Source organism: Centroberyx affinis, unplaced genomic scaffold (assembly GCF_046629955.1).
Source record: "Centroberyx affinis isolate AG114_WGS23_722 - 3 ecotype Tasmania unplaced genomic scaffold, CSIRO-AGI_Caff_v1 ptg001337l_1, whole genome shotgun sequence".
NCBI classification, from domain to species: Eukaryota; Metazoa; Chordata; class Actinopteri; order Beryciformes; family Berycidae; genus Centroberyx; species Centroberyx affinis.
Genome location: NW_027279834.1, coordinates 320,584 through 371,056, shown reverse-complemented (window position 1 = coordinate 371,056; position 50,473 = coordinate 320,584). Strand labels below are relative to the sequence as shown.

The following is a 50,473-nucleotide window of genomic DNA, read 5'->3' as shown; positions in this document are numbered from 1 at the left end:
CAGCGTAGATGGCCATTCAAAAACAGGAGCATGCTAGAAAGCTAATATTGTAGTTCTTTTTCATTAGCATGGATAGGTGCACTGTAGTATAGCGATAAAACTCGAGAGGGTGTTCTTTACTGCGATGATGGGTGCCGCAGAGATATAGTGCCGAAGTATCCATAATCGCAGAAACAAATGTCTTCAAGGTAAAGTAACTTTCATACAACAGTTAACATCTGAAAAGTTTTCTTCAAAGTATTATGAATAAACATGAATAAAAAAAACTGGCTAAAACAAGAAAGATGGCTCACTAGCTCCCTGGTCACCACAGTTGGCATAGCAACCAGTAAAAGCACAGATAGCCATGATTTATTTTTAACTTAATTAATTGATTAATTGTAACTGAACAGCTAATGGTCATTTTAAATTATAATATGGGTTCATGCACACTACAAGTCTTTGATCCATTTTAGAACTAATTAAGTCTCAAATCACACATCACAAGTTTTTCTAGAGCATCCTCAACTTAAAAATATGCAGGGAGGATAACTTTGGTGCTTGATGAGTTCAAGAAGTCTTAGTCGTGATTGCCCTTGCCTCTGTCTTGATTGCCTTTGTTTCTCATCCACTTTCTTTTCTGCTTTTTTCCTTCTTTTTGATTCCCCTTCATGTCCCCGTCACATTTCACTATCTGTGGTGCTCAGGTAAAAATGAAAGTAAATATTCCAATATTTCACAAGCCTAGAAATGTGGAAAAGAAGGGGCTTAAGTCATGCAAGTTGTCTAGATGCAATGTAAAAGCACGGACATAATTGGTGTTCCTGATTTGAAAATAGCACTCAATATAAATGTGCTATACCTTTAATGAAGCATTGGAATTGGTAGATAAGAAATATGCGCATGGAATTATAATAGGATACAGCTGCTTCTACTTACCTATGTATATACATATGGAGACATTCAGGGGCAAATTGAGTTAAGCCAGTACTTTGAGGTTAAAAAGGGAAACTTCTAGGGAAAATAAGTTTGGCCGCAATTTAAACAGTTGAATTGCCCTTCACTGCCTAGGCTTTTGTGTCTCATTTCTTCATGTTCATCCAGATGAGCCCTTCAGGTTTTCTGTCTCATCCATCATGCGTACATGTGTCTGATTTTGCGTTTTCGTATCCTAAGTTTGTTATCTGCCAAAAAAAACAAAAAAAACTAGGGGGCACTCACTCTCAGTGAAATAGACTTGGCCAGGGTCATTAAGTTTAAATGCAGTAGGGTGATTTGTATGGGAGCTGAGAACCCGTTTTCTCTGCTTTCTCTTCTGTTCTCACTCTCTTTCTCCTTTTCTCTCTCTCTCGCTTTGAGCTAGAAGTCCATTGAGACGTCTAAGTGACCTATAGACACACACGCTTGCATAAACACCCTCACACACACACACACACACACACACACACACACACACACACACATACACACACATATAGCCACCCAGCTACCCAGGCACATTGTATATAAAGACAGCTCTGTCTGTACAGGCTGCCTACACACACACATACACACACAACATGGCCCATGAACAAAGACAGAGTATATTCAGAGACTATTCTTGGCCTCGGCTCCTCATCTCAAGCCCTGCATTCTATATTTCTCCATCTGTCACTCCCTCCCTTCATCCATCCATCCATCCATCCACCCGCTCATCCATCGATTTAGCAAGCTAATTAGAAAGTGCCACACAGACGTATCAAGGTTCAGTGGTTTGCAACTGCTGTGCCATGAAGTGAGCCCAGGTGTGCCTTGAGATTGTGTGTGTGTGTGTGTGTGTGTGTGTGTGTGTGTGTGTGTGTGTGCATGTATCGTGTGCAGCCCCGCAGCGCTTAAAGTGATCTGAACCTCCAGGTTGGGTGTGTGTGTGTATGTCTGTTTGCGTGTGTTGGTGACCTAAGCATTGATCCCTCACTAAGCCTTGGTCAGTGCTTGTGGCCTGAAGGTGAGGCGACATGGGAGTAAAGAGGCTTTCATCAGATTACACCTCTTTCTCTCTCTCTCTTTCTCTTTCTGTCTGTCCCTCTCTCATATTCCTTTCCCAGTGCCATCTATCTCTCTTTTGCTCTCTCTCTTTCTCTCCCTTACTGAACAGCAGACCTACTTTAAGGCCAGAGTCTATTAAATTTGTCTTAAATCCCATGTGGATCAATTCCTCTCTTTTTCTCTGTCACCCTCTTCTCTCCCCCCACCCTCTTTATTTTTTTCTCTACCAAGCTGATAGCCCCTCTCCAGACTTGTGCGACCGCACAGCAAAAGCTGCAATCAAATGTTTGAACAACTGGACGACTTCAAGCACAATCCCACTTCACGGGCATTTCTAATTTTCTTTCAGACAGCCAAGGGAATCTATCAGGCATACAGGCAAATAATAAATAATATGTAACACGACAGAAACATTGTTTTGCAATTTATTTTAAAACTATCATGCCTGAAGTTCCTATACAATAATTCTTTCTACTCCATTCTATTTTAATGTGGCAGTTGGGAGCAGTGACATAAAAATTAAGGCAAATTCCTTTTGTTCTTTTCCCTTTCGTCTGCAAGTATGTCTGCTTTGCATGTTGTAGTGTGTGTGTGTGTGTGTGTGTGTGTGTGTGTGTGTGTGTGTGTGTGTGTGCCTGCATACATACACAAGGGATCTGCAGCTACTGGCCTACAATGCACTATAGAACAGACTTACATTTCATCTTTGATATGAACACAGGAATGGAGGTTGTGATTCACAAAAACACACAAAAACACACAAAAACACACAAAAACACACACACTTCCTCTGTATTTGTTCCCAGTCTCCACATAAATCCTTGTCTTCTCTCTTCCAGTGTTTCCATTAGCTGTGTGTTACTCACAGCGCTGTCTCTGCAGACCTGTCCTGAATCATTATTGGATTGAATCATAGTTCTGTTAGCTCTATTAGTTCACACGTGCCCATGCAAGCACACACATACACACACACACACACACATCTCAGATACACGGGAACACGTGTGCCCCTGTTTGTGTTACTACACATGCGAGGACCTTTCACTGACTACACCCATTCCCTGACCCCTAAGACTCCCTAACCCTCACAAAACAAGCCAAATTCTCCTAAAATGTCCTCATTATGCCAAAAAGTCTCACTTTTATGATACACACACCTCCCTGAAGGGATACAAGCACACATGCAAGCACACTCAACACATAAACTTCACACATACTGTACACACAGATGCATTCATGCGCATATAGTCATGTGCCTACACACACACACACACAAACACACACAAACACACCAGCCACAGCACAGAGGAGGGAAGGAGAGCCAAGGACAGGCTGAGGGGCTCTTAGACAATGTGAGTCAGATCTGGCTGAAACTAGCAGCCACCAACCTGACACTGTCCTCGCTGCGGACAGTGGCACAGTAGCCATCTGGGCTGGGTTGAGTTCACTTACCACAGAATAATGTGGGAACTTTTTGGCATCAGAAATCTGTCACTTACCACCTATTAAGAAATAAGTGAGAGTTATGAGTACTCTAGCAGCAACAAATGAATTACCATAGATATTGGTATACAATTATAAGTGTCTTCCATTATGAAGTTATGCTGCATCTACTGTATGTAATGCAGAAGCCAGTGCAACTTTTTCAGTGTTGCGAAGGCAGAACTGAAAAGGCATAATAATTGTGTTTCTCATGAGACCGGTTGCTAGATAATTCCTTAAACCTTCGTCTATCTAATATTTTTTTTCCCTCTCGATTTGGTAACCCCCATCTGTTAAAGGCAATATGGCTTTTCTCAGCTCCCAGCCTCAAAAAGCTGCCAGTGTATCATCACTTTACAACAGCCAATCCAAACCATATCTAACAGTTTAAGGGGATTTATAAGCGTTTCTGAATTGTACTGTAAATTAAATTTCAGGGAGTGACCATCATCGGCAATTGAAAGGTTTCTGTCTAAGACGCTGTACATCCATTTTGGAAAAATTATACATTTTTGCTTTTGGATGTATTTTTGCATCTTTTTCAGCTTGTTTTTTTACAGTAATAGCAAGAACTGGGTTGCAAATGTAACTTGGATTGGAAAGGTAACTTGTACAATGATCCTTTGCGATTTATTTCCACCAAACATCTGAAAAGAATAAACATGCTAGCAGTGAGTCTTTGCCTGGAGGAAGCCTGTGTCTATGGACTCTTGTCAGGAGGGCAGGACCACCACACTTAACAGCTATGCCTAAGTTCTGGCTTCAAACAGTGCTCAGTGGATCTGAATTTCCTCTTGGGGAGCCGTTTGAACTTTTCAGAGGTTGGAATTTTCTCCCCAAAGTGACATATCATAGCTTTAAATGGCAAGAACATGAAACTATCTTTTCTGTGTATGAAGTGCCCTAATCATAAAAGGCAAGTCCAGCCGGCACATTGGTGAGCTGAATGATAAACAGCAGCATACCTGACCACTATTCTGCACCGTGTGTGTGTGTGTGTGTGTGTGTGTGTGTGTGTGTGTGTGCGTGTGTGCGTGTGTGCGTGTGTGTGCGTGTGTGAATGTGTGTGTACACTAGTGGGAAGGACAGCACTGAAGTGGATTAATGGGATTAGGATCGACTTTCCTCTCTCTCTCCCCTCCTCTCCATCTCTCCCTCTCTATCTCAATCCCTTCTTCTCTTTGACTCATCTCTTGCTCCCCCTCCTTCTGTTTCAAACCCCCTTCTCTTAGATTCAGCCGATGGCTTTGTCTCCCTCCTCTCTCTTTCTCCCCACCCTCGCTCTCCCTCATCATTCTGCTTCAAGTCTATTTGTTTCCCTCACTCCCACTATTCCATGGTGTTTTCTAGGCTTTTTTTCTGCCTCTCTTTTTTCCTCCCTCCTCTCTTTCTGCCTCCTCCTTGCTATTTATTGCTCTGATACCTCTGATTTTCTCTAACAATCTTTCCTCACTTTCTTTCTCTCTCCCTCTCCTCCCTCTCTTTCCTCCACTACCGTGTCTTTTCTGTTCCACGCTCCCTCTCTCGTCAACCAAACCCTCGTCCATCCCTCTCTCTAATGTATAACAAAACCATGCGGCCTGTTGCGGACTAACTCTGTCAGACAGCAAAGCCCCTGCAGACCTTCTGCGCTCAGACTGAAGTCTGAGTCTTTTTGGCTTATGTCTCATTTCACTTACATAACTCAACATCACAGCACTGTGCAGTGACTGGGTAGAAACATAGGCATTCCACAGATTGTATTTTCCATATGAATGACAATGTTCACAGCACCCATCCATCACCCTTGCATTGAGATTTCTTAAAGCATGAAGCAGAGAAGCCATAACACATTTTGAGATCAGGGATGAAGCTAAGGATTTTTGGGACAGTAGCCTGGCAAGGTTATTTGGACGCCACCACAATTTTTTCTACTTTAGCCCCATTCAAATTCTGGATAGTGAGGGACATTTTTGAATTGAATAAAACAATTTTAAAATTTCTAAATGTTTAAACGTACCTTCCTACTACTGACTTGTATTTTGAAGAGGTTTGGATAACTGGTGGCAGATTTGACGTTCTTATAGCCGTACAATCATGAGGAAATCACATTTCACAGTTTCCACAGTTTAGTCAGCCATAGACAGAAACACCACAAGGAAGTTAAGAGACAGATTGTCTGATTCTCTGTAAATTTAGACCAACTTGTCATCAACTCTGAGCCCAACATGTTGGCTGAGGTCCTAAGACTGAAGACTGCTTGGCTCTTGGTTGTGGTTACATAACAACATAGCACCATATGGGGTCCCTCATTAAAAACATCTTAAATGGACTTTGCAAAGGTTTTATGGGGTAAGAAATTTAATTGGATTTTAGGTTAGACACCAACAGTACAAACTCTATTTGGGTAAACAAATGATGGATTAAATGTCACAAGAAATATAAATTTAGTATCTTTAACTCTGGTTAGTCCAATGTCTTTTGGCAATTTCTGTCAAAGCAAAGCAAACAACTACCAGACTGTTGCTGCAAAGCAGTGAAAGGAAATGTCACTCAAAATAGAATTCAGGCAATTTCCGCGAACTGATGTTGAGGCAGCTCAGCAATGACAACAAATAACTCTAAAATTATTCTAAAATTATTCTATAGCATGACGGCCATTTTCTTAGTTTTTCAATCAACAATTTTAGCGAGGGGCAATATAGCGCGCATAATACAACCTGGCAAACCTCTCTGTATCGTTGGTTCTAGGATGTCTGAATGAGTGGGCCAGTGACTGTGTGGGTTTGAATCCCAGCGCATGTTATGTGGTCACATTTATATCTCCTCACTTTCCTCTAGCTTCACTATTGAGCTAATAAAAATGGAACAAAGCAGTCATTACATGCCATCACTTGAAACTGAAATTCATCATTCACGGGACAAAGACCTAATTTATGTTTTCAAGAAGTGCCATTATTCAAACATCAAGCAAACGAAGCACATGAAGTACAAATGAAACCTGTCGCCCAGAACAACCACTGTGGGCGGCTCAGAGAAGTATCGGCTCGTGACTGGAAAGTTGTGAGTTGGTATCTCCAGACCAGGTGGGAAAATCTAGGCAATAAAAGTGAATGAGAAACACTTTCCTCCTCAGCTCAACACCTACTGTTACAGTGCCCTTAAGCAACATGTTTACCCCCCAGCTGCTCCAGTGGGGAGGGGGGTAAACATGGGTGTAACTGTGTAAATGAAAAATAGGATGCTGATGAAGAAGATCAAGCATGCTCAGCCAACATTAGCCAGGTAAACAAAGGCTAAAATAAAAAAAAAAAATATGATGCAGTCCCCGTGTCAGTCCATTGACTTATTTACCTCCACAAAGCTTGACTCACCCTTCTACATGGAAAGACCTTGTCTTCACTGTACTGCCTGAGAAATGAATCACATACTGAAGGAAATTCTCATTAAAGGAGTTCATAGCACCAGACAGTAAGCCACCCTGCAGTTTCACACCAGTCCAGTCTCCCACGCATTACTCCACCAAAAAAAATCACACAGTCAGTAACTGGCAACATGGCACTTCTAAACACTCTTACACACTCCATCTTATACTCACATTCCTTCCCATGGCGTCTTTTCTCCAGCATCTTCTACTCAAATCCATAACCATTACTTTGAGATATCTTCAGCACAGGGACCTTGCCTGCTTATTTTTATGTTTGGACAAGGCCACAATTATCCTTATAATCCACAATTTTAATGGGACCAAATGGAGACGGGATGATGATATGATGATGACAGCTAAATAACAGGAGGCAGCTCCTTCTTCTTAACAGCTGCCACGCTCCTAACTGATTCTACCTAACCACTATTTCATTCTAACTCTACTAGCATACAGAAGGACGGCTAAGCCCACTGGATAAAAGTCAAGCCATCTCCCGAAACCATGTCCAATAACCCAGACATTACCTTAGAAATCTTTATTCCATGCCCTCTGTTTTAAACACTTTTATCTTCTCCTTCTCTCTTTCACCTGTGCGTCTTTCTCTGCCATATTTGTCATCCTTATCACTGTCTAACGTGTCCAACTGTGCATGCATGCTCATCTGCAATTCTTTATTTATTCTGCTTTGTGTGTCTCTCCCTTACACCACATGCATGCATGTACTTGCATGCAAACATGCAATGTATCAAGGGAAAAGTGCAATCATGGTGACTGTCTGTTGGTGGGTAATGTGTTTTGTTACAGGTTGTTCAGTCTCATTCTCAAATCCTTTTTTGCAGGAAAAAAAAATCTTAACAACTATCTCAGAGAGAGAGAGAGAGAGAGAGAGAGAGAGAGAGAGAGAGAGAGAGAGAACATAGGCTCAAGCCCAGTCTTTTTCAGAATGGTACTGGCAGCTACTGGTGCAAAGACAAAGGGAAAATTGAAAGGAAAAATGCCTATACAGTTAGTCCAACAGGCTCGCTGCCTATAATTACTCCTTCTTTGCTCTGACAAACTGCTAATTATGAAGCTGTTTTATGTGCCATTACTGAAGCACAGTGTGTTCTCCAATGCAGAAAGAGAGACTGAGAGAGAGACAGAGAGAGAGAGAGAGAGAGAGAGAGACAGAGAGACAGAGAGAGAGATGAAGTAATTTAATAAACTTAGGTACTACTGTTATTGTGACATTCATGCCATTAAATACAGACCTGAAATTGAGGCAAAATTAGAAAGTGAGAATGTCTGATAGATAGACAGACAGACAGACAGACAGACAGACAGACAGACAGATAGATAGATAGATAGATAGATAGATAGATAGATGTGTGTGTGTGTGTGTGTGTGTGTGTGTGTGTGTATGTGTGTGTGTGTGTGTGAGAGAGAGAGAGAGAGAGAGAGAGAGAGATTAACTAATTTAATACACTTAGGTACTACTGTTATTGTGACAATCATGCCATTAAATACAGACCTGAAATTGAGGCACAATTAGAAAGTGAGACTGTCTGATAGATAGATAGATAGATAGATAGATAGATAGATAGATAGATAGATAGATAGATAGATAGATAGATAGATGTGTGTGAGTGAGTGTGTGTGTGTGTGTGTGTGAGAGAGAGAGAGACAGAGAGAAAGAGGGGGGGGTATGGACCCACGTGACTTTCCGCCAAGTGGAGTGCTAATCAATTTAGCTCCCAGTGTTTACACGCTGTTCAGTCCAATTATACACGGGTATAAAATTCAGGGTTTAAAGTTATTTTAATTATTAATTATTACACACATCATGAAGGATTCATTTGCCTATCGTGGATAATATGCGGCCACTGAGAGGTCTTGAAGCGCCCAGTCTCGTGTTATGGCACCAGATCTCATATACGTTAAACAATATGGTTTGAAAACAATAGAGTGAAAACAATGGCAAAGGCTGTGAGAGCCGTTTTCGTTTTGAGCGTTACATTGCTCCAGTGTCTCAGTATCAGGGATTAATTCAGTGATGGGCCAGGCTGTGAACAAAAGCAACTGGCTTACAAAACCCATTTGAAAACTGGCAATTTGGGACGGTTCCTCATTTGGGTTGCTGTGCGCAGAAACCGAACATTTTGTCTCAGCTGTCTCTTAACCTTTCTGGAAATGTGGTGCGTCGACTCAAATCAACAAAAAGCTACGTCCTATAACGTTACCCACCATTGTTTTTTTTTTTGTTTTTTTTTTGGATGCGAACAAAGAAAACTCACTTGGTTGTCACTCACCTCAGAAACGCAGCATTGGCGTGTTTTTCTTTCTGTAGGCTATTATTATTATTATCCCCGAGTCCAAAAAAAGAAGAAGAAGAAAATCTCCACGTGTCAGCTCGGTCAGTGTGAAGAACCCAACATCCTCATCTCAGTAAAAACCCGATTCGGTCCAGAAGCAGCGGACAACTCCAGCAACCCCTATAGTGGAGATGAAACAACGCTCAACTCCTCTTTCCTCTCCTCTACTCCTCTCTCTCTCTCTCTCTCTCTCTCTCTCTCTCTCTCTCTCTCTCTCTCTCTCTCTCTCTCTCCAGACGCGATATACTTAGTTTCACAGGCCAGTCATCACCTCATGTAATATTGAACACAAATAATGGGCCAGCCTTGCGTTTGTTATTCCATGTTTACATCACCCTAGTATATCCTTCACAACGACGAGTTGTATGTGCTTCCTTTGTGTGCTCTCTCTCTCTCTCTCTCTCTCTCTCTCTCTCTCTCTCTCTCTCTCTCTCTCTCTCGCTCTCTCTCTCTCTGGATAACGGGTTAAACCATTCCCACAGCACACGGGGGGAGAGAGGAGCTATTCATGTGAGTATACGGGGAAGAATGGGCTTGGTGACTCGTGGCCAAATGTTGTTATTGTTGGGGATAAAGAGATAGGGGAGAGGTAGAGGGGAGGGGAGAGAGAGAGAGAGAGGAAGACGGGGAGGGGGGAGGAGGAGAGAGAGAAGGGGAGAGAGAGGGGAGGAGAGGGAAATAGGCAGGTGGAGATGGACAGGGAGAGAGAAAGAGAGGAGGAGATAGGGAGGAGGAGAGGGAGAAAAAAAGGGAAAGGGAGGAGGGGAGAAGGAGGGGATAGACAGAAAGACAGGGGGAGAAAGACAGGGAGGATGAGGAGAGAGAGAAAGACAGGGGGAGAAAGACAGGAAGAAGGAGAGAGAAAGACATGGAGGAGGAGGATGGAGAGAAAGACAGGGTGGAGGAGAGAGAGAGACAGAGAGAAAGACGGGGAGGAGAAATAGAAAGACAGGGGAGATCGACAGGGAGGAGAGAGAACGACAGGGAGGATGAGAGAGAGAAAGACAGGGAGGGGGAGAGAGAGAAAGACAGGAGATAGAAAGACAGGGAGGAGGAGAGACAAAGAAAGAGAGAAAGGCAGGGGGAGAAGAGAGAGAAAGACAGAGAGACAGACAAGGACGAGAGAAAGAAAGACAGGAGAGGGAAAGACAGGGAGGAGGAGGGAGAGGAAGACAGGGAGGAGGAGAGAGAGAAAGACAGGGAGGAGAGCGAAAGACAGGAGAGTGGAAAACAAAGGAGGTCTATATATGGACCCCAGCAATTAGCAAGGAGGGCTGTTACAGTAACATTTCAGAAGGGAAATAGTGGACTTCTTTCAATTTCCTGCATACTGATAACATATTGTATGAACAAGTAGGATGCAGTTGCAAAAACACCCTCCTTTATAGATGTGTTTCCCCCTGTAACATGTCCACACACTCAACCCTTTTCTTCTAACATCCAAGGGAGGTTTTTCAGGAAGCACTCATGCTAGATTATGACACAGAGGGTATAGTCCTATCACATCCTGTACAAAAAAAAGAAAACATATAATGACCGCCCACCAGTGTTTTTAGATCCCATTGTTCTGCTGCCTGTTGTTCCTTTCAGCACCATCAGAGACATGATGGATCAGGACCTTGGAGAGCTCCCAGCATGCCCGGCAGTACTCGACCTACCAGCCACCTCTGATCCACTGGTCCTTATACAGTATGAGGCTCAGTCAAAGAACTATAGTAATCCTCTAATAAATTTTAAAGGGATATTATTAAAAAAGAAAAAAGAAAACATCACAGCAAAACGATATCTACAAATATTATAGGAATATTACACAGTATAATGCCACAGGAGGTTAAAACATATCCTAAAGTACAATAAGGTCAGTATGAATGTCAGTATGGTCAGTATGAGTACTATTGAGCACCACAGACAGTCTGTAAGTCCCTATAGGGATATTATAGGATTAGGTATTGTTCTTTTTCATAACTACAGATCTTTGGTAACACCCGCGGTGACAGCGAAGCTCTCTGTTAAGCTACAGATGTGTACCGTGTTGCCCAAGGGGAAATGTGGCCACTAAGCAATCAGGTAGTAAAAAATACACGACTTTAGAAGAACAAACAAGTGTATAGTTGAAAAGATTACAAGCAAGTGTTATTCTGTTTGAAGCTTTGTGTGTGAGGCTGTTCTATGTGATGCTATCAGACTCCGCAGTCCTCCGCAGCCCTTAAGCAAAAATAACCAAATCAAAAGGTGAACAGACTCACTCAGAGCATTGCAGATATGGTCAGTGAGCCAACAGCGCCACCTACCGGAGGGCAAAGGAGCTCCTTGTGGGACACAGCTGAGCTTTCTTGGATTAATAAACACATTTCGGGCCAAATAAAACCTTTTATAGTCTGTGCCAAAGTGCCAAAGTGGTGGTAGACAATATATCTTGGGTTTTGTTAGGACTTTCCTGAGATCATCCAGGATAAGACATGGTATCATTGGGTATCAGTATCATATCCCTGAGTACAACACAGTTGCAGTGCATTCAAAAGTTCAGCCTGTAGGTGATTCCATCATGGCAAAAACTTGTTATTTATGGTGACCTTTAGTATTGATGGTTTACCAGCATTTAATGTTGATTTGGGGTCAGCTTCTACAGGCTTGTAGTTAACAAACAGTAACATTTCCAACGAAAACTTACTATATATGTTCCTGTACCCCTGGAATATAAGGACTTAAATTGCTTTATTTAGTACTATAGTATTTTTTATCGTACTTAATAGCATTTCTTATCTCTAATGATACCATTACTATTCCTACATTATTTCTATATTTCCTGTAGTTTTGATGTGATGTTTGTATAGTAGGCCTATCCTTGTAAATGTATTATAGGATTACTGTAGTTCTTTTTCTTAAAGGTTGCAACTAGAGGATTTATTTCGATTCGTATGGCTTTTAAAAACACGCCATGTAAGCTTATACTGCATCTTTTCCAGGGAATATCCTTTTATGTCTGTGGACGCGCAGCAGCATCTGTGCCTTTAAGAGCATCTGACAGCGCATCCTCCTCCGCTGTCACGGACGCGCGCACAGCAGCTCAGTATTGGAGAATATAGCTTTATGCACAGACTTCTTCCGGCAGGAACATCATAACATCACATAATTACATTCATCACTATTATTTCCCTTCCGGACATTGATGAATTTGCCTAATCGGTCGCCGTAACGGTCCAAACGATCGTTATTGAAATTATTTCCATCCCTCTCGCATCCAAAGGCTGATCTGCGCTACAAGATGGCTGAGCTGAATTTGGGGAAGGGGCTGACTGCAGGGAAAGTGGCCAGCAACGTGCAGAAAAAACTAACCAGAGCCCAGGAAAAGGTAAGAAAGCGTTCAATAACAGGTTCATCTGTGGAATATCATTCAGGCCTGCAACCCTTCACCATTTTAAAACCCCAATGCACCAATGTCGCATCCCCTACCGCGGCGCAGTGTCGCATCACGACACCATAATAATAAGAGCTGGCAAGCTATTTCTAGGGATGGGGATGTCCACTTAAGAGAGACAGTCTTCCTCTTGTCAATGTCATTCGGCGGACACGTTCATATTGCAGTGGATTAGGCTACACTATGGGCCTACATGTACTTCAACTGGGTGATATCGCCTAATTGTTTTACATGTATTTCTTTTAATAAAATGTGGATGTCCTAATGAATCCTTGTCACAGAGATTGTGACTGCAGCCCTTTCTGGTTCATTTCATAATAAAAATCACCCATGTAATAATTATGTATAGGTGGTATACATGAGGCCTACTCTGTGCCTTCATGCACCTGTTTGTTGTCCCCTGAACAAAAGACAGGGGGCGCTATTGGCCTCTGGACAATATAGGGTTATTTGATCCTTAAAGCCCAGAGAGAGAGAGAGAGAGTGAGTGAGTGAGTGAGTGAGTGAGTGAGAGAGAGAGGGTGTGTGTGTGTGTGTGTGTGTGTGTGTGAGAGAGAGAGAGAGAGAGAGAGAGAGAGGGGTGTGTGTGTGTGTGTGTGTGTGTGTGTGTGTGTGTGTGTGTGTGTGTGTGTGTGAGAGAGAGAGAGGGGGGGGGGGGTGTGTGTGTGTGTGTGTGTGTGTGTGTGTGTGTGAGAGAGAGAGAGAGAGAGAGAGAGAGAGAGAGAGAGAGACAGAGTGAGAGAGAGAGAGAGGCAGGCAAACAGAGAAGTTGGATGGATGAGAAAGATGGCAAACCCTTCGTTGACTGTAGATTTTAGGGTGTCTGCCTGTCTTATTCCTTTCTATTGTTGTTTATTACGCTGTTGTTGCCTTTGTTGTTGTTTGTTTGATTGACAGGTTCTCCAGAAACTTGGCAAAGCAGATGAGACCAAAGACGTTGCCTTTGAGGAGGGAGTCATCAACTTCAACAAACAATATGTAAGACAGCATCAAGATAGCATGGCAGAGAGCAATCCCAATTTCAACACACTTAATGTAGCTCTAGCTCATTTTTGTCTTCTCTGTACCTTCTCCATATGCCAATTCAAATTCTGGCTAGCCAGGAGGAGAAATTCACTTCACTCTTCCCCTCACTCAGACTGAAAAATATTGGCTTAACAGGTTTGAAACATTTCTCTCCTCTTTTCCTCACACTCTGTTCTGTGTTCTAAGCTCCATGTTTTATGTTTCACCTCCAGGCTGAAGGCAGCAAACTACAGAGAGACCTGAGGGCCTACCTGGAGGCAGTCAAAGGTGACACACAAGCGCATACACACTCACAACCAAGTACACACATGCATACACACACACATTTGCCTGCACACACAAAGCCACATATGTAGACATAGTCATGCTCAAATGCATATTTAGGTTGCTTAGCATAACCTCTAAATGACCATTGAAGTTCCACTAATGTGTGTGTGTGTGTGTCTGTGTTTGTGTCTCCTCAGCCATGCATGAGTCTTCCAAGAACCTGCAGGCATGTCTGGTTGATATGTATGAGCCGGAGTGGGAGGGCAAGAACGAGGTGGATTCCATTGCAGAGGTCAGAAACGCTTTTTATTGTGTTGTACGTGAGAGAGAGTAAGAGTGTGAGCGTAGGAGTGGGAGAGTGTGCATGTGCATGTGTGTGTGTGTGTCTGTGTGTGTGTGTGTTCGCATACCTGATTAAAAGGATGTAGGCCTGAAAAAAATTACTTATATTCCAAAGGTGTTTCTAATTGTGTGTGGTATTCTGTTATGTTTGCAAAACTGCAGCATAAATCTGCTGCTCTGTTGTGAGATGATGAGGAGCTTCTTGATTTGTCCTCCGATTTCATTCAGTTTGCACTTTGAAATGGATTTTGGATTGATTAATCTTGCCTGACAAGTTTGCACACTGCCAGCTGGCTGAAGCAAACACCCCAATCAGTTAAAAGGGTTTCAGTTAATTCTTAATACAGATCTACAATGCTAAGAAACTATTAGGAACTGAAAGACTTTGTATCATACTGGTAGACTTACATAACGATTGAGGAGTACAATTAGGGCTATAAAAAAGTAAAACTTGCTCTACAAATGATGTGTTATGTGTGGTTAGACATGACCTGTGTGTATGTGTGTGTGTGTGTGTGTGTGTATGTGTGTGTGTGTGTGTGTGTGTGTGTGTGTGTGCGTGCGTGTGTGCGTGCGTGCATGCGTGCGTGTGTGTGTGTGTGCTTGCTACAGGACTGTGATGTGCTGTGGACTGACTACCACCAGAAGCTGGTAGATCATGCTCTCATCTCCATGGACACCTACCTGGGCCAGTTCCCTGATATCAAGGTAATGAAACACAAATTATCAACATTTGGCATTTTCTTCAGTGGCAGCCATGCTTCCCTTCACATAAAGCTGCACAAGTACTCGTGTATAATCCTATATCATGATTTTAGTTTCTGCTATTAGTTAGTGTAGAATATTGGCATATTGGTGACACTGAAAAATTTCATCTCACTACAATGCCCACTGTACTCGAAAAAAGTCAAGATGTAGGATGCAAAAAAATGTGTTTTCCTCAAATCATAATGTTTAATGCTTGTGGTTAATAATACAACAAAATAACCAGGATTATCATTTTATGCATAAACGTGGAACTCTCCGTTCACAATTCTGTTTCTAATGCAGCTCATTTTTGTAAGTGTAAACAACTCCATTGTCACAGTGTTGGGAAAAGAAGGCATTATTATTATCGGTTTAAGAGAAGAGCCATCTGACTGTCAATGATGCTAGCAGTAAGCATCTGTATTCACACCACAATCCTGACAAATCCTGTCAAATACAATGTTGTTTAATTCAAAGTGAACCTGTTGATGAATGCATCTAAATTTGAATACAAATTTGCTCACATTTTGTTACCTGTAACCTAAAAGAGGCCTAGTTATTTTTGAAACATTAAAACCGAGCATTTCACTGGACTGGATAAAGGACACTGGACACTGGATAAAGAGAAAACTTGCTCTTACTTCCCTTTGTTCAGGCTCGTATTGCTAAGAGGGACAGAAAGCTGGTCGATTACGACAGTGCCAGACACAACTATGCCTCCACACACAAGACCAAGAAAAAGGATGGGGGCATCAAAATTACCAAGGTAACACACATACACAGGACTTTGATACCAACGCAGTGGCACACTGCAACCATGGGATTACCACATGCACATTCATTTCACAAATTGGTTTGATATTTAGGATTTAAAGTTGTCCATCAACATCTAGCAAATTTAACAGTGTTTGACATCTGAATCTTCTCTTTGTCTTTCACTCCATCCTCCTCTCCCTGTCTCTCGCCCTCTCTGTCTGTCTGTCTGTCTGTCTGTCTGTCTGTCTGTCTCTCTTGCTCTCTCTCTCTCTCTCTCTCTCTCTCTCTCGCTCTCTCGCTCTCTCCTCCAGCCCTCCTCTCTGTTGGAGAGGGCCACTCCAGGCTGGGCCCAGGGTATCCTGTCCGCTCACAACGTTGCCCAGAGCAGCCTGTCCAGGAGCCAGGTACACACTAATGTAATTGTGCTTCCATCATGGCTGCAGAATATTAAATGACAACCAAACAACTGCAGCCAATGCATGAATTTCCCTTCACAACCTTGAAGAAAGCTAAGATTGACACTCAATGAAGCATGCAGAAACATAGCCGAAGCATGATGGTGTCAGGAGAGGTTACACACACACACACACACACACACACACACACACACACACACACATGCATGCTTTATTCATGGTGCCAACACATTGTCTGTGTTTCAGGCAGAGGAGGAGTTGGAGAGAGCCCAGAAGGTGTTTGAGGAGATTAATGTTGACTTGCAAGAGGAGTTACCTTCGCTCTGGAACAGGTATGTGTGTATATGTGTGTGTGTGTGTGTGTGTGTGTGCCTGCTTTGCCTGTTGATGAATGGATGGATGGACGGATAATATTATTATGTTACGTTTAGACTTATGATACTTTATGATTACAGGTTATTAACTAAACTTGCTTCTTCTGCACTGTTTTCTTTTCTCTTCTTCAGTTCAGCTTCTAGCCAGGTATCAAAAGTGTCATGCTGTTTGAATAAATTCAAAGTAATAATCGAAAAATCCTGAATTGTTGTTAGGCTTGTAGAGTGTTTGTCTAGAGCCACGTCAGTCGAACCAGAGAGTTGTGTTAATGGACACAGTTTCTGAACTGGCTCAAGTTGCTGCGAGTTAATTTGATTTGAAACAAAAACATTTGTTACTTTTGATCTTCTCTGCACTTGCGCATTACTTGTAAAACAGCGGTGTGTTATTCAGAAATAACAGACCTCAGAATGCATTCACTGGCCAATCAGAATTGAGTATTCAATGTAGCCGTGTAATAAACTAATTCAAGCCATTCAATACAGTTTTATTTCCAGTTGTTTCTCATTTACTTTTTATATTCTGAACAACACTAGGATGAAACTGATATCACCCTCCCTCTCTCTCTTTCTTTCTCTTTCTCTCTCTCTCCCTCTCTCCCTCTCTCTCCCTCCAGTCGTGTTGGGTTTTATGTCAGCACCTTCCAGAGTTTGGCCGGTTTCGAGGAGGTTCCACAAGGAAATGGGCCGGGTGAGTCTCAGCCTAATGCTGGATTTAGATGAAGAGCACACAACAAACTGAGACAGTATTCAAATTGACAGATGATGGAAAATTTTGACCGTGCCAATGTTGACTGCAATAGCCAGAGCTGCCGTAGAATCTGAAATATTTAAACTTATTGTAAAACTCCTAGTAAAACAAAAATAGAGGCTTGCATTACATGGGATTTTCAGTGACTTTAATACGAGATTATCCTGTGTATCACTTCCTTAGTTTGAGGGTTGTAAATACCTTCTCTCTGAATTTGGACTTTACAATGCAAACTAGCTTTAACAGTCAGGCAGCACAAGCCATCCCATTCAACTGATAGTGATACTGACCAGGACAACAAACACAACATAATGATTTTCTATGTCATACAATATAGAATAGTTTAAAATAATCTCTGTGGTTAATGGGTGATGAGCATTACTTTTTAAATGAAGATTGAACTGAATTTATAGTGTGTATTAATGGTATTTATGTAATGCCTAACCGCCCTCTCTCTCTCACTCCCTCTGCAGTTGGATCAGGATTTGTATGACGTTGTGGTGAATTTGGAGGGAACAGAATCAGGCAGGTTAGTAAGAATTGCAACCATAAAATTAAAAAAAACTCTTTCTATTGCTGGGTGCCACATCCCTATGATTAAATATAAGCCCTGTCCCTGCTAGTGGATGAAATCAACATTTTAGAAAATATTTCAGTTGATGCATTATTCCGCACATTTAGGGATTAAGGACATTAAAGGATGTGTTTGTGATGAGTTTCATGCGGTCTTGGGTCAGGAAATTTATTCAGCTCACAGATGTCGAAACTTTTAATATAAGCTGCAAAAATAAACACACTAATAACATTATGAGGTTCTTATTAAACAGCAGTACTATCAACAGTCCGTAATACTGGGACATTGTGTTAAAGTTTAGTCTGTTTTGTTAACATATCTCAAAGTAACATAGATTCTGATACGGGGCAGACTGTTAGCTTTTTGTTCATTCTTCTCTGTGTTAAACAACCATAACCATAATTACAATTCTTATTCTGTGCCAAGAATATATTTGACTAGGGTAAACACACTTGCCATGTTGTATCTCTATAGTCTTTTCTAGGCGTGGGCTAAAAAGAAATATTTTCAAAAATGATTGCAAATATTTGAACCTCTTGAGGGTACATGATTTATCGATGTTACTGCTATTTTGTTCCCTTTTCGGTTTTTGAAGGCACACAGAAAGGTGTAGCAGTTCCCTGTTTTTCTGAGACAAAAGTCTTTTGTAATATGCCTATTCTATGTTTTTAACATTTAAATCAAGAATAAGTTACTGTGGTTTCTGCAGTACTAGTGGATAAATGCAAGATAGATGTATGAAAGGAGACTTTTATGATTGCTGACACTGTAGCATCAGCATCCACTAACTTCAAATATTTCATATTTCCCAGATAATAAGACCAAACAGGGGAATAAAGCACTTACATACAAACATATCAAGATACAGGAATAAAGCACTACAGGAATAAATGAAATGGCATGCATTAACCTGAAGCCACCCCTGACCCCCCCTTGCAGAAAGACAGGTAACCGCGGCGCCTCATCATCGGGAGCAAACAGGAGGTAAACAGCAGCAACAGTGGTAACCATGGTGACGCAACTCTTGTCTGTCTGTCCGACTGACCTGTCTGTCCGACTGTCTGTCTGTCAGTCAGTCTGCGGGCTTGGGAGAGTTCAGGGACAACTAGTGCTTGGTTGTTGTTCTAGTGAATCTACAGTCTGAGCAGAGCGTTGACTGTGTGGGCTCAGAGCTGTAGATATGCAAGAGTTAAGCAAACCTGTTTCCTTAAAGCTGCACTAGGCAATTTGTTTTGTATAAATACGCCCTTCTTATCATATCAAGCTAAATTACAAAGTGAGGCTGCAAAACAGAAGAGCATCCCATCCCTGCTAAGTGATGAATTGAAGCGTAAAGCTACAATATGCAACTTTTCTCCTTGAGGCAAGAAGTTAGTTCCACCCCTCTCCCCCTCACTTAGTCAAGTTCCCACCCCAAATCTTGTCACTGTCACCATGCGTTGAAGTAAACACAGGCATTAAAAAAAGCAATGCTGACGTTCACTGTTTTTATCTTTTGTTTCTTACTGCTTTCCGCCATTATTTTTGTTGTCATGACTTGCCTGCGCTTGATAGCCACAACACAACCCACAATTGTCCACACTCACATGAAATGGTTTGTGGCCAAAAACGTGCCCAATGAAAAGCCAAACAGTGTGATTTAGACACAGTCAGAGACAGACTGATAATGTGTAATATATAATTTTAATTCATTGTTATTTAATGTGAAAAAAGTTGCATATTGTACCTTTAAGAGCGAAAAACAAACTGTCACCTAGTACTCACCAATGTTGGATCCTTTACCTCTCTCGTGCCTTTAATATCCATTGGAGAACATGAGTGTGCTGTGTGCAGTTTAATGGCGTTATGGTTTTTGGGTATAGAGGTTCAAATCTTCCCAAAAGTTACCTCTTGCTGTCATTTGGAGCCACCAACATGTAGAGTTGCCTAGTGCAGCTTTAAGTTATCAATATGCCAAACCCTTTAAATATCTACTGCTCTGGGCTGTTGTGACAGTTTCAGATTATTGTCTCAACAACAACGAATGCCTCTATCATCACTGCTCGTTTGTGAGAATTTACAGCAGGCACAGACTGAGCCTGCTTGCATGGAATGGAGGGAGGGAAGGAGGGATGAATGGAGGGAGGAATGGAGGGAAGGGAGTCTCACTTTTCTTGCATGACAGCGCTTGCAATGACAACTTCTCTCCGCTTGGACTCTGGTAGAGCATGCCCAGTAATAATCTAGTGGCTTCCTTCCTTCTTTCCTCCTTTCTAGTAGTAGTAGTAGTAGTGTATCTCTCTTTTAGCTTCTCTCTTTCATCCTTCTCTCCCCTTGTTTGCTACCCATCCCATGTTACTTTCTCTCACATCTTTCTTTATCCTTCTCTCCTCTACCAATATTCTCTCTCTCTCTCTCTCTCTCTCTCTCTCTCTCTCTCTCTCTCTCTCTCTCTCTCTCTCTCTCTTTCTTTCTCTCTCTCTCTCTCTTTTCTCTCTCTCAGTGGTGGTGGCAAAGATACATCAAATCATACTCTCAGGCCAGGAGGGCCACCCCCCATCCCCAAGTCTCCATCCAAGGTAGAGACACACACACACACACACACACACACACACACACACACACACACACACACATTAGCGGTCTCTTCTTTCTATCTGAAGCCTGCTCCTCCCCATCCTCACCTCCTGAATGAGGGAAGAAATATATTTTATTAATCAACAATTTACTCTGACTTTCTCCTTCCTAGCTGAAGCCAGCAGTGCCTCCTCCTCCCAAGGTGACTCCATCCAAGGAGCTGAAGACAGAGAACATCATTAACCTGTTTGATGCTGCGGCTACACCTGATATCAGCATCACCTCCCCTACACAGGTCAGTGTGTCTGTAAACAGCGGAACAGCCCTTTAACTCTCCGCTGTCCTCTCCTGTACAGGTCAGAGCCTTCAGTTATTCCTTCCTCTGGCCTCCTCTTCCTCATCCTAGTCCTCCTCTATTCTATTCTATTCTATTCTATTCTGTCTTTGCGCTTATTTTTTCCTTTTATTTATTTATTTATTTATTTCTCCTTTATTTAACCAGGTGAGTCCCATTGAGATGTTCATTTCTTTTGCAAGGGAGCCCTGGCCAAGAGAGCAGATGCTACAAAAATACAACACAAAACCACAATATAAAATTCCAAGGAATACATACAAATATACAAATTACACAGTATACAATCTCAAGTAAAACAGCAACAAACTTCAGTTTTTAAACACTGCAACAGACTTTTAAAATCACCCAGAGGGATGAAGTGATCCAGGTTTGCATCTTTCTGGAGCTGATTCCAGGACCATGGAGCATAATAACTAAAAGCCATCTTCTCAAATTCTGTGGAAGGGCGAGGGACAGTGAAAAGTAGTAAATTCTTAGAACGCAAGTTGTAAGAACTCGTGATACGATTGAAAAGGCGATTTAAATAGCCAGGGAGTTGCCCTATGATGGCTTTGTAGATAAAAATGTGCTAATGAAGCCATCTGCGGTAATATAATGAGGTCAGACCTGCCCTTTCATACAAGTGACAACGATGAGTGAGTGATTTAGCATTCAGAATGAAACGTAAAGCTCCATGATAAACTGTGTCTATAGCCTGAAGTGAGGTAGCAGAGGCATGCATATAAAGAATATCACCATAATCAATCATAGGGAGAAATGTAGCTATGACAAGTCTTTTCCTTGTAGCAAAATTAAAACATGTCTTGTTTCTAAAATAGAAACCCAGTTTAATCTCGAGTTTTTTAACAAGGTTGTCCATGTGTGTTTTAAATGTAAGCTTTGCATCAAGCCAGACTCCAAGGTATTTATAAGATGACACTTGGTCAATACACTTCCCATCAAGGGTTGAGATGTTGGGAACAACAAGCTGGGAGTGTGATCTAGAAAATTACATAATTTTCGTTTTATCAGAATTTAGGACCAATTTGAGATTGTTAAAATCAGCCTGAATGGAATTAAAAGATTCTTGGAGGTCCTGGACAGCACTAGACAGAGAGGCGGCACAAGAGTAAACAATTGTGTCATCTGCGTACAGATGGATTTTTGAGTTTTTCACAGCTGAGCCAAAGCTGTTTATGTAAATAGTGAACAAGACTGAACCCAAAATAGACCCTTGGGGTACGCCCCAGGCAATTAACCTGGAGGATGATCTCTGACCATCAGCAAGAACTCTCTGCGACCTGTCTGATAGATAGTTTTCAAACCAACTGACTGCTTTGAAACTCAGTCCAATGTTGTGGAGCCTATTAATTCAAATTGTGTGGTCGATAGTGTCAAACGCTTTGGATAAGTCAATAAATACTGCTGCACAATGTTTTTTGTTATCAAGAGCTTGTATTATGTCATTTAGCACCTGTGAGGCAGCACTTATTGTGCTATGGCCTGATCTAAAACCTGACTGGACAACCACTTTTCTGTAAAAAAAATCTTTTAACTGGGCATTTATCAGATATTCCATGATCTTAGCAACTACTGAAAGCTTTGAAATAGGACGGTAGTTGCCATGGTCAGTGGGATCTCCCCCTTTAAAGAGGGGCAAAACATAGGACCCCCACAGACCCCACAGAAAAAGTCATGGTGCATATGAGTCTATTGAGTCAATTGCAGTGTGCGAATAGAACAGTACCTCTTGGGCAAACAGCACGCTGAATGGAGGGACGCTGTGTGAAGGCAGAGGGCTTGGGAACCGCTTTGGTAGGCCTGTCACAGCCACTTGCAATTGGATAGGCCCCAGGACACAGCACAGGGGTTGATGCAGATAGGATAGGCCCCAGAATGCAGCACAGGCCTTCTTATTTTTCATCCTATTCTCTCATCTCATCTTCTAGTTCTGTTCTGTTCTGTTCTGTTCTGTTCTGTTCTGTTCTGTTCTGTTCTGTTCTGTTCTGTTCTGTTCTGTTCTGTTCTGTTCTGTTCTGTTCTGTTCTCTTCTTCTCTCTTCTCTTCTTCTCTTGTCTTTCACTATGCTCTATCCCACTCTATTCTATTCCTGTGCCTACTCTATTGCGCCCTGTTAGCCAATGAGCCCTCCTATCCCTGTTGTTGTCAGTTTGACAGTCCTGCAGTGAGCAGCCTGTTGGACATGGACCTGGACTCTCTCAGTGCAGCAAGCAAAATCTCCACGGCTGTACAGGTGGATGACTCATGGCATGAACATATCGATTGTAGAGACCTTACACTGCAAAAAATGTCAAGCTTCACAAGTGATTTTGTATCGTATTCAGAGAGGTTTTATTTATGCTCATTTCTTGAAACTTCAGTTGATATAAACTCACTGCGCTGACCAGTTGTATTGTTGCTGGTATCAAAACATTTCTGACATGTTTCAAGAAGTAAGCTAACCATGACACAAGCGAAAAAGGTTAGCGTCAAAAAAGTGACATTTCTTGAAACCAATGCTGTAATTTGACTTAAAATATCTTGAAATAAGCTTGATAAGTCTGGATACAAGATGAGATCACTTGCTAAGCTTGCCATAGTTTGCAGTGCTACCTGCTCTGTCCAGTTTACCAAACTACAGGTGGATGGTGGCATGATGAACTGTAGAAACTTGCTTTTAGTGACCACTTCTTTCTGCTTCAGCACAATCCACAGGTGGAACTTGGCATGAACTGTAGATTATAGACCTGCTCTGCTCTCACTTCTTTCTCTACAGGCCTAAAGTACACATGAATATAGTTTTAAGTACCAGAATGTCTTGAGTTGTGCTTGGTGTATCCTGGCAGATTGTTAAACAGCCTAAAATGTGGGCACATCACTTGTAGGATGAGATAAATGAAGCACTCCTCATGTTATTCGAAGTATTCAAAATATATTCAGCTCCTGTTTGATCCAGGTGTGCTAATCAGCTTCCACAATTTTGAGAAGGTGGTTGCTATTCTCTCCAGCTAAAATATTTGTAATCTGACGTAGTCCTGTCCCAAGTTTGCCAAAGCCTTATGATCTAGAGCTCTGGTCATGACTAAGACTTCTTCAGTACAACCCACCACACTTCAAGTGGAGGGCATGAAATGGAATGGGTGTCCACTTTAACAAGCAATTTAATCTTTTTTGAGTCTTAAAATCAATTTTTTCATGCCTGCCAATAATTTTCACTTGCCTCACTAAGCTTCTTGAAACAAAAGACAGCATCTTTGCACTTTACCCCTCGCTTCAAGATAGTGTAGTTTGTTTCAAGCCTTGATGAAAGTGAAATTAATTTATCCCATTGTTTTTGTATTAGTTTTGAATAAAATTAACTTTTAAGACTGAATACAAGATTTAATTATTTGTTAAAACGGACATTCATATTTTGCAGTGTACCATTTCTGTACAGTCTGTTCACAATACGGGTGGATGACATGTAAGCTATTCTAGACTTTAGACAGTAGTCACCTCTTAAGACTTTTGTCACTTCCTACTTATGACCTATTTCAATTTTTACCAAGCATTGCTTGTTCTGCTGAAGATCTGCTGCTATGGGCTTGTAGGTTTAGAGCATGGGACCTGCATTGGAAATGTTTCAGTGAATGCAATAGACATAGACTTGAATTTCTAGGAGGGTTTGCCACATCAGTTTACAGTATGGCCTTTCTTCTCATTCTGTTGCTCTCTCTGTTTTCCACAGCCTGAAAACTGGGACTCATGGGTAAGCATCTTCATCCTCAACCTCAAAATAATTTCCATTGCTATCATCACCTTTATCATCAGACTCTTATTTGTCTTCATAATCATCATCATTTCAATCATCATCATCTACATCGACTACATATGTAGACATTATAGAAGTCCCACTCTTTATGTGATTGCTGCTCTGCTGCTACACTACTGCTACACTCCCAGAAGGAACTGTTTGGAAAGTCCTGCACTACAAATGCAGGTTAGATGCTGCGTAGGGACTTCTATAATGGCCACTACTGTGTGTAAATAAGCTTTTCTAAAAGTCTGTCTGTCCCAATTCTGTTTGTGCGTTAGCAATGCCCTTGTGTCCAGTGCTTGATATGACAACAGCACTATTCTGTGAAGAGGTTGTTGTCTTACAGCACAAATAGAACTTGGGAATGAGCTAGAGTCAATTCAGTTTCAGATCAATATTTTCTACATTATAGAATAATTCATATTAATGGTGTCCTATATTCAGTCCCCTCTCTCTCCTTTCTGTCTCTCTCTTTCTATATGTGCATGTATATTCATATATAGATGCCAAGCCTATTGATTGTAAGACACCATTAACATCCATAAAATAATCACAAAGGTACAAATGATTTTCAACTCTTTTAGTGCAAACTTAGCTGAACATTTCAATTGAAAATTATCTTATGAGTGGACTAATCTGTAATTGAATTGACTGCAATGATCTTTGACCTCCTTTCTTTCTGTTTCCCCCATCTCCCTGTATGTTCACATGTTCCACTGATAGGACATGTACAGTTTACATGTTAGCTACATGTTACATGTGACACACAGGGAGCAAGTAACTGTTTTCAAAGTTGAGTGAAGTTGCTCATGAAAGCTGGAAGAATAATGTCTGTTTGCAGTGGGTTGCTTTCACTTGCAGCATTTTATGTCCCTAATGGGATTAAACAGAAAGCTCTCTACTAAGGACAAAAATGGCTCACAACAAAATGGATGCAGTGCAATGTTTGCTGTGACTTCAAGTGAAAGCAAAAGATTGAACCACTTGTGGATTGAGGGTAGAAATGAGACAGGTACGCTGATCTCCAAAGCTGTACTCAGAGCTAGTGGGCAACTTCACAGAGCGTTGCTTTCAGGTTGGCCATCTGACCATTAACAAACCTTTTTTGTCCATCCCTTTCGCTGTAAGAGAGATGTGTCTCAAAATAATACAGTTTCTACTGTATTAAAGCTTGAAGAAAAGCAATGACAGCTCAGAAAGGAGCGACACCTCTACTCTTACAAAGCACCCTTCTTCTTTCTCCATCTGAATATAAGCGGGGGAATATAAACCATGCCTGCCAACCACATAGAAGAACCAACATCTATCTTCTGATGGGGAAAAGCCTGACGATTGTTGCTTTTTTTCTGCCTTTTTTTGCCACCCCTCCTTGTCCTCATCTGTCTTTTAATTTGATTTGAACCTCCTCTCTGGCAATCATGTATTCTTCTGCATCAACCTTCCTGATTGTCATGATGATGACTTGGAACTCTTCACATCGGTGTCCATGGCATCTCTCATGGCCCTGTTTCTGCTCATACATGGCCAACCTGCCCCATATGCCTTTTAAACATGGCATATAATTCTCATTTTTCTAAATAACCCTCGGCTCCAACTCCCCAATCCCTCATCCATTGTAAAACCCCTTAATGTTCAAATCCCTGAACTTTTGCCTGCCATTCTGGTCATATTCTGCCAACCTGCCCCTGTTCACCCCTTAAATACCCCTCTAATCCCCAACCCCTTGTCCATCTTAAACCTTTGACTTTGCCCTTAACTTTTTAAATCCTTCAACCTTAACCCTTGCCCATGTTCTGCTCACACACTGTCCATACACAACAAACATCCCCCATACACCCCTCAAAAATCCCTTATACTCCCAATACTGCCAAACCTCTTGACCCATTCAAAAAATGCTTAACCACTGAACCTGCCCATATGTATTCCTTATACCTCACTCCTCTGTCCCTGAAAATCCCCTCAACCATTTAAATTATGGACCCCTTATAACACTCATATGGTGAAATACACCTTACTCCCAACTACTCAACCCCGTCCATTTATAACCTCTGACCCCTTGAAACCTGACCCTTGCCCCTCAGCCTGAGGACGGCGGTGCCCAGGAAGAAGAAGAAGACCAGCAGCCCTCTCAGCAGCAGCACTACGACCCTGTGACTGCTGCTGCAGAAGGCTGGGGGGACGACGGCTCGCAGCCCATCCGCTACGACCCGGTAGCCGCTGCCACAGAGGGCTGGGGGGACGACGGAAGCAAGCCAGTTCGCCACGACCCCATAGCTGTAGCCAACGAGGGATGGGGGGATGAAGGGGCCCAGGAAGGCTGGGACGATGATGGGGGCCAGCCGGTTAAAGAGGCGTCCCCCACCGAGGATGAAACACCCACCGCTGAGGCTCAGACTGAAGCCGCCGAGGAAGAAGCCCCTCCGGCTGCAGCTACGGTGGATAATGAAGAGGGTCAGGTAAAGGAGAGACAAAAAATGGAGAGATGCATCTGGACGAAAAGGGTGGATGCATCGACTCTTGAGGAGAGGAGGAGGATTGTGCAGCAGGGGGGAAGGGGATGATGAAGAAAACAGGTGATGGAAAGGTAGATTGTGAATGAAATGGGGAAAGAAGGAGAAATCTTGAGATGCAGAGATTTAGGATGCATCTGGGCCGGAAGGATGGATGCATCAACTGTGAAGCAGAGTGGGAGATGAATTAATGAGGGGATGGGAAAGAGGGAGAGAACAGTATAATCGACATCTGCTCCATAATACTGCACACATTCAATCCCAGTCACTGCTAATCACAAATACAAGTGCTGTGCAATAGCTTTTACTGTATAGCAAATGTGCAACAGCATCTAAGCTTCACGTCTTTAGCCTTGCAGTTCTGCCTGAAGTTCTGCCAAAGTACTTGAAAAACTTGTATTAACCATGGCTTCTCTGTTCAGGCTCTCACAGTGCCGTCTGTTTGTGCTTTTGCCTGTCTTTGTCTCTGTCTTGCCTGTATTTTTGTCTGTCTGTCCCTCTTTCTTTCACTCTCTATCCCTCTTTCTTTTTATCCCCCATCTGTCTCTTTCTCTAACCTCTCTCACTCTGTTATTCCTCCGACTTCACTTTCAGGGTGAAGCTGCAGCTCCCGCAGAAGCAGCTGTGGAAGAAGCAACAACAGAGGAGGTGAGTGTAGGTGGACTACTATAAAATGTTCCCTTTCTGTAATGCTGTGGTTTTTAATTGCAAAATGCCAGAAATTACTTTGTTTTAATTTCAATTACTTTAGCAGTTGACACAGGCTGGGAAAGCCATAACCATAGCCATATTAGAGTTTTGAAAAAAACCTATATTTGCAATTTTTCAAATTTTCTAATAATTAGTATTAGTATTAGTGCAATTGTTACAGCTGGATGTTCATTACCATGAGAACAACCCTTTGGAAATGCCTTTTGGTGCGTTATTTCAGTTGCTGTTTGTTTAGTTGAGTAGATATGAGGATTCAGATGAAGACTTTGAGAAAGCTGTGTAATCATAGATGCCTCCTCTCATGCAGTACTTGTCACATAACTGTGCTTCTTTCTTAATCTGTCTAGACGCCTGCAGCAGCGGCAGAACCAACTGAAGCAGCGGCAGAGGCAGGGGAGCTGCCTCCTGGCTTCTTGTTCAAGGTAATTTCAAAGACTGGGTAGGAGAAATAGTTATACAGGAAAAAAACAAATGCTGGGTATTATAAAAATCAAAGATATATATCTATATTCAGAGTGTACTTAAATGTGTATTTATGTATTTTAGGTCCAGGTGATGCATGACTACGCTGCCAATGACTCAGATGAGCTGGAGATGAAGGCTGGAGACGTGGTGTTAGTGATTCCCTTTGAAGTCCCTGATGAACAGGTAGACACACACATACACACACACACAAACACACACAGATACAGCAATGCATGCATACGCACGCACACAAACACATATGTATACCCACACATTCCCAGCATGTACTGTAGCAGCACACCACACACAGACACACAAATGTGAGACATACAATTTATGAACGCGTACATTCATACACACACACACACATATACTCAATGCGCACCATGCACAGATGCATGGACATACATGGACACATATGTACACACACAAACACACACAGATATATGGTGCGTTGATAATGTCTTTATTTGTTTGTCTGTGTGTGTTCAGGATGAGGGCTGGCTGATGGGGATGAAGCAGGATGACTGGTTCCAGAACAAAGAAAACGCTGTTAAAGGGGTATTCCCCGAAAACTTCACCCAGAGGCTGTGAAAAAGGAGGAGAGGACATCATTCCATCTTCCGTCTCTCTCTCTCTCTTCCCTCTCTTCTTCCTTTCTTCTCTTGCCCTGATATATCTTTATTAGGACTTTGGCCATAGAAGCAGAGCTGTCACTAGCCCTGGCTGAAATCATGCATTTCTAAGGTCTGCTACATTGTGCTACAAGTGGATCTTCAGATTTCAGTTGATTTCTGCCACATTTTTAAAAATTAGCTACAGATGTAGCCATTGTAGGGGACCCACTTTTTACTGGCTTGCTGCACTACTGCTGCACTGTTGCTGCTCCACTCCTAACAAGAGGAATTGATTCGAAAATCCTGATAATACAGGATAGATGCAGGGATAGGGTACTTCTACAATGGCTACCGCTGTAGTTGTGTTCTAATGTTTTAGTGTTAGTGATGTTTTATCATAAATTCGTCTAAGACATGTTCCACCACCTGTCATCACAGAAAATGTCAGTTGAAATCTGTTTTTGTCCATCTGATAGTGAGAGATTAAAAACACTATGTACAATTATTAACCCAATGCCAAGTGTAGCAGAGTAGCCCCTATAAACATATGAAAATCTCTTTTGGTTATGATGAATGAGGGGCATTATAACACCAGACTGACAGGCAGGTAAGCACATAAAGTGAGCAGTGCTGTTGCCCGCATTATAAACATTCATCCAGCAGATCAAGCCACTGTAAAAGCTATTCAGTACCAATTCAGTAAGTCAAGCTAAAGCCATCAGCAGTATCATCACTGATTATGTACTCGCTCTGGGATGCAAACCCACAAGTTACCAGCTGAACAGCATTAGTTACACTGAAGTGATTTAGAAGTAAGGTGCAGTTGCCCCAAGAAAAATTGATCTGGATTCAGTACAATTTTCTCACTCATGATTATATTTAAAAGCAGTACGGGAGCTGATTCCTTGTCAGCTCTGAAAGGCAACTTTGCCCCAATCAAATTACTGAAAAGATAGCTAATAAAGGACCTCATTCCCACTGCAGCCATTTTGAACACTCGCGGTGGGAAACTCTACCTGGAAGATCGGCATAAAACTAGTCTTACTTACTTCAGATAGACCTATAACAGCTATCAAATTAGCTAGCAATCTTGGGAACAACAACTGCAACGACCTGCTACCTAGCCTAGAGTCTGGTAGCAAGCTATAGCAGGCCAATTATATTACCTTAAAATGTAAACCTACTGTATATCCCTCCGGATTCTTGACTTCCATTCATTTCTAATATGTTTCTATCTGTGAAATGATAGATGTTTGTCTGATTCCTAACATTCGTATGATGTGCATCTTGGTAGACAACAGCAGGACGTAGCTGGGCTGTACCTCCTCTTCCAGGTGGAGTTTCCCACCTTGAGTGTGACCGCCGTGAGAATAAGGTCTATTTGTGACTCCAGAAGTAGCTATATGTGGGTTGTTGCAACAATCTCTATCTTTTGCATTAGCCATACAGGCTTATTAACAAGTGGAGGGGCACAGATCGAGCCGGTGAAGAAGTCTCAACTTTCACACACTGGCTTTGCTGCTCTCACACTGTTGCTCCACCCTCAAGAGGAATTCCTGAAAAATCAATAGTACACAGAATAAATTCAGGGTGGAGGCACTATGGCTACTGCTGTTCGAGACACATGACTCACTTCACTGGCCCAGTATGTGAATGATACAGCTTGCCAGGTACTGATTTTTCCTGGTATGAGAATCAGCTGTAGATGATTTGATTTAGATTTCTAGAAGTGTGTTGGCTCTCTCCCAAATCTCCACTATCCCCATGCTGTGTTTGTGACAGGATAGCCAGGTATAGTGATTGTTCCCCTAAAAGTTACTGTGTGTACTGATCTACAATCACTCTAATTAGTCCTGGGGGGTTGCCAGATTGGTGATTATCCTACTGAGACACTGCATTTGCCTTTTGGTCACTTTCCCTTCCTGTTTTAAATGTTTACTTGTGAAATATGGGCTCTTAGCTGTTGTCTTAGTTTAGATTCTATGGAGTATGAGAACTACAAACCTGTTGTTGAAATCCAGATGTATTCATATGCAGTTAATCTCTCGTCCAACACCAACCTAGTCAAAAGGTCTAGCAGGAATCCAATATAAAAATCCTTTAAGAATCAAAGCAGTCCTATTAAGTGGAACAACAGGATTGCTAGAATCATATAGGACAGTTTGATTGGATTTTTTTGAGTCCTTTATGGTTTAAATTGAAGTCCTATTTGATTTATTTGGAATGGGAATGTGCAAAAATTTTAAAGGATTTTTTAGACTATTACTTACTTACTTACTATTATGCATTAGCCAGCCTAGCTGACAAAGCTAGACAACAAACGAAGCTGCTAATGGCGGCACAATAGCTAGACAGACAAACAGTTACACCCTAATGCTAATCAAATATACAATAACTGAGCCAGTCTCATTCATTTTAAAGAAATGTGCCGAAACTATTTCTCCTGTTTGCATAGAGATGACTTAACTCAAATCCAGATGATTCAGAATATGCACCAGAGCAACTCCTTTTATTTTTGTATGCTGCCAAGCAATGATTATATATAGCCTAATGTAACTTATGTCAATACAATTGCCAACTGGAGATGTTATGGAGTGTTTTGTACCCCTGTTAGGTTTGTTGCTCTCAGCATAGCCACCTAGGTAGTTAAAACTAACTCTACACCTTCATCCATTTATTCATTCAATCGATCATTCACTCGAAAGAGATCCATATTTCTCATGATGATATGTTATTCAGATGTAATAAGTGTGTGTGTGTGTGTCTGTGTGTGTGTGTGTGTGTGTGTGTGTGTGTGTGTGTGTGTGTGCGCGCGTGCGTTTGCGCTTGTGTGTGAGCTGTTTGAGAGAAATAAATTATTTATCTATGGGCTATTGTTATTGGACGATATCCTGACAACATACCTGGGGATGGGGTCGTCCATTTTACAGGAAGCTTTTCTGATTGGATAAAGACGACTAAAACGTGTCTGGGTCTTTTTCCACTGGCTGGTATTATGGTTCCAGGTGTTATTGTGCATTTGTTGTGTATAAGTGTAATTTTGCCAAGCTGTGATGACAGATACATATTCTATAAAGACATTCATATCTGTATGTGAGTTACTGTGAGCATGCTGACTTCCCATGTGTTGTTGTGTGAACACCCTTGATTTAAGACAATGATACTTGGGCAACTTTTTGAGGCATTGGAAACAGATATTGGTTTTACAGTGGGATTCTGGATTGTGTGTTATGATCGTAATCAGAGAGATTTTTTAAGAAATCGTAAGGGGGATGGTGGTCAGTTACATATTTTTCTCCTTCATCCTCCCTCACATCAGTCCTGGTCTTATTAACTGACGAAATTGTCCATCTACCTTGCCTCAAAATGTTGCCTATGTATCGTGGCCCTAACTCTGTTAATTAAACATGATGAAATGGAGACAGGACACATAGAGATAGATTTCAAACCACCAGACTCGGGTAAACACATTTTCAAACAGTTTCCAATGTTTGAACCACTTGAGATGTGCACGATAAATTTCCCTTGCATTTATAAAGCCTCACATTTGGGAACACCATCTGCACATTTAGATAAACCAAGCACCTCTCACATCTTTTCAAATATTTGAAACTTGGTAAGTGACTGTTTTACCTGGGTCTGGTTCTCTATATGTCTTTATGGAAAAGTCTCTTGCTATGAACTATGGGATAAGACAAAAATGTTTTCCTGTACCTTACTGACCAATAATAATAAAGATGATTTAGAATCTCTTTTGGTATTGATCTTTTGTGGCTCTTGCATGTAGTCAGGTGTGATTTTAGGGAGGATGAAGTTGGATAGCATTCCCCTTGTTTACAATAGACCTAGAGGGAAAAATAGGGAAAACAGCGTTTTCTTTCTTGATCATAATTCTTGTTAAATTTGAGCAAACTGAAACTATCTCTAGTTAAAATAATATTGGTCATGATGATTCATCTCTTCAATATGGTTCTGCACAGACATTTTACTCTGACAAGGTTTGAGTATTTCTTACATTATACATTCTGTGGTTGCAGTTAAAAATCAATATTCAGTCAAACCCAATTTAAAAAAAAAAATTTATCTGGGAAGCAGAGGAGTACCTATGTCTTTGTATGTATTCATGTCAACTCTCCTATTTTGTTTTCTATAAAACAATGTGTTTTTTTACTGGTCTTGTATTAAATGTCAGATTGCTCTATTGTAGTGTACTAAAAATGCCTTGTAAATGATAGACAGTGTAAGCTTTCGGATGCAGAAATAAGCAGTAACAGGGAGACAGAAAAAGAGAGTATCCTACTCTCTGCTACTGTGCTGAATTCTGTTCAGTGGTGGATTTTCCCTTCAGGTTTGTCTTCTCTGCAAGCTCTGAAGCAGCCAACAGGGTGTGCTGTCGTCAACTAGTAGCTGTCCATCCTCGAAAAAAGGAAAACAGTCAGACATCAAGAGGAGGAAAGAGGAGAAAGTGTTGCTGTGTGCTGCTGTCCATGGTGCTGAAACCCAACAGCAGCCCACCCTCTAACCACAGATATTCATGGTGCAGTCACAATGTTGCTTGCAATTCCTACTAATATGATGCATTACCATGAACAGCGGTCACTCGTTGTGGCTGTGGTTAGTTATGCACACTTAACATTTGAACCTACACATGAAAAGCTGTGTCTGCATAGCATACATTGGAAAGTAGGTTGATTCCCTACCAAAAGTGCTGCTGAACTAAAAGATCCAACAGCATCCAATAGAAAAACAGACTTTATTACATACAGTAAGCAGTATTTGTCACTGATAAGTAATGTACGATTCATGATCTTTTTTGAATCCTATGTTATCAAAAAGGCACAGAGTAGTTTTGGTTTACAAAGAACAACTTTATGTTTCAAATACAAATTGTATGCACAGAGTTGCCAAAAATAACAATAATACATTTACATCCTTTTTAAAAATAGATCTTTAAATAGTTTCTCCGACAATAGCTTAATATACATATTTGACATATTTTAGAGCACACATGTAGAATAATGCCTTGGATTTCCTAGATCACAATGTATGAGTACCTACACAAAGCATACTCAACAAACATCATGTACTGGTTGGATGCGCTCAGGAACCTGTATATTTTGTCCAACGAGATCTGATGCTTTATCCATCGATCACAAGATCAGTTCTGTTAAAAATCAGCTCTTCTGTACCTCTGCCAGTCTTCTGTGATAGATGGTACACAAAAAAAGACCAGGCACAGGTTGAGAGCAATCAAATAAACTCATACTATTCAAGATTAAAGATAATTGCTAACTGTAATTCAATACGATGGATAGCTATTGCCTAATACAGTAGTTGGATGTAGCCTGAGTGTTGTGTATGCCTTATCTAGATACTACTGACCTGAAAATTCAACCATGAAAAAACATTTGGCAAAATATGAACTCCTTCTAATCAAAATACCTGATAAAAAAAAACATGAGAATGTATAAATGAGCGGTATTGACAGGATGAGAAATGAACAGACTATCAAACTGACTAACAGATAGATACAGACGTAGGCTTTGAAAAACAGATTAACAAAACAGTGGTGGCCATCATAGAACCCTGCACCATGCATCTATCCTGCATCAGCACCTCTATAATGGCTGCGTCTTTATCATCCACATTGTAATGAGCTTTGTTGTGATTCAAGGTAAATTACTTTGTAAATTCCTGCTATATATATATATATACCTGAAGTCAGTGGGTTTACTGTTCGCTGAGAATAAATAGAGCTGTGGTCCTTTGTACCTTTTTGGTAAACAAAGGTTACAACTTGATATAAAGTACACCTGACACACCTGCAGTCTTTCTTTCTTTCTTTCTTTCTTTCTTTCTTTTTTCTTTCTTTCTTTCTACCTTTATTTCTTTCTGTCTTTCTTTCTTTCTTTCTTTTCTTTCTTTCTTGACATTACTGATCTATATAAATACCTATGTACATAATATAGAGCTACAAGATATGCTTTGTTGAGTCATTGGTATCCTTCATGCTATTCCCTGTATTCCTACCTCTAATGTCTCCTCACACATTTCCTTCATGTTCTCGCCTTTAGCTTCTCTAAAGGTGTCACAATAACTTCATATGTTTAAATTTCTTCCCACTGTTGAGTAGTTGTCACTATACCTCTGCTTGTTCTTAAGAGGCATTTTAAGATAAATGTTTTTGCATTAAATACAGTACAAAATGAATGGTGAAAACTGTTTTTTTTACTCCAGCATTTACTTTTTTTGTGAAAAGCTTCCATGTTGAAACTTGTCCCTTTGTCACAGTCCTTGGTTTTGCTCTTTGATGTGCTCCGAGGTGAAATAAACATATTACAAATGTGAAACACACTATGCGTATAATCAATGTCAGTTTCAGCTTTAGCTTCACCAGTGAAATTCTCGAATGAATAGGGGAGATACTTGCTAGTTTGAAATTTTACCAAGCATTTTTCAAAACGACAGTCTTTGATTGTCTTCAGAGAGGTTCACACCTCAGTCTCTCTAATCTTCTGTTTTGCCACCATGAATAAAATTGAAATTGCCAGTATAAAACAAATACATCTCTTTCTCAGTCTGCTATCAGTGTCCCTCCTCCTGTACGACAGTTTTGCATGAGTGGCAAAACAGAGTCTGTAAGCCACAGTGAAAGTAGAGTTAGTAAAAACACATTTACACTACAAAAACCAATTGTCTTTGATGGTCCCTCAATCACTCTCTCTGTAGAGAAAGACAGATGTGCTCTGTGTGTCGGTCCTCCTGAATAGAGGCAAGTGAAATCAGTCATCAGTGTGAAACCTCATGTCTCTGTCCCTCTTCAAACCCCCAGGGGTGGAAATGTCCAGCGTCCAGCAGCGTTTCCCCCAGCTTCTGCAGGAGCCGGGGGTACCAGTGCAGCCCGTCAGTCTGCGGTTCTGAAGGTCCCATCAGGCTGTAGAAGAACCGCAGCGGGGCCAGGACCCAGTGGGCCAGATGGTGCCAGTCCAGAGCAGCGTAGCAGGACGCCAGAACCCCGTCCACCACTATAGAGCCGTGCTGGGTGAGTGGGGCGTAGACCCCCATGCTCCTCCGCTCCTCCACGTAGGTCACGGCTGACAGCGTTGCTTCTGACCCCGCTCTCCCTTGCGACGTCAGTACGCATTGTCCCGGCCGCACCTCGCTGGCAAAAACTGTCCTCAAACCTGCTGTGCTTCCCCAACCGGCCCTTCTCTCCTCTCTGGTCCCCAGAAACGGCCCTTCGACCATCTCTTCCCTCTCCGGTTCGCTCAACCCACCAGTACAGTTCCCGTCTGCAACAAAGATCAGGTGTGCGGCTGTGAGCGTGATGTTAAGCCCCGCTGCGGTGCCGATGACGTAGAAGATCTTTGTGGCGTTGGGCTGGCGGTCCAGGAAGGATACGACCGGGCTGTAGAGAAGGGGCCCGCCGCCGCCCGTCGTCGAGGAAGCCAAGACACGGTCGCCGGGGTGAAGGTCACGCACCTGTTTAGTAGCCCCGCCCTCGAGGATGACCTGAGCATCACCTGGGAAACAGCCGCCGGTTTTCGCCGCCACAGAATGTTCTGAAGAGATGGAGAGAGAAAGAAGGGATTATTTTATTATTTTTTTTACTGCGATTATGTCTTAACTTGGAGGACGATGGAGACAGAAGACTGAAAGAATGAGGAGACAAAATACAGTGGAAGCCAGGCAAATTTTGGAAACAATTCCTCATAGGAGTGGAGCAACAGTGCAGCAGCAGTTGAAAATCTATTCTGGCTTCATCTGCAGGTTATTCTAGGTTACTGAGAGATCTATAAAGCAGATGAGACTTTGACACTGACTGAAGGACAAGTTTATCTCAGTGGGTCAATGGTAGATTGTTAACACATATAATAGGAGTCACGTTCAAACTTTATATCTCTGCCTGCCTCTGTCTCTCTTCTCTCTCTCACACAAACCTTAAACTCTAGCTACTAACCCTAACCACACACACATGCACACACTAAGCCAATCTATGATACTGATCAGTTGACTTTCTCTAATTCAACACAGCTCAACCCGCATTTGATTTTCTAAGCTATATCGGTGATTTATGACTATTTCCACTGGAGAGAATTCCAAACAAGTAGAGATTTAGCTGTTCTTTTTCAAGTACCAGGAATCATTTCACTGGAGTCGCTTGAAAACTGTGTGTTCAGCGAGCTTCATAATACTGGGGCCTGTGAAACCCATTCAAAACCCATTATATAGTTTCCAAAAGATGTAAGTTTTTCATCTGACAGTGATTGTTACTTCTCTTTTTTTGCCTCGTAAGCCAACACTTCTCTTGCGAGGCTTGTCAAATGCTTGGTGAAGTCACTGGAATGTGTTTTAAGGATTCTAACAATGGGTGAGTTTAGAGCGGCCCTCCTCCTGCTATTTCTCATATAACACTGTCAAATGGAAAAGTTTGCTCCTCCACTTGGCTATGGCATGTAAGTCTATCCCACTACAAACACTATCAAATTTGCCAAAACCACTTGGGCATGGTGACACCAGTATCACGTGAATAATACCACACCTTGAATATACAATACAGGACATGTTTTTGGTCTTGAGTTGTTGGTGTTTTTTTTGACTAAGGTGGCCCTTTAAGAAGCAGTGGGACAAGGCAGTAGGGAGAGGTAGTCAGCAAGGGCTAATGGATAACCAGCTGATTGTATCACCGCAGTCAGAACACAGCCTGAGGTCAGAGAGACAGAAAAGTACACAGACTTAGGGAATGGGTCTAGATATTGTGTGGAGTTTGTCTGTGGGTCACATGCCAGCGTCTGGTGGGTCTGCACATGAAAAGAGCATTAACATGTTTTAATGAACTTGAAGCCCAACATTGAGTCTAGCTCATTTAGAAAAAGGTTGAAGACAGAATAGAATAGAATAGAATAGAATAGAATAGAATAGAATAGAATAGAATAGAATAGAAATCCTTGGCAAGACTACTGAAGAGAAGTTCAGTTCTTTGAAATAAGAACTTCATCAGTGTGTCTGCGTGCCTGCATGTGTGCGCGTGTGTGTGTGTGTGTGTGTGTGTGTGTGTATGTGTGTGTTAGGGGTGGGGCGGCGGGCAGTGGGGGCAAGGGGGGGAGAGGGTCTTAAAGCAGTCTTAAGGCAGCCAAATATTTGTCCAAGGCGTGTGTGTCTGTAAGCCTGGGGGCTGCAGGCAAGGAGGGCTGTGACTGGGATGTGATAAGACCCAGATAAGAGATCTGAGAGAAACCTACTGAAGGAAAAGCAACAGCCAAACAAAGAGAGAGAGAGTTAATCATCGCTCAGCCTACTAACCTGGATGGACTGCTAGCATGTAATTTGGCATCAAATAACTGGTGGTACCAGACATGGGTAAATGGATTTCTAAAATGTCTCATGACTTTGACTAATAGTGAGAGTGTCATTTAAAACTAGAAAATAAAATTGAGAGCAAAAATACCAAACACTCCATCATGCACAGGTGCACACCCTGCTTTGATTGGATCCCAACAGACCACACAAACACATACACTGATAGACAGACGCAGACAGACACACACATACACAGACAGACACACACATACACAGCCATCCTGTTAACCTGAACCATTAATGAGCTTGTTAACCTGAACCATTAATGAGTCACTAACAAAGGGTCTGGCACCTACCTCATCAGTGTTAATAACAGCTGGTCACACACACATAAACACACACAAACACACATACACACAGATGATGTACACACATGCATCAGCCCATATTCATCTCTTACCTGACTTGACGCTACAGTGAATGTGGGCTTTGGACTCGTAGTAGACCCAGTCAAACCCTGCCTCCACAGCCAGCCGGGCCAACATGGCGTACTTGTTTCTGTCCCTGTGAGGAAGAGTGTAAAGATATGCTCAACTCAAGACCTGGACCAACATACAATACTGCTCCAAACATCTACAAAATGTCCTTATTTTCAGATTGACAGCCATGCATTTTTTTAAATCATACAATGAGTTTCTTGGGCTCTTGGATCATAAAATGTGTTCAGTTCAGAAAGAATTATGTAAAACACTGAAATTTGGATTTACAGCATTTTTCTTCTTCTTTTCTTAATGAGGGCAAGGATCAGGCTGATTGGTTAGAGGTTGGCTGACTAACTCGTTGACTCAATGAATTACTAGGTGGCTGGCTGATTGACTAGTTGCCTTGCTGGCTGGCAGGCCAACTGACTGACTGACTCATTAAATGGCTGGCTGGCGAAGTGACTGACTTACTGACTGACTGACTGATCGTCATGGCTGACTGATTGGCAGGCTGTAACAGGTTAAACTTTGGAATATATTCTTCCCATTTTATGTGTTCCATGCCTATCAGTATTTTTTAATCCCATGATGTTGTGCATGATGATCTATTGTTCCATACCTATCATTATCTTTCATATCATAGTGTTGTATCTGATGATCTATTGTTCCATGCCTATCATCTTTCTTATCATGATGTTAAGTATGATGATCTATTTTTCCACGCCTATCATTATCTTTCATATCATGATGATCTGTATGATGATCTATTGTTCCATGCCTACCTGTCAGAGGTGGTGATGTCGACAGCGCGGCCCTCGTAGTGCAGTGAGTCTTCTGAGTGGTGGCCGTCCTCGTCCCAGCCCTCCGTCACTCTCAGCTTCACACCCGGCCACATGTTCATCACAGAGATGGCCAGAGAGTTCAGCTTGTCTTTACAACGCTGAGGGAGGGAGAAATGGAGGGGGTGGGGAAGGAAGAATAGGGGGGTGGTTGTTAGAAAGAAACGATAAAGTTTGGGAGATCCGTTTTTCCTTATAATGCTGAGAGTAGAGTAGAAAGGTGGAGGGACAATGTGAGAAAGACGGATGGTTAGAGTCATGTGATCAACAAAGAGATACCCAGAAAATTCAGATTATCTTTGTGTCATTCAATGGGATGAAGGCTGGATGGATGGAGATAGAGGGAGACACACAGACACACACATAACAGAGATGGCAATTGAGTTCAGTTTGTCTTTACAGTGCTGGTATGCAAGGCAGGGAGAGAGAAAGAGAGTGAGAGAGAGAGAGAAAGCAAGAGGTGAGATTATGCTAACCTCATCACAATGATGGCCAGCTTGTCTTTACACCTCTTGAGGAAGAGGAAGGGGAAGGGAAGGTGGAAAAAAAAAGAGGAGAAGGAGGAGGGAAATAGGGAAACCAGAGAGACAGACAGAGAGAGAGAGAGAGTGAAAGAGAGCTGATAAATGGTGACAGAAGAGCAAGAGACATGCCCATCAGATAGTGCAGGGTTGGGTTGATCTTTGTCAGATTTAGAGTGTGTGTGATGAGGATATAAGATAACCTCAGTGCTCCCAAAACACACACACACACACACACACACACGTAAACCAAATGTAGTATGGTAGCATCTTACACAGCATCGCATCAGGTGCATGGTCAAAGTAGGCTACACACAACAGTATCCATCAATGTGTTTTACTTGTGATTATTTAGAAATTCCAATGTATTTACGATATAATGAATCTAGTTTTAATTAATGTCCAACAGAGATCATTGTTTAGCTACAAAATAATTTCTCTCCAAGAATTAAGAAGAAGTGAGCCTGCTGTCATGAAACATTATCTACATCTCCACATAATGTCAGCATTCATGTGTTAAAATAACAACAGTGCAGTTAAGACATTTCTGCGGGACACCACTGAGGAAGAAAGAAGAGTCTGTACTGACTCTCCTCATTGATAAAATGAATGAATGAATGAATGGGTGAATGAATGAATGAATGAATGAATGAAAATCGTTGCGTTTTATTTCCTCTCTCCCTTGCCAGATGAGTGCCCCTGTCTGACATTTCATCCAATACAGCTCGCACATTAACGCTGCGCAGAGACTTCAGATATCTAAATGTTGACGGCAGCGCACTGTGGGTAATTTGGTAAATTTGGGTGAAACGTGCCGTCTGGTATAGGTTCAATAAGTAGCCAAAATGTGTAATGTGAAACTGAGATTAAGATTGAGATTACATTGAGATCACAGGTAATTGGAATTTGAATTATCCCTAGATATATACACACAGCAGGCTACTGGGCTACATAAAAGTGACAGGCCTATTACAGGAGACGGTCAGTTAAGTGTCTCTTGCGTAGATTTTGGTTAATTAATTTGTTAACAGTCTAAATCAATAAATTTATCCTACAACCTGATTTTGTGAGCGTGGAAAAAGACTTTACAGATGTTTTACGCACCTCTGTGTGTGTAATTCAAGTGGACAGGTTGTGGTTGACTGAGATTTATAAAATATATATGTATATATATTGTTTAGAATAAGGGCAAAATGTTAAGAAATAAAAGCAATAGCTAAAGCAAGTAAAAAATAACAGCCAGGTATGTCAGGCAGCAAGATCCAGAGATGAAACGAAGAGCCGTCAATCAATGAATTCAGTCAATCAGTTCTGGTTTAAACATTTAACTGGACAGCAAACATTAAGCAGACAATTTATGCAACAGCGTGGCTAGTTTAGTCTGAAGTGATTCAATCCGTTCACCTAGATAGATCAGGGCTTCTGCAGTCAGCTGTCAAACCAGGATTATGAAAAGAAATGGACCGTTCAGACGTCAACTGGGTATGGCAAGGTATGGCCAAGTGAATCCAGATTTCATCGAGGAAATTGTAGTTTTATAATTAAAATGGAGAGTACAGATCAAGCATAAACGCCAGAAAGCCATACCTACAAAAAAAAAACCCCAAAAAACAGGGGAGCATTCAGGACCAATGATCCATCTTAGCTGCGCGCGTAGTAGTAAAATAGTTTGATGACCTACGTCTGGCGGGCTTTGAAGTTACGCAAGGACTTTGGTTTTAGTGAACTGACGCCCCTGAACCCATTCATCTCATCTCACCTGGGTCATAAGTCTGTCGGCCGCCGTGTTCTCCTCATCTTTGAAGATAATATCTGTGTTGTAATTTGGCGTCAGCTCTTTGAAGCGCTCGGAGTTGCGCGTTATTTTGCCCTCGTACCGCCCGCTGGCTCCCAGGGTCTTCTCGGCGACGTTGGGGCTGAACTGCTTGTAAGCCAGCGGGGTGAGCTTCTTCGGAGGCCGCCTCTTGCCGTACCCCCTCCCCGGTCCGCAGCCCTCCGAGGCAGGTGGGAGGAGGAGGACCAAGGCGCACAGAGAGGCGGCGAGAAGGAGGAAGGAGATCCGCATCGCCCCGGGGGTGGGGGGAACTCTCCCGGGGGAGAGAGATGTCTTCAATACCTCACCGGTTCAATTCCCGGCGCCATCGTCCGCGACAGTCGCAACATCTCGTCCGAAAACCTCGGATAAGAGACGGTCATTTGGGCTGCCCCGGGCACTTCGGCTGCCCCGGGGCACTGACGGGAGACCAAAAAGTTTTTATCGACTCCAAAATTGACCAAGGTTGAGAAACTTCAGCGTCGCTCCCTCCGTCCCTACAGAATCAACTATGAGTGTGCTGGCTGTAAAGTCCGTGTATTTAAACAAACAGGTTCAAAGTCGATGGGTGAGAGAGTTAAAGAGAGAGAGAGCGCGGTTGCTGATATCCAAGTTGCAGTGTTGTGGTTTCTCTCTCTCTCTCCCTCTTTCTCTTCCTCTGGGGAACTGTCACAACAACAGCCGCTGTCGCCTGCTGTTTGGTTGGTGCCCTCTCTGGATTGAAAGCTTTCCACTCCATATGCGGCCAGCGTGCAACAAGCTGCAGCTTTCCAGTTGAATTGAGGGGATTTGAGTGATCCAAAACGATCTGTTGCCACTTCAGACCGCACCCTGCCAGTCCTGCCCTCCTCTCTCCTCTCCTCTCTCCCTCTCTCCCTCTCTGCCACCCACCCCGCCCCTCCTGGGCACAGGGCGGCTTGGAGAGTCTTGTCCACACTGTACTGGCAGGCAGGCAAGCAGCAAACATAAGCTCTGCCCTTTATTGCTGCCACTTCACATTTCCAGTTCTCTCTTTAGCTGTCTGCCCTTGACAACTAACCCCTGTACACCCCCCCCCCCCCCCCCCCCCCACACACACACACACACACAATCAACAATCAATTAAACTAATCAATTTCCTGGAGTATGCAGTGACCAGTGGTTTTCCCCTCTGCATTCCGAAATAGAGAGAATAAGATCAAGGGTCAGTGGCTCAGGTTGACTGGCTAGTGGCTGGTTGACTAACTGGGTGACAGGGTGATTTACTGGCTGGGTGGCTGACTGACTGACTGACTGATTGACTGCCTGACTGACTGATTAATTGACTGCCTGACTGATTGACTGACTGATTGATGAATGGATGATTTGCTGGATGACTAGTTGACTGTCTGAATGAATAGCTGGCAGGCTGACTGACTGACTGACTGTCTGACTGACTAACTAGCTCGTTGGCGGACCAGCTAGCACACTAATTGAATTGCTAACGGACTGACTAAATGAACAAATGAGTGCCTGAATGACTAGCTGGCTGGTTTACTAACTGACTGACTGCTGGCTTTAAAACATTGACAATTAAAACTAAACTATAGACAGTTACACACACACAGTAGCAACATTAATAACATTATGCCCTTGTATTAGCCGCTGGCTCCCAGTTAAACACAGACAACATTAATTACATTAAGCCAATTCGTTAAAATAGACAAATTACAATTCCAATTTAATAACCTTTGCCTGCCTGGCTCCCTGGCTGCTGACTGTGTGGCTGACACACACACATACACTGTTTAACGCCAGCAAACCAAGCCCCTCCAAATTAGCTCTTCAAATATTTGCCAGCAGAAAATCAGTGGTCTCACCCCTGTTTCTCGGGGCAGGCTCTTTTGAATGAACTGAACTGTACAAGACTGAGGTTTCCACAATTTATGTTTTATTATTTGCGAGTGTAAACACCATAAAGTATTTTTGCCGCGGTAACACGTTTCATGTCTCTTGATGGAACAGAGAGAAGCAAAGAGAGAGATTCACACACTGTAAACAGCCATCTATAGCTCTGTTTACCTTATGGCCAAAATAGAACATCAACTGGCACTTAAGTAAATTCATTAGAACTTTCCGAGTCAGGAACATACAGTCCAGTTAAAAGAAACATGATCAAAATTGTCATGTTTCATACATGTCCTACATCAGTGTTTCCCCAAGGTTTTTTTCCAGCTATGATGGAAAAGCATCTGAAACAACCTTGTGATACTACTCTCTCTAAAAAGTAAAATTAATGACATTTCCCCTCCTATTGGAAGTGTAACTTACCATTTCTTTTTGAAGGTAGGGGCTACACCGTCTTTACAGATGTAACTGTCATACAGCTCCAACTTCTTGCTGCTCCATTATTACTGTAAGAGTATGGAGGACGGTGTCATCAATCATTTACAGTAAAATACCATATGAAGCCAAATAGCCTCAGTTCAGTTACAATGTTTTTAAGGTACACCAATGATAAATGGTAGCTGTACAGGTGACAGGCAGCAGTATTAGGCAAATAGTGAAGTTTGTTTCTCTGAAGACTAATAATCACAGAGACACAATTACAGAGCAGCTGCGAGTGCTGATATGTATGTGTGTATGTGTGTGTCTGCCTCTCTAAGTGTTTATGCACGTGTTCAAAGGTTATATTTGTATGAGTATGAGCATTTATCCATGTGCATGTGTGAGCTGAAACTTATATGCAAATGTGTATGTAGCCACATTCCACAAGCGTATGTTTTACTGTAAGTATCAACAGTTTGTGTGCGTGAGTGAGTGTGCGTGTGTGTGTGTGTGTGTCATCCTTCCTTTGAAGACCATAAATACGGGCGTGGCTCCCTGCAGGCCTGCTGCCTATTCAGCGTGGCTGTCGACAATGCTTCAGAAGTGGTCACATTCTCCCATCCATCCATCCCTCCCTTCATCCATCCTTTTTTCAATCCCTCTTTGCCTCAAGAAAAGACACCATGGCCTTTCAAGCAGGCAACAATCTGATCAGACCAAACCAAACCAGAGTAGAGCCTGACCCTCCCTCCCTCTCTCCCTCTCTCTCTCTCTCTTTCTCTCTCTCTCTCTCTCTTTCTCTCTCTCACTTTCTTGTTCTCTCTTACTCCTTACTCCTCTGCTTTCCTGTCAACCTGTCCACCTTTCTCTCAGTCTCACACTCTTTCTTTCAGCCTCACTGTTGAAAAAGCTCATATACAGGCAGACATGAGAAGAAACACACACATACACACAAGCACACACACACACACACACACACACACACACACATACACACACACACACATGCAGGCCCACAGACACACATATCCAGGCATGTGTACACAGTACACACACACATGCACACACACACTCACACACCAGGCCAGCCAACAAGCCAACCAAACATCAGGCCCTGGTTCATTGATGTTTGTTAAAGTTATTAATTTTCTCGGTGAAATAAGAGGCCACAGTGGCAGGACAGAGGGAGATGGGTGCCAGCCCCAGAATCTCGCTCCGCTTTCATCTACTGACACTGGGGCTCACTGAGTCCACAGCACAGGGCCTTTACATGGGCACCGGGGTTACCCACGCATACCCAGGGCCCTAACCAACAAAGGCTCTAAGTGGGGGAAGGCATGGGATAGAGGGACAGAAGGAGGAAGAGACGAGATGAAAGGAAAGGGTAAGAAGAAGGTAGAGAGAAAGCAAGGAGGAGAGATGATAGATAGAGAAAGAAGGAGAGAGAATGAGAGAGGTTGAAGGAGAGAAGTAGGGATTGAGGGAAACATATCAGGAGGAAGAAAGATATGTAATGGCTTGGAAAGAAATTAGAAAAAAACAGAAATAAGGAGGAATGGGAAAGGAAGAAAGATAAAGACAGGGGAAATCAGGGAGTAAAGAAAGAGTGAATACATGGCACATTAGCTGGTAAACAAGTCAGTTTGGGGTTGTTTTGCTGTCGGTGGTAGCTAGCGTGTTTGTGGCTTGTGGTGGATCGCTGTAATGGGGGTTAAAGGACGTTATGCTCAAGGTAACAACAGCTGGTGGCTTAAACCGCCATCCCTCTTCCTCCTCCTCCTCCTCCTCCTGTCCCTCCACACACTCCAGCCTCCAACCCCAGACCACAATAAACACCTAACACTGCGTCTCTATGTACCCTAGGCCTCGAAAGTAGCAGAGCGGCTCTGCCTAAGACCTTGTAAGCCTTAATCTTCCAAGACAAGGGGAAAAAAGCTAGACTGGGTGTTTTGTGCTGCGCTCAACAGTAGCCTTCACACATTTTACCATACATTTTTGGCAGCTAGCGTCACTTGGCTAGTGAGAGCAAACAGTTTAGGGGCTACGCTGGAGCTAACATGGCAGCCAGTGAAAACCACAATGACCAAACTCTGTCTATCAATGGTTCAGAGTGGCACCAATACCAGCCGCCTTGCTAGAGCCCGGTTCAGTGCAGTCTAGTTGGTCAGAGAGCAGACAGAAGGAAAATAAAAGCAGGATGATATAAAAGTGGAGCACAGGCTAAATGTGTCTTGGAGTTAGCGGGCTAGGCTAGCCACCGCACGGCTAAAGCAAACAAAGAGCTGCCCAGGGGACTGGAGTTCGCAGTGCTCTGACGCTAAAGACACACACACGGACAGACAGAAACACACACACTCAGCATGCACACACACACACACACACACATAGACACACACAGGTACGCAGGTGCGCACACGTACAGGCACTCCCACACATAGGCCTACATACACACAGTTTCATTCATACAAACACACAAATTACATTCATACAGGCAAACACAGGCATGCACACACATGCACATACTCACACACTTAGGCTACATGTGTACGCACACGCACGCATGCACACACACACACACACACTGCTTCTCTTCAGTAGAATCTCCTTCACATAGAATAGAATAGACCTTATGACAGCTACAGTTTGTAATGATGTGAAAATGGCCTTAATGTAGCTTGAGTCACACTTGCCTTGCAAATACACTTGAGTAACAAATTTATTGATTGGACGTTGGACTCACGAAGGTTCAGCTCAGGTCTTAAAATAAGGGACTTGAGGGTTGACTTAGACTCAAGCTCACAAGATTGGAGACTTGCCTCACGCTTGTGGCCAAAGACTTGTATGAAGTGACCTAATAACAAGTCCAGTAGCTTGGTAATGCCAACAATAATGTAGTCAGTAAGTCAGGGCTCTTGCTGTGCTCTCGCTGTGCTCTCTCTCCATGTCAAATGAGGGATTTTTTCTCTCTCTCTCTCTCTCTCTCTCTCTCCTGAGCGTGTGCCACATCTGTGGGCTCTGTGGTGATGTTTCTCCGCTCAGAATGGATTCACCAGCTCAAAAACGTCCTTATTATATTTATATTTTACTACACCACTAGAAAACCATGCCAGCTGGGCTGCAGAACGCTGGGCAGAAAGAGGGAGAGAAAGAAAGGGAGGAGGGGAGGGGGGCAAGAGAGAGAGAGAGAGAGAGAGAGAGGAAGAGAGAGGGAGAGAGAAAATTAAAGATGGAGAGAACGACAAACAAAGAGCTCAAGTGAGAAGCAGAGCAAAAGAAGAAGACATAGACAGGAAAGGACAGGAAGGGGGGGAGAAATTGAAGGTGAAGGAGAGAGAGAGAGAGAGAGAGAGAGAGAGAGAGAGAGAGAGAGAGGTTGAGTGGGCACCCTGAAATAGGCTGTGACAATATGATTACCCAGGGTGCTCAAAGGTAAACACAGAAATGGACTAACGGATGGATGGAGGCATGGAGCGATGGGAGTACAGTGTTGAGTCAAGTCACACTCACACACACAAACACACACACACACACACACATGCACACACATACACGCTGACCGGAATCAGAGAAAAACACCATGTAATTGACTGACCTCTGATGAGCAGGGCTGGAGGAAGGACAGTGGGACGTGGCTTCGAGAGAAAGCAAGAGTAGAGAGAGAGAGAGAGAGAGAGAGAGAGAGAGAGAGAGAGAGAGAGAGAGAGAGAGGGAGTGAGAGAGAGGGGAGATAGATAGAGGTGAGAGAAAAGGAAGGGAGAGTGTCCATAAAGAGAGATAAGGAGAGAAGAGGTCAGGTTGGATCAGGGCGGGAGGAAAGAGGTGTAAGAAAAGAGAGAGGGAAAGGTAGAAAAGAGGAAAGTGGGAGGACAGGAGGATTCGGCTGAGAGGACGAAGGGGATGTAAACATAAAGGGAGGGAAGAGAAGTATAAAATACCACACAATTTAGGAATTCATATATGTTATTCTCATGGTCAAAGACAGTCCGATCAATATGTCTGAACATGGAAAACTATCTTCCAAAGCCTTATAGGAACTGACAGAAGACTTGAACCTGTGATTCCATTAATATGCTTAATCTGGAACTTCTACATCATCATAGAAAAGGGAAAAATCAGTCAATACTGATTTCTGTGAAGTAACATATTAACATTTTGGCCCTCATCTGGTTACATTTTCAAACCTTAATGGCATAGAACTAACTTTTTATGATTTTTATTTGTTTTCCTGCTTAGATAGTCCTAACAAAGTCAAATCTAGGCCAGATCTAGGAGTTCAGAATCACATCTTTTGTGCCTCTGTTAATCCTGTGAAGAGAAACAAAAGAAAATTATCCCATAGCTTGTCGCACAGCAATGCATTTATTCTAGAAATCAACCTTTTGGTTAACATCAGATTTACTTTCCCATGAGGTTAACAGAGTGGAACAGCTACTACAGAGGAAGGAAATTGGGGCATTGGAACAATTTTATTGAACAAACATCATGGTTAATCGAGATTGAAATCAAAGGAAGCGATACTGGGCACTCCCAACAATAGCCCCAGTGTCCATGTGAGTGTAGGGATTTTTTGTCCTTTTTTTTTTAACCTTGCTCTTTTTCACCAACACACTGCTATGCACTCAGTCTTCTATTTTGGCCAGTGAGCGACTCTACTACAGCAATTAGTTAAATGCCTTGTTCAAGAGGTCATTCATGATCTTTATTATGGGGAGAGTGATGTATATTAAATAATAATGAAATTAATTATGACTATCATATTATATATTATTATTATTATTATTATTATTATTATTATTGTTATTATTATTATTATTATCATTATTATTATTATTATTATTGTTGTTGTTATTCTCATTATTATTATTTCGATCATTATTATTATCTAGGGATTCAAATCAGTAACATTTCAATCATAAGATCCGCTGACAGTCATAATCAGAGATTTCATTAAAACTAATTTAACCATCTTTGAACAACTGTGAAAAACAGATTATTTCACGTTCACTGTATATGGAGCGACTTCAGAAAGTGTCACTTGATGACCTCACACACTACCATCTTGGTTCACTTGTTTCTAGCTTTGCAGGAAACTTGACCATGTACATAAATCTAAATGAAACTGTCCAAGATTGTGGCAAAACATTCTGCTATAGAGAGGATTTTCCCTCATTTCTGAAGTAAGTAGGCTTGTAATGAATGAAAACAAACTCATACGTCAAACACATGCCCAAAACCGTCAATGACAAAACTTCAGCTAGCATGAGAACGCTCCACATCACCACAATACTGGCATAACATTTAGCTGACAGTCATGCAATGACAATGAGACAGAGAGCAAGGGAGAGAGTGAGAGAGCATGGAAGAGGGAAAAAAGAAAGAGGTGAAAAGACCGATAGAGGGGTAGAGAGAGAGAGAGAGAGAGAGAGAGGAAGAGAGGAAGAGAGGATGCCAGAGAGAGAAAAATTAAGTGACAGAGATGGCAACACATAAGAGCGAGGGAGGGAGAAAGAGATACAGAGTGTGTGACACAGTGAATGGAATCAAAAGGAGAAAGGTAAGCGAAAGAGGGAGAGAAAAGACAAAGGGGTAGATCAGGGTAGAACAGCAAGATAAAGAAAATCAGTGGAAAAGAGAGCAAGAAAGAAGAATAGAGATAAAGAAAGCAAGAAAGTGATAGTGTGTGTGTGTGTGTGAGTGTGTGTGTGTGTGTGTGTGTGTGTGTGTGTGTGTGTGAGAGAGAGAGAGAGAGAGAGAGAGAGAGATGGATGGCTGGAAGACTGGTACTGATCAGTAGCTCTCTCTGTGATGCGGCTTCCAGCTTCCAGCCCACCGATTGGTCAGCTGCCTAACTCGGAACATGCCTTCCCACAATCCCTCAGCACCACTTCAATCCCACCACGCTGGTTCACCACTCCACGGCCCAAAACAGTGCCTGCTGGCATGAGCAACATATCAATAAATTCATTACACATTTATACTTAAATATTTATACGGCAGTAGTGTGTTTTTGCACAGGGAGGGTATTTATAGTGTGTGTGTGTGTGTGTGTGTGTGTGTGTGTGTGTACTCGTATTTATAGCACAGTGTCACATCATAGCTCTCTCTGAGCTGTGGTGAGACAGCTGTCTGGGGGGGTGGGGGTGAGGTGGGGGTGGGGGGCGTTGGCCTTTGGGATGGGTGGGGGGGGGTGCATGGAGTGTAATATGGAACAAGTGGAAAGATTGAGAGGCAGGCAGTTAAGAAAGACATAGAAGAAGAGAGAGAAATACAGTGGGTGCGTTGAGAGAGAGAGAGAGAGAGAGAGAGAGACATGAGGGAGAAGAGATAGG

At 42.4% G+C, this 50,473-nt stretch overlaps 1 protein-coding gene and 1 pseudogene across 2 annotated transcripts; one reads left to right on the top strand and one right to left on the bottom strand.

Annotated features, from left to right (window-relative positions):
* The first annotated feature begins 12,508 nt into the window (after positions 1 to 12,508).
* Positions 12,509 to 28,880, top strand: LOC139649387 (myc box-dependent-interacting protein 1-like; annotated as a pseudogene).
* A 6,729-nt stretch (positions 28,881 to 35,609) lies between these two features.
* LOC139649386 (indian hedgehog B protein-like) lies at positions 35,610 to 42,110 on the bottom strand. Of its 2 annotated transcripts, none has more exons than XM_071525772.1 (5): positions 41,805 to 42,110; positions 39,468 to 39,625; positions 38,664 to 38,767; positions 36,177 to 36,465; positions 35,610 to 36,095 (listed from the first exon to the last, which is right to left on the bottom strand). In XM_071525772.1, the coding sequence occupies exons 1-5, from the start codon at positions 42,108 to 42,110 to the stop codon at positions 35,693 to 35,695; spliced, it is 1,260 nt and encodes a 419-aa protein (XP_071381873.1). In that variant the 3' UTR covers positions 35,610 to 35,692. The 2 variants fall into 2 exon arrangements, with proteins under 2 accessions (XP_071381873.1, XP_071381874.1); XM_071525773.1 differs by having other exon boundaries at positions 35,610 to 36,087; positions 36,181 to 36,465.
* Between the last annotated feature and the right edge of the window lie 8,363 nt (positions 42,111 to 50,473).

Bases quoted from the DNA above. Each gene is read 5' to 3' on its own strand.
- LOC139649386 (XM_071525772.1), bottom strand. From the start codon at position 42,110: ATGCGGATCTCCTTCCTCCTTCTCGCCGCCTCTCTGTGCGCCTTGGTC. The intron at 39,626-41,804 runs GTGAGATGAGAT...TCCCTCCCTCAG, and splicing joins CCGACAGACTTATGACCCAG to CGTTGTAAAGACAAGCTGAA. The intron at 38,768-39,467 runs GTAGGCATGGAA...TCTTCCTCACAG, and splicing joins GACATCACCACCTCTGACAG to GGACAGAAACAAGTACGCCA.